Source organism: Beta vulgaris, chromosome 6 (genome assembly GCF_026745355.1).
Source record: "Beta vulgaris subsp. vulgaris cultivar EL10 chromosome 6, EL10.2, whole genome shotgun sequence".
Lineage (NCBI taxonomy): Eukaryota > Viridiplantae > Streptophyta > Magnoliopsida > Caryophyllales > Amaranthaceae > Beta > Beta vulgaris.
This window is the reverse complement of record NC_079207.1, coordinates 59,695,936-59,768,024: the sequence shown is the minus strand read 5'-3', so window position 1 is coordinate 59,768,024 and position 72,089 is coordinate 59,695,936. Positions and strand designations below refer to the sequence as shown.

At 36.5% G+C, this 72,089-nt stretch overlaps 2 protein-coding genes across 2 annotated transcripts; both read left to right on the top strand.

Annotated features, from left to right (window-relative positions):
• Window positions 1-20,532: 20,532 nt before the first annotated feature.
• LOC130591870 (uncharacterized) lies at window positions 20,533-21,027 on the top strand. The gene has a single exon (XM_057395816.1). It carries the CDS (start codon window positions 20,533-20,535, stop codon window positions 21,025-21,027), a length of 495 nt encoding a protein of 164 aa, XP_057251799.1.
• A 38,201-nt stretch (window positions 21,028-59,228) lies between these two features.
• LOC125498524 (uncharacterized) lies at window positions 59,229-60,602 on the top strand. The gene has a single exon (XM_048646748.2). The coding sequence runs from the start codon at window positions 59,229-59,231 to the stop codon at window positions 60,600-60,602; it is 1,374 nt and encodes a 457-aa protein (XP_048502705.2).
• The last annotated feature ends 11,487 nt before the right edge of the window (window positions 60,603-72,089 follow it).

Below are 72,089 nucleotides of genomic sequence, written 5' to 3'. Positions count from 1 at the left end.
TATTAGTTTACCTTAATGTTAGTTGTTATTTATTTGTACTATCTCTTGTATTTATGAACAAAAATATTAGAAATAATAACATTTAAGGAATATGTTCATATGGATATATTAGTTTACCTTAATGTTAATTGTTATTTATATGTACTATATCTTGTGTTTATGAATTCAAATATTAGAAATGAAACTTTTATCTACATGTAAGTGATTGTCCATCAATTAAGGATAAAAAAAAACCAAAAAAAATATATTTTTTAAAATTTTTAGGGGCTCAAATGCTCCGGTTGTATCTTAAAAACTGGAGCATTTGCAACCGGAGCATCTGTAAAAGTCTCAAATGCTCGACAATGTCCCATAACTCTTGAGGCTTGAATAGAGTCTTCATCTTGAGACTCCATAGGTGATAATTTTCACCCTTAAACATAGGAATTAAGGGTTGCGATGACGAGTTTATACCACCATTTGACATGTTCACTCACTCACAAAGATTATTTGAATGACACTAATGAATAACGAAACGCCACTTATAATTTTGATGAAACTCATGAAAATAATAGAAACCGTGAAGCATGGCAGTTTGGCGGCGAGAAGCGTGATGAGCGCCGGAATTACACTTAGAACTACATGAATAGGAGATAAGAGGATCATGGTGAGTTAATTCTCCCAAAAAAGAATTTAATCTCTTTGTAATATTGAGAAATAGAGTTTGATTTGGTTTGTTCACACTTTGCAATAGAAGCGAGTAGTTGTTGAATCTGGGGACCATTGACACCGAAAATTTTGTTTTATAAATAGTCCTTTAGTTTCTTGGCATCCTGAAATTTAGGTAGTTTTGATTTAACAACCCAATCAATGGTGTTCATAAGCCATGAAATTATCATGGCGTTAATGGTGGTTCAATCAGTAGGGGTACAAGGCTCGCAAGAGAAGTAATTGTACCATCCAAGAAATAAAATAAATTTCCGGCGAGCTTCTAACGCGGTTTGAATATCACTAGCCCAATCGTCATGGTTGTCAGAACAGAGATAAGAAGGGGTAATAAAATCTCTGGGACGATCTTGAGAGCCAAGGTAGTAACGGGGATTTGGTTCAATATTGAGACGAGTTTTGTGAGGTGGAGGTATGGCGTCATCGCCGGCCATTGTGGTGAACAAGTAGAAAAAAAAATTCTGGTTTTTTAGGGGTTATATTTTGTAGGTTTTGATACCATGTCAAGATAAATAATGAGGCTAAAAAGCTTATGTATTATTATAAATCATGGCCTATTCATAATACAAGTTATCCTAATAGAACTAGAAGTAGCGGTAAAAGTAAAACCTAAACAAAATATGATAATATTTTAGCACACATAATCCTAATCCTATCTCTATCCATAGATATAAAGTCTACTGTTTTTATTGGTTAAAGCAATGCATTGCATCATATATGAAATAGAACGATATTGACGACCACTAGTTTTTCTATATATCTAGTTGTTGGTCTGGACAAGGTCCAAGAACATTTTATTTACTAATGAACGAGATTAGATTTTATATATATCATTATTAAATAATTTTGAAACATCACTTTTTGTTATGGTTGTAGTAGTCTAATTTATTAAGTTGAACAAATTAGCCATCTTGCATACTTAGAAAATCGAATCCTAATTTTACGAAAAATCATCAAACTAAAGCATTTATTTATTTATTTTTGCTCAAGGCCAAACTAAAACCTTTCAAAAACAAAGAAATGGTGATAAGTTAGGATCCATACATAGATAATTGATTAATAAATAAATCTTCTAGTTTGGTAATTGTTTCATAAAGTTAGGATCCAATTTTTCTTAGTAATAAAAGATAGCTAATTGGTTTAAGTTAATCAATTATACTACTGCAACTATCACAACATGTGATGTTTCAGGATTATTGAATAATGGTATAAAATCTAATCTCATACACCAGTAAATAAACTGATCTGAGGTATTGCCCGACTTGGACCAACAACTAATTGTAATATCCTAAATAATTAAACGTGTTTAAGTAAATAATTAATTATAATGAGTAGTTAAACTGATTGTTTTTATTGTTTCACTAATTGAGCAAAACATAATCTAATAATTATAATTAATTGCTAAAAAGAATGTGTAATGATTAATATTAGAGTTCCGTAAAATAAAAGAAAACGAAGTATTATTAACGGGCGGGAAAACAAATTGATTGCACTATATTTTCCTTTAGGGCGAGGAAGTTAAAGCTAAATCTTTTCTTTTTTTGCTAAATAAGTAGATTCATTCATTCATTTAACATACATCTTAGGCCAACTCAAAGCCAAACAAACCAACTAGGTTAGACTCTTTGGCATAAGAGAATGAAAACAAATTGCAACCACAAACAACACTTTATCATACTATCATACTGATCTCAACACAATTTACAAACTAAGAAACCACCTGCAATCATTCCTTGAAATGTTCTAGGCAAAACAACATTAATTCTGAGCTTTGTTTCATTCTTTATACTAATCTCACTAATATTAGAAAAAGTAGGGATACAATGATTCCAGAAACTCTCAATCCTGCACCTCCATATGTGATATACTACTACTGCCATACTTGCCAAGATAACTTATTTCTGAAATCATGTTTTGGAGCATCTTCTTATTTCTCAAGCATTCGGTACTAAACTTACATGTGAAGGAAATATGAGAATTTTTTTAAACTCTTGTTCCACATATCAAACACAAGTATGTGTAACTAACCCCTTATCTGCATCAATCTTTCAGTGGTACTAGCATGCCGCTTCCTCTGAATTGCAAGCCATGTAATAAATATATGATTACGTGTGCTTTGCATATTCCATACTATCTTCGCCCAAGGAACTCTCTCTTACTCTCCATCAATCTTCTCATATACACTCTTGATAGAATAATGAGTCATATTACTCAATTCCTCTAGATCACTAGTGTAGTATTTTTTCAGTTTCTCCTTCACTTCACACACCTTCTTCCTGTACTAACTTGTATTAGCTTTTGGTGTGTAGCTCCACCAATATGTCATTTCAATATGTAGTGAATGAAGTCATTTAATCCACACGTTATCTTGTTTGGATGAAATGGCCCAAACATACTTGCCTATACAAGCCAAGTTCCAAGTGACAACATTCATAAACCAAGTCCACCCACCTTCTTATCATAACATGTCTGTTCTCATGCAATGTAAAGTATAATGTTGACCACTCCATTAAAATGATCAACAAATTATTGACACTTCTTTTCATCGCCTTCTTAGGAAGTACATATACTTGAGCCCAGTATCTATGTAAACTGATAAGCAAAGAATTGATTAATTGTGCTCTAGCCATGTAAGAAAGATTCCTGATACTCCATAACTTAATCCTTGTTGTCATTTATCAATCAATACCTCATATAGTGCTGCAAATCTCTTCTTAGAGCATATGGGAACCCTAAGATACTTAAATGGCAGTGAACTCCTTAAAGAACCTGCAGCTTGTATTATCCTCTACACCTAAGCTTCCTTCATTCCACAAGTGTACATTCACTAGTGGAAAAATGAAGAAGGGCCGTGCTGAAAAAGGCCTGTAGGGCTGCGCTTTTTGACAGCAGCCCTTTCAATAGCAGCCCTTCACTTTTTAAGTAGGGTTACGCTAGACAATCGCAGCCCTTCACAAGGAAGGGCTGCACTTTTTAGGTAAAAGCGCTGCCCTTCTAGCTTAGAAGGGTTGCGCTTTTACCTAAAAAGCGCAGGCCTTCCTACCAAAAAAAAATAATTTTTTTCGACATTTTTTTACTATTAATCTCACATTTTCAAATCCAGAAGAGAAGAAATTATAGATCTACAATGCAACTAAACCCAAAACAAAAAAAAAAGAACGAAACAAGAAGGAACACAAACTAATATACAGAAGAGAAGAAATTATAGATCTGAAAATACAAGAACATTAATCAAAACAAAGATTAAGAAATTATAGATCTGAAAATACAAGAACTACCTCCAAACATTAACCTAATAATGTTTAAATACATAAAACAAAACCCTAATAGATAATTAAGGAAAAAAAATTCGAAAAACTTAAAATGCCTATTTGGAGCCTCAAACGAACTCGGATGGCTTAAAAAGCCTAAACATCACAGCATAGCGGTGAATTTGACTCGTTGGCCCGTTCCGCTTCCAAAAAGGTATTACAATAGGCAATCGGACTCCGTCGGCATGATTAGTGCAAATCATTTCAGGCTTTTTGTTGCAACGTTTCTGGGAGTTTTTGAGAGAGAAGAGAGGATGAGATAGAAGGAGGAAAGGGAGGAGGGACATGAGAGAAGGAGGAAAAGGGAGGGGGGACGTGAGAGAGGAGAGAGAATGAGGGATAATAAATTTGAGGAAGCCCGCTTAATATTTGAAGCCCGCGAATTTTTTATTTCAAATTTTTTTAAGAAGGGCTGCGCTTTTCTTCAAAAGCGCAACCCTACGTAGCAGAAAGGCTGCGCTTTTTTAAAAAGCGCAACCCCTCACTTAGTAGGGCTGCGCTTTTAGGAAAAGCACAGCCCTTCTGTATGTAAGAAGGGCTGCGATTTTCCTTGAAGCGCAGCCCTACTAAGTGAAGGGCTGCGCTTTTCTTCAAAAGCGCAGCCCTTCTGCTATGTAGGGCTGCGCTTTTAGGAAAAGCGCAGCCCTTTCTTTTTTTTCCCCTAGTGATTACAGATTTGTGTGTATTAGCTTTGAGACCAGATGTATTGGAAAGAGGATTAAAAGCACCTAGCAGCAAGTAAGTAGATGCATATTCACCCCTACAACAAAGGATCAAATCATTTGCTACATGTGAGTAAACTTGAGCTCCTTACATCTTGGATGGAACTTTAATTAAAGAAAAAAAATTTGACCAAAAACTTTTGGTCCCATGAAATTCGAAAAAAAAATTCAACTCTCTAAAAATATTTTCGGACAATAAATAAATAAAAATTCGGACCATCAAAAATAAGAATTTTTTTTTTCTCGGACCTTCGTGATATTGGAAAAAAAAATTCGAACGTTAAAAATAAATTTTTGGACCATGAGATTTCCGAAAAAAATATATAATTATTCGTACATAAAAAAATAATTTTGATCAAAAAAATAATATAATATCATATGAGCCTATAAGTTTTCAAAATGAATAAGTAGGAGCAATTCTAAATTTTTTCTTCAAATAACTAGTAAGCTAGTTAGTTAATTAGGCGCCTATAAGTTTTGCTAATAACCTAAAGCTCTTAGATACCACTTTGTAACACCCCAATAATTCTCTTTTTTAGAAAATACTTTTATAATATACAAGTGGAGAATTACCCAAATATTATCGCCCGTGTGATAACGTATCAACTTATTCAGAATTTTGCAGCGGAAAACAATTAACTAAACTTTAAACTTTAATAAGTATTTAAAACAACCAATATAAATGGGTCTACTTAATCAACATAATAAAATATGTTCTTATAAATGCAGAAAATGAATTATACTAGTTACACAGTACATCCATTCCAGATTCTCAATGATGCACATCTACGAACCTGTAATGTCAATGTTATGCTGAATTCGCTCACCAAAATGGGTCATCAAATGATCAATAAGGCAAAGCCATGATCACAATCACAAACAAAGCACGTAATCAGCAAAGCTGAGTACTACATACTAAAACATAAGTAATCCTAATATGATACAAAATAATAACGTGCAGGGATAAATAATAATATAATCATATAACATTATGCAGACAACTCTTACTGAACCAAACTCTAAACATCTTTTCATTACTTTAATGGAATAGTTATTGGAACGAGTTGACTTATCTACTAATGCCTTCATTAAGAAGACGAAATACGGGCGCGACTCCGTATTCTAGAATGACCTGCGATATCGAGGAACCTTTGAACTAAAAGAGGGATGGTGATCAATCCATTCCTAGAAAAGCCATGGGCTACCACCATGTACTCCAACTCTTAATGTCCAACTCTAGACGTGTACCAGTCTAAAGTCTATAACTATTCTCGTTAAACTTTACGTAAATTTCCAATTATCACTTGCTATGAGTCACATACAAGCAATACAGAAATAATAATCAACCAGTCACAACTGAATTTCTTTTATCTTAGAATTTAATAAGTGATCACAACTTACCATCCAAGACTTACTTTTCTTTTAAATCTGAACTCTCTTATTTGTTGAACCTAGCCAACAATAATCTTACCTTTAAAAAGGCATAACTTATCAATTTACCAAATAAGGTCCACATTCCTCATAAGATAATAAAATAAAACTTGTCAGGGAATACATGAATAACATGATTCAATCTCTATAACATATATTAATTCCTCATGCGAATTAATAAATAAAAACTTCTTTTCATGCTTGTATCCAATATTCCATACAAACATACAATCTAGTACTCATAATAAATCTCAAATCACATGCTTGCACACAGGCATAAAAGATGTAACTATCAAATACTAGAAATTATATATATATGAACATAATAAGTTCCTGTACATGATACTAAAATTTCTTTCTCCTTAAATCATGATACTAATCACATAGCATACAGATATGTACGTACCTTGTGTAAACTAGTCTACAGGCCACTTTTAACCCCTTAAAAGTCTCCTACGAAATATTCTCCGCCTAGAAATCAATATAAACGAAAATCACACTAGTGGAAAAAACTACTTTTGCTACTTTTCAAATGCTCCGGTTAACTAATCAACCGGAGCATTAAAAAATTTAATATATAAATTCACAAATGCTCGGGTTGATTAATCAACCCGAGCATTTGATGTCAAATGCTTCGGTTGAGAACCCGAGCATTTGAACCCTCTCTCAATTCATTAATCTTGCATTGTACGTACTAAAATAATATTCGACCCTCCTAATCCTCATCAGTCCTTTGACTCCTTTCCTCTATTGTTTTCCCTCGCTCTCTCAAATGAAATCTCGCACTGTACTCCCCCCACCCCCCTCGTCCATCCCTACGTCGTCCATCCTTCCGTCGCAGTTTAATTTGTTGAATCAATCAACCTCGCTGCTTCGCTCCTCAGCGTCGACCTTGTGTTTCTTCAATCAACAACTCCTTCAGGTTTTATTTTCTGAACTATTCGAATTAATTCTAGGGTTTAATCTAATTGACCAATCGAAGAGAGAGAAATTTTATTTTACCAGTCCTTCCTTCCCTCCGTGCTTTCTCTCTTCTTCCCTCTCCATCAAACTGCTTCTTTGTCGCTCTCATCCCTCTTCATTCTCGATCCGCTCCATTGAATGCATTTTCAGGTAATTACGTTTGAACTTTATTGCTGTATTTTAGGTTCCTTTGTTTCTTTTCTAGATTTGGGGATCTTTTAGGGTTTTCTTTGATTTTATTTTTTAGGATTTTCTTTGATTTATTTTTATTTTTCAAGTGAAAGTTTTAAGTAATTTAATGTTAACCTGTTGTGTAAATGAATTCGCTGATTGATGTCATGCTTTATTGAAAAATTTATTGGTGTTACATCTTTAACTTTTTGTTATGCTCCCATAGTTATTCTGGAAGAAGGTGGTGGTTACATGTTTGGTCTTAAATTCTTTGAATCTAACAATGGCAGTTATTTTCAAGGATCTTCACACTGAAACTGGTCTCAAATCTCTCGATGATCATCTCTCTGGCAAATCCTACATCTCCGGGTTCATTTCTTCACATCATATATGTTTTTTGTTGATCTAATTTCGTGCTTTTTTAGCCGAATTATGATCCAATTTTATGCTATTTTGATCTAATTTCGCTCATGAATTTGTAGTTTTAGCTGATTCGTAGCTTAATATTGTAGTTTTTTTATTCGATTGATGTATTGAACTTAATTAGTTTACGTATGAGAGATTAAACTTGTGTAAAAACCTTCGAAATATAAGAATACCTAATTGTACGTTGAAGCTTTTTTATTCGATTTTCGAATATTTGAAGAGATTTCTATATTTGGCTGATAACATTATGTGAACCTGATAGAAACTTGAATTATATTTTGAGCTTTGTATGTGTAAATGTTGTTCACTTTTCGATGAATAAAAATTGAATTGTAAACTTTCTAAAACCCTAATTTGTCATTGATAATATAGGTAGCTGTAGCTAATTACTCTTGTTTTAGAAACTATAGTTTTTGCTCTCGAAATTGATGCAATTTAAGTGTCATTTTGTGTTAATGCAATGTTAAAATGATACTAAGTTTAGATCAGTTTGATTATTTTCCTTACGTGTAAGAATAACTGAAAAGATTCACACTACAAAAAAAACTCGTATAGCAACGGAAAGTTAGGGACGGATTGTAGGATCCGTCTCTAATTAGGGACGGATACACAAAGCCGTCCCTAACTAACGATGGATCCTTAAATCCGTCCCTAAATTTAGGGACGGATTGTAAAATCCGTCCCTAATTTAGGGACGGATCCAGAAATCCGTCCCTAAACAATTAGCTCCCTAAACCTTAGGGAAAACAATTGCCTTTAATGGGAAAAAGTAGGGACGGAAATGAAAAACCGTAGCTAATTTAGCTACGAAAATGAAAATCCGTAGCTAAATTAGCTGCCGAAATGAAAATCCGTAGCTAAATTTAGCTACGGAAATCATAATCCGCAGCTAAATTAGCTACGGATTTTCCTTTCCGTAGCTAAATAAGCTACGGTTTTTCATTTCTGTCGCTAACTTTAGCAATTTTAGGGACTTTCTACGAACTTTCACAAAACAATTTGATTTTGAAAAATTAGCGACGGATTCTGGAATCCGTCCCTAAATTTAGCGGCGGATTTTGAAATCCGTCCCTGAATTAGCGACAGAATGTCAAATCTGTCCCTAATTTAGCTTCGGATTTTAGAATCCGTCGCTAATTCTTCTAGTACATAAACAGATTTTACCGATACATATTAACAAGTTCGTATGCAGAGTAATTGGTTGGACCTTTAGCTTATGACTTTGAAGTTACGAGTTCGATTTCGGGGAAGAGCGCATCCAGTTCGATTACGAGTAGGGACGGATAACAGTTAAATCCGTCGCTAGAAATTGGTGATTATGAGTGAAATCACCACAACATTTTTTTTAATTTCATTTTAGGGACGGATTTGTAATTTTCGTCCCTAAATTTAGGGACGGAAATGAAAATCCGTAGCTAAAAATTTAGCTACGGATTTTCATTTCCGTAGCTAAATTAGCTACGGATTTCAAAATCCATAGCTAAATTTAGCTATGGATTTTTATTTCCGTCCCTAAATTTAGCTACGGATTTTTATTTTCCGTCCCTAATTTAGGGACGGATTTAAATTCCGTCCCTAAATTTCCGTCCCTAATCTAGGGACGGAATACAAAGTTCCGTCGCTAAATTGATTTAGCGACGAATGTTCTAGGGACGGACAGAATCAGTCCCTAAATCCGTCGCTAATTCAATTTAGCGACTGATTTTGCCTATTTAGCGACGGATTTTGTCCGTCGCTAAAACGATTTTTTTTGTAGTGTCAATATGTGTGATAATTGTTATTTTTAGGAACTATAATTTATTAATGACAATATAGGTAGCTGTAGCTAATTTCTTTTGTTTTAGACTCTATAGTTTTTTGCTCTTGAAATTGATGCAATTTAAGTTTCACTTTGTTTTAATGCAATGTTAAAATGCTACTATGTTCATATTTATATGATTAGTTTGTTATGTGTAAGAACAATTGAAAGATTCATTATGTGTGAAAATTAGTTCTCATTCACAGATAACCACTGCCGTGTCGCGATGGTTGTAGAGATTTTGTTATCTTGACTAATGATTGTAACTGTTCCTTGTTGTTGCAACAGTGATGAGTTGACCAAGGATGACCAAGGATGATATCAAGGTGTACTCTGCAGTATTGGAGAAGCCAGGTGGCTCTCTCTCGAATGCAAGCAAGTGGTACGAGAGGTTTGTGACTGTTTGTATTAAATTTGTGTTATATTGGTCATCACTTCCTTAATTATGCAGTAGATTGCAGCTTTGTCTGATTGCCCACAGTTGGCGTGGAGCAGAATAATGGCATCAATTAAGTTAACCTTATGCTATCAGCTTTAAGCTAAAACAATTCTTCTTCTGTTTTTAATAAGTGTAACACTTGCCTTGTCACTATCTCACATGCACAGCTTAAACCATTTATATGTTTAGTATTTTAGTAGTATAATGTATGAAATAGTGACGTTTTGAAAATACACTATAAATGAATCTAATACTATCCTACATGTCTATTGACTATCACATGAACTGTTACACTTATATGGAAACGGATGAGGTATTACCTTACTTCAATGTTTATAATTAGGTACCTGCCTTGAGCAGTGTATACCACATAGGTCATGGTTTCAATGATAAAATAGCACAAAAGTATACATGGCTGTTATTCAGAGGTGATGTTTTGTACTCTTGAGAAAATAATAAATATTGCTAAAGTCTGAAAAAATTGATATATAAGCTAGCTAAGAATTTATTTCACAAAGTAATAAGGAATTATATTGTGTGACTAGTTTATTGAACTTGATGCATAACAAGAAATAGGAAATAGATGGTCACTTACATGGGGAGTGATTGGTCTAAGCTAACTAGATGCTTTGCACAGTCAGGAAGTGGCTATTTTATCTATTATTATCTATCTAGGTTTGGACCTTGTTGTGCTATTTATATCTCCGTTAATATTATGTTACAATTCCATTTCTGTAGGAGTTCAGTTTTCATTTTCATTATTCTCACCAAATAATTTGTATTACAAATTGTTATTTCTTTGAAGTATCTTTAATTAACTCTGCAAAGTTTCTTCTTGGAATGTGCTTTAAAACAAGTAAGTGGCTTAATTTTTTTTTCTTTTTTTTCGATTTCTAATTTATTTTTTCCTAAAACTTGAACCCTAGAAATCGAAGAAGATTTATTTCTCCCTTACACGAGTTCCCCTGAATTAGCAAGCCTTTTGATGTAGTTTCCTTTATTGGTGTCTTGTTTTCACAGTTAAGACGCGAGCGAGGCCAAAAAGGATGGCAGTAATGGACTCTCTTTCAAAAACAAGAGTAAAAGTGGATAAGCTTCAGAAAATTGTACGAGATCAAGCAGCCAGAAAAGATGAATATGCAGCCATCTTATCTGAACAGTCCAAAATTAAAACATTTCTTTGCAATTGATTGAAATTTTTGTTTGCTAAATACATTATTTGCACAAAGTTCGTGTTGTCTACTTCTTTCCAATGCAGATTTGAGTTATTGAATAATTATGTGTTTATGATGTTTTGGATTGACAGTTATTGTAACTGCTCTTGTAACTGCTCTTCATTACTAAGTTAAGTTAGTATATAATATTTTCATCATCAGATTGACAGTGATTGAAATTACCTCTGCGCTCATTTTTGATTGCAGAACGGTTAGCTGTTGATATGAGAGTGATCTTCATACAACTTTCACTTGTTGGATGGCAATGACCCTAATAGTTCAAAAACCAATACTGTGATCATTTATGTAGATCTTGAATATGTATTACTTGGTAATGTTTTGCCTCTTGTACTTAATTCTGAAATGCAAATTAGTAAGAAGTGATAACTCACCGGGTCACTAGACTATTATTATCAGAAGACCAATGATCCTCTTCCAAGCTCATACAATTATTCGTGAGGAAATTTACTTTGTACTTATTTTATAACATTTTTGCTCAATTTTTGTTGTTGCAGGTGGAGACGGATAGCTGGTTGGAAAATGCAGCTAATGGAAGAACCCATCAATATTGCTACTTGATGAAGCAACCAGTGCACTTGATGCAGAGTCTGAAAAGAGTGTGCAGCAGGCACTTGATCGGGTCATGGTAGGCCGAACAACTGTGGTTGTGGCTAACCGACTTTCCACAGTAAGGAATGCAGACATCATAGCAGTTGTTCAAGGTGGGAAAATTGTGGAAACTGGAAGCCACGATGAGCTAATTTCTAGATTCTGGTGGTGAATGAGGTGTCCCTGCTGAAACAACATTTTACGTTCCTGCCAAAAATCGAGCTAAGTTTTGGTAGGCAAAATTGCGTTATAATGTTTAAAGTTCCGTACAACTCTTAATAAATCGACCTCTCGGATATTCGTCTAATAAATGGTTTGGAGAGGAGGGGTCATTTGAAGAGCCAATGGTAGGGCGTAAATTAAGTTTTGGTGCATGGGATTCCAGAAAATCTGATGTTCTTATAAAATTTAAGGAATATGTTCATATAGATATATTAGTTTACCTTAATGTTAGTTGTTATTTATTTGTACTATCTCTTGTATTTATGAACAAAAATATTAGAAATAATAACATTTAAGGAATATGTTCATATGGATATATTAGTTTACCTTAATGTTAATTGTTATTTATATGTACTATATCTTGTGTTTATGAATTCAAATATTAGAAATGAAACTTTTATCTACATGTAAGTGATTGTCCATCAATTAAGGATAAAAAAAAACCAAAAAAAATATATTTTTTAAAATTTTTAGGGGCTCAAATGCTCCGGTTGTATCTTAAAAACCGGAGCATTTGCAAGCGGAGCATCTGTAAAAGTCTCAAATGCTCGGGCGACGTCTGCTACGCTTCAAATACGGAGCATTTGTGGCCTTAAAAACCGGAGCATTTGAGGTTTTTTTCTACTAGTGAATACTTTTAAATAAAAATACAGCAACTCTAAAATATTTAAAATCCTGTTTAAATATATTCAAAAGTTGATTTTAGTACCAAAACTTCAAATACTTTTAATTCCTAGCATAGTACTACCATACTAGTAATTAAAACTCTTAAATCTCCATTAATAAAACCTTTTCTGAAGTTCCAGCAACTTTAAAATCATAAAACCTTCTTTAAACACATATAAACATGTTTAAAATCATAATATAAATCAAGCTCATAGTATATAACATGCTACTATGGTTTTCCAGTAATTAAAACCCTAAAAATCTATGCTTTAATGATTAAAACTTCAATTAACCATAATAAACAAATCTGAATGTTTATTCTCATAATATAATATATAAATGAATCAAGATTACTAATTAAAATAGTAAATTCAATTCAATCATCATGATTAATATTAAAAGAAAGCATAAAAATATAGTCTTTAATGGAAACTTGAGGAAGAAGAAAAGAAAAAGGGAGAAAAAGAGTGAAATACCGAAATCGCGAGTGAAATATGGCAGCAGAATTGCGAAACTTGCAGAGGCCATAACTAATAGAATAAGAATTGGAATTGAGTAATTCTTAAGCCTATATTCAATAACGTTTCAAGATCTACAACTTTCAAGATGGAAGTTTTTGCTAAAAATAAACAAAACTATGAGAAATCTGGCCAATCAGATTCGAGTGAGAGAAAAAACGAGTGAAGGAAGAGAAAGAAGACCATGAGGAAACAAAGAATAGAAAGTGGCGTGAGATTTAGTGAGAGGAGAGAAAAAAATAATTCTTTGTGTAGAATAAATAATTGGGTATTAAGATATTTATAAAGAGCTTCCTTTTTGGGCTTAGGAAAAAGAGATAAGGTTTAATGAAATTTCAGGATGAACAAGATAAATAACTTGGACTTTAATCATCACATGACTCTTTTTCCTTTTATCCTTTTGGATTTTTAGGTTCCCAATTCCATTAGACTTCTTTTTCAATATAAATTAGATTTTAAACTTTTATCAAAACATGCTTAATTAAAATATTTTCAACTTTGTTAAGTCATGAAAATAATTTCATTTGACTTTTAAAATAGTCAACCTTTTTAAATAGTTAAATCATTGCAAAACTAATTTGTGTTTAAATATAAATATATAAGTACTTAAATATATTTATAATTTAAAATTATGGGGGATTACACACCTATTGCCACATGCGACGCAAATTACTAAAATTAGAACCTGCTGGGCATTTGGGATATGTGCGTACTCTTTGGCCTGATTTGTGTCGCACCTAGTGCTATGTGCGACGCAAATTCCCCTTCTATCTGGGGCTGGGGAGAGCCATTTGCATCGCACCGTATACAACGTGCGACACAAATAGGTAAAAGATATGCGTGATTTTCGCATACGACGCAGATTAATTTTAGGTCATCTGCGTCGAGACCTGTGCCGTCGGACCCAAGTCCGACGCAAATAGGGGTCCTAGGTCCGATGCAAATCGGCATTTCTCTACTAGTGCTATTAGACATAGATGAGAGTCATCCTGACATTGTGCCCTTTTATGTGATGTCTACACAGCATTCAGACATAGTTTAGCGTCATTGCACTGTGCCACTGACTGTTCTTCATCAGAATAAGAATCTCCCCAAACAGCAGCGATCATTGCCTTCTTGAATTCTTTCTTTGATTGTTCTCGTTTTTCCTTGGGCTTTTCATCATCCTATAGGGGACATTCTTTAATCCTGTGATCCAACTCTCTACATTTGAAACAACCAGAGTTAGTAGCACTTTTCTTAGGGTTAGAAGTAGTACTCTTACCTTTAAAGTTTCCACTCCTTCTGGAATTATTGTTCCTGTTCTTTTTGAGAAAATTCTGAAACCTTCTAGTGAGGAGCGCAACATCATCATCATCACTATCACTATCTTCAATTTCTAATTCATTTTTTTAGGCGAAACCTTTATTTTTGGGTTCATTAGTTTTGGAATCTAAAACCAGTTAATGAGTCATTAATGAGCCAATTAGTTGTTCTAATGAGAGTTTAGTAAAATCTTTAGCCTCTTACGGAGCAGTGATTTTAGGAAGCCAATGATTTGTTAAACTTCTTAAAACTTTTCTTACTAGCTCTTCAGAAGAATAGGTTTTTCCTAGAGAACACAATTCATTAATGATTAGTGAGAATCTATTGAACATCTCTTTAATAGATTCATCCTTATTCTTAGTAAATAGTTCATATTGTCGGACAAGCAAATCCATTCTAGATTATTTTACCTCATTCGTGCCTTCATGGGCCAACTCCAGTGTGTCCTATATTTCTTTTGCAGTAGTGCAAGCCGATATTCTTGAGTATTCATCAGGAACAATTCCAAATTGGAGAATGCGCATTGCCTTGTAATTTTTCTCAGCTTTTGCATAGTTGAGTGAGTCATATTCTTCTTCATCCTTTTCGACCATTTTTCCTTCAGCGTTTTTGCCCTCGATAGCAATCGGTCCTTTCCTTATGACTTTCCAGCACTCCAGTACTCATAGTCTGATCCTTGAATGTAGATTCTCATCCTTGCCTTCCACCATCCATAGTCATTTCCATTGAAAACTGGACACTTGGAGTGTCTTTCTCGAGAGGCGTCTTGCATGTTCATGATTTCTATTCTCTAGATATTAATCTTATGAGAATAGCCTGCTCTGATACCACTTGTTGGAACACAAGGTTACACTCAAGAAGGGGGGTTGAATTGAGTGGCTAAATTTAATCGATTTTCGCAAAAACTTGGTTATGGCACTATGCCTAGCACTGTGTTATTCGCTCGTAATTCTTTGATTTTTGTTTTTGCGAAAACTAAATCTTAACACAATATGAAATCAACGATCAAACACAAGATATAACGTGGTTCAATCTCACCTCTGAGATCTACGTCCACACAAACCAAACTCTTTTATTATTTGAATCCTAAAATATCAAACTCTTGATACAATAAGATTCCCCCACTACTAACCCTAGTAGTGCTCCCCAACACTTAACTCTAAGCGTTGCAACTCTCTATAATAATAAAATCAGAGAAAGAAAAGATCCTCAAAAGTGTGCTTCTTATTTACGCAAATTAGAGGACAATTACAAACTTCGAAAAGTTACTCAACCTAACTAGAACGTGCCTTAGGAAACTGTTTCAGCTTTTGAAATCTCCGATTTTCTCTCTCTGAAAACGTAAGTTATGAGACGGAGTTATAAACCCTTTTTTAGCTTATGGACTGATCAAAAATCATTCAAAATATGTTTATCTTTTACTCCTTAATTTAAGGGATAAAACCTTTTCTTTTTAGAAAACAAACTTTATCCTTTTCATCTTTATCTTTGATTGTAAAAAGATAAGTTTTACTTAGATCAATGTTTATTAATAACGTTGATAACCAATTCGATTTTTTTTTTATCTCATACTCTATTAATTCGAAATTCGTTTTTCAAAACAGTTTTCGAAAATCTTATTTTTGTAAAACTAATTTACTCGATTTTATTTAATTTATTTCCTTTTTTCGAAAACTATTTAAATTCGATTTTTTATAAAATCTTTTTTATACATCAGTTTTTCCAAAACTTTATCAAAACTATTTTCTAAATTCTGAATTACAATTTCCTTTTAAGATAGACATATAAAATTAACATGATTATTTATTCCCTGAACTCTAAGAAAATAATAATCATCCTAATTTCATATTTCTATACTTGACACATAATATATCACCTAGTTCTAACATATTATATTTTGCATATAGTAACTAATTAAACTGGAATACAATCTTGATTCTTCATTTCTTCAAAGGCTTTCTTCAAATTCTTCATTCATTCATTCATTGACTTCGAAGCTTGATAACTTTTCTTAAACATTTGTCACACACATTCATACTATAGAACATATTTTTATCATCATCAAAACTTAACATGCACATGCACATGCACATGCACATGCACAACACTAACACATGGTAGTTAACTAGTTATTGGCGTTCAATTTTGCTGTGCTAACTATTAGTGACTGATGTTCTAGTGCTACATAACCTATTCCTTTATATGCTATAGTTATTTGTGTCATTTATGCAACATGAAACGAATGCTTGCAAGGAACTAAAATGCTCTGGAAACTTCTGGCGTAGTAATTGGAAAACCAAGCTAGAGGTACATGCCTGAAACTCAAGTTTTGTTTTCAATTCTCTAAAATCATGTTTAATCACCTCGATTAAAAATTATCTTCTTATTGGCGTATTTTTTCCTATCTAAAATTCTAACTTTTTGTTGTCATGTATGATTATTTGCAGTACAGTTTGCTAGTTTGTGCTAAGTGAGCATCTTTTGGACTACCTTTCCTTGGTTTTTCTCCCCTCCTTTGAAACTGGGGCCATTATGAAGGTAAAGTGCTTTTAGCATTGGCTTTTAAGAATTTTTGGCCTCGTTGAGATTCAGAGGAGACTATAATGCATTCCTTGGGCCACTTATGAAGGTTAAGAGATTTTTAATTTAGTAATTTGATTGTTTTTTGGATGTTTTGAAGATTGGACTTGTTTTTGACTAATTCTAAGGTATTGAATTAGTAATTTTTGGTCATGCGATTTCGTATACTCTTATTGTATAATTTTTTAGAAAAGAAAAAAGAGAAACTTAGAGAAAAATTCAAAAGACATTTTTTATATTTTTCATACATAAATAACTAAATAAAGCAACGATTAAATAGGCACACAAAATACTACTAATAACATGCCTACTATTTAACCCACTACTATCTATCAGACTAAATAGACCATTATGTAGACCACTACTTATTTGCCCACTAACTAATTATTAGCAACTAGTCCTAACTATTATGAAAACTATTTGACTAATTTTGGAGCATAATCCAACACACTCCCTTGGTCCAAATTTTCTAAGAGCCAACATTAAACATTGTATCACAATCCTGCTTGTTCGTAATTCTTCCCGTATGATATATGGACCTTCATTATTTTTAATCTTCATGAACACTTCTCTATATTAACTTGGAAGCACTTCTCTTCCTAATGTAATGCACTTTTCATTACCATCTTCAAATTTGTTGATGCACTTCTCATCAAACCTTCAATAAATGAATGGAGCACTTCTCCCCATAAACTACCGTCGACGTAGTCTTGCAAATTTGACCATTTCCACTACTAAAATTCCAAAAACCGTGTCTGCATTGAGTACGGACGTCCACCACTATCAGATTGTCAATTATCTGACTTTTTTGTGAAGGTTGCCCCATCGCCCTAAATATTTACTCCCTCTTTTTCATAGTAACCAAAAATAATTTCATGGGCTAAAAGAAAACCCATCAACAAATCTTACTAAAACCATTACTTGCCATGGTTAAACACCTACAACTCTCATAGATTTTCTCCTATTATCTTTTTTAAAAAGATTTTTTTTTTTTTGAAAACTCTTTCTCTACCCTTTTTTTTCCTTCTTTTTCTTCTTTGTTTCTCTCTATTTTTTTTTCTTTTTTAGGATCTAACCTGATGCTCTAATACCATGTAGAATTTTTTAGAGGAGAAAAAAGAGAAACTTGAAGAGAAATTAAAAAGACCACATTTTTATATTTTTTATACATAAATAACTAAATAAAACAACGTTTAAGTAGGCATACAAAACACTACTAATAACATGTGTATGGGGGCTGACTAAGTTCCATACCGGTTCAAATGATACCGGTCTAATAGCTTTTGGGCTTACGAGCCTGGGCTATGATCGCTTTTATATCTACAGCGCCTACGGGCCTAAAAAATATATTTTCAGTAAAAAAGATAAGAATATATCCTAAGGGAATATTCTTGGGAATCTCTCCCGTGATTACCGGGCCCAACAATGAGATGGGCTTAATCAAGTCCCTATAAATACTCCGTTGATCTGAGTCATAAGGTACGTACACGAATCCCAATACATTATACTTGAGAGCTACCGGCTTTAAACCTAATACTGACTTAGGCATCGGAGGGGCGTTCCTCGGATCAACCCCCGAGGCTAGTTCACTTATTCTATTTTGCAGGAATCCAACCCGGCTTGAATACAAGGACTACCGGTTCAGAACCCTGTGATTTGTCCCATACCGGAACAATTGGCGCTAGAAGGAGGGGCGAACAATACCTTGTAGTCTAAGCCATCCCTTGCATCCAAACAACCCTTATGGATCCTAAGCAGCCATTAGGGATGCCGGAAACCGATGAGAACAATGTCCCCATTGACCAAGCCCCCCTGGGGTATTCAACTCCGCTGCCGGCCGCTAAGCACACTCGACCGCCTGTGAACACTAGATAAACTCCTGAAACTCCCCAGGAAGACATCTTCCACACCTTGCAGAATATGTTCACCCCGGAGCAACTCAGAAGCGCAGCGGAAGTGTTTCAGGCAATGGCAGCGGAACTCCACCGACCGGTCCCCGGCCAAAGCGACCCTTGAGCAGAGCCCACAGTCCGGTGAGAAACTTCGTACACCATGGACGGGCCGCCAAGGTGAGCGAGACCGGCATGACCAGGATCAGGTGGCGCATTCGAAGACCCCCACAGAGCAGGTGGGGAATGAGGAGGAAGAAGAGGAGGAGGCGCAGGATACTGAGGTTCAGCAGCATTCCTCCCAGCCGAGAAGCCGAAGTGAATACCGGCGTAGAGCGCAGGTGTCATTACGGAATTCCCCCTTTTCCACTGCGATCCTACAGGAGCCCATGGAAAAATTGAAAATGCCGACATGCAAGTATGACGGTAAGACGGACCCAGAGGATCACCTATCGGCTTATGAGGGCCATATGATGTTGTACACTGATACTGACTCAGTATGGTGTAAGGTGTTCCCATCCACCTTAACCGGATTAGGGCAGACCTGGTTTAAAAGCATTCCGCCGGCAACTGTGTTTGACTTCCGGTAACTCACATCCATGTTCGTACACACTTTGTCAGCAATAAGCGTCGCGAACGAACAACCGGCGAGTTAATGTCTATTAAACAGGGGAGACTGAAAGCTTGAGGGATTATGTCGGGCGTTTCAATGCCGAAGCCGTCACCATCCCGACACTGCAGCAGGAAGTAGCAGTACTGGCCCTAATGACGGGGTTGAAAGAAGGTACCCCATTTCGCAGTTATCTCGGCAGAAAAAAGATGACATGCCTAACAGAAGTCCTGGGAAAGGCTAATGACTTCATTAGGGGGGAAGAGTTTGACAAGGCAGCTAACGCAAAAAGGCCAGTGGCCATAGAAAAAGACAAAGAGAAAGACAAAGATAAGGATCGCCGGGATGACAAATACCGGAAGGATAAAAAATCGGAGTCAACTGGCAGAAAAGAGGAAAGCAACTCTGTGAAAAAGGGGTTCGAAGGGAGGCCAGACAAATACAACAATTACACTCCGCTAACAATATCCCGGGCCCGGATTTTTGAACTTCATAGTAAGGACGATAAGTGGCAAAGGCCGCGAAAAATGTACTACAAGGGTAGGGATAAGTCCAAGTGGTGCGAGTTTAATGATGATTACGGCCACAAAACAGACATTGTAAGGACCTTAAGGACGGGATTGAAGACCTCGTTAGGCGAGGCTACTTTACCCAGTACCTATCAAGGAACGATCGCAAAACTCCTCCAAGGAGGACGACAATGGCAATAGAAGGCCGGTAAAGGACAGGATCACTGAGATCCACATCATCAGCGGAGGACCAACTAGAGGCGGTAGTATTCACGGGGCGAAAGCCAGCCTCAAGGAAGTCCGTCACCAGGTGAACTATAACAACGCCAGAAAATGGCCGGCACCCCCATCTATGCCGTCTGTAGCATTTACCTCAGAGGACGCTAAGGAATCGTCTACCTCACGACGACCCTTTGGTAGTATCTCTGCAAAATTTCCAATGCGATGGTTCACCGTGTTCTAGTGGACGGAGGAAGCTCCGCCAATATCCTCTACAAAGAGACATTTGAAAAGATGGGATTTGACGAAACATGTCTGAAACCAGTCTCTTACCCGGTTATCGGCTTCACAGGAGCATCTGTTGTCCCAGAAGGGAAGGTAAAGTTGGCGGTCAAAATAGGAGAAGGGTCCCGGTCGAAAGATCTCATGGTGGAATTTCTGGTTGTAGACGTCCCGGCGGCATATAATGCCATCATTGGGAGGCCGCTAATTCATGACGCCCAAGCTGTGGTCTCAACATATCACCTTACCATGATCTACACCTCTAATGACGGTAACCCTGAGAAAATCAGAGGCAATCAAGAGTCGGCAAGGGCATGCTACCTTACCGCGCTAAAGCACTCTGATCATAAAAGGCCGGCCGACACGCCGCCGTCGGAAAGAAAACGGAGAAGGTTGGAAAATAAGGTCAGGAAGGACCTGTCCATGGAGAATTTCTAGGGAAGGCCGGCAGATCAGCCAAGGCCTAGCCCTGCGGGGGAAACGGAAGAAATCAGTTTGGAAGAAGACAGACCTGACAGGACAGTGAAAATCGGATCTGATTTGGGTGAAGAAGTAAAGGTCAACCTAATTTCCTTGCTAAGAGGGCATGCTGACATTTTCGCCTTCTCGGCAGACGAAATGCCAGGCATTGATCCAGACTTCATGGTACATTGCCTGAACGTGAACGAGGATGTAAGGCCGGTAAAGCAAAAGAAGCGAAACTTCTCGGCAGAAAAGAACGCAACTATTAAGGTGGAAGTAGACAAGCTGCTGGCAGCAGACTTTATCGAACCCTGCGACTACCCGGAGTGGTTGGCAAATGTAGTAATGGTGAAAAAATCCAATGGGACATGGCGCATGTGTGTAGACTTTACCGACCTCAACAAAGCCTGCCCAAAGGACTGCTACCCGTTGCCGAGGATTGACCAGCTGGTAGACTCAACTAGCGGCCATGCACTGTTAAGTTTCATGGATGCTTTCTCATGGTACCACCAGATAAGCTTGCTCGAGTCCGACAGGAATAAAGCGGCCTTCATCACAGACGCGGGAGTTTACGCCTACAAAGCAATGCCGTTTGGGCTCAAAAATGCCGGTGCTACCTATCAAAAGCTGGTAGACAAGATCTTCGAACACCAAAAAGGCAGAAACGTAGAAGTATATGTGGACGACAGTATAGTTAAGAGCTTAACTGAAGAGGACCATATAGTTGACCTAGAGGAAACATTCGAAACACTCCGTAAACACCAAATGAAGTTAAATCCGAAGAAATGCGTGTTTGGAGTGCGATCCGGTAAGTTCCTAGGCTTCATGGTGAGCGAAAGGGGGATAGATGCCAACCCGGACAAAATTAAAGCCATCAATGACCTCCCGGAGCCGAAGAGCATCCGGGACATCCAAAAGCTGACAGGGAGGATGGCGGCCCTAACAAGGTTCGTTTCCAAATCAGCAGAGAAGGCCTTGCCATTCTTCAAAATACTCCGAGGAAATAAGAAGTTTGAATGGGGAGAAGAGCAGAAGCAAGCCTTCGAAAAGGTAAAGGAGCACTTCCAACGACTGCCTACCATAACCCGGCCAGAGTTGGTGTAATAGCCTATATTTTAAGCAGGTTTAATAATGACTTTATAAATGAGATTTGATAAGTATAATAGCTAATATTTTCAGACACGTTTTAGTCAAGTTAGCTATGTTCATATTAGTAAAGAAATGACTTTGAGAATTATTTTCATCGTCTAAAGTAATTTCAAGCACAAATAAGTTTGTATGGATTTTATATAATAGAGATATTGAGTTAAGGATTGTAAGCTTTGAAATAAAGAGAAACCCATTTTGAATTACAATTTATTTCTCCTCACTCATGCTATTACTCTAGATGCTAGAGCATCACTCTCTCCTCTTCATAACTTCTCAATCAAGTGCCAAATGTATTTTTCCCATAGATCAATTATTCTCTTCAAGACTTCATTTTAATTATCCAAGTGGTTAAGAATTGGGAGAAACCTTAAAACCAAAATAAAACCCCAAACAATAACTTTCTCTCTCCTCTGATTTTATACCCCGTAATTTGCATGTTCAATTTCTTTATTCTGGAGTCGAAATTTGCCAAAACTTATCACATGAAAATTGTAGATCTCCAAAAGTTATTGAACTTAGACCCAAAAATCACTTGATTTGGAGTTCGGAGCTATGATTATGGTCTTTGCAAGTTTGGTGTTGCTCCTTCATTTCTCTCTCCTCTGTTTTTATTCCGACAATCTGTTGCCCCAATTATCTACAACATACAATCCAATTTTGCTCTTTATTGCTGAATCAAAGTTGTAGATAACTTCTAGCTAATGAATTTGGGCACAAAAATCACTTGATTTGGAGTTCGGAGCTATGAGTTATGGTCTTTGTAAGTTTGGTGTTGCTACCTTCATTTCTCTCTCCTCTGTTTTTATTCCGAAATCTGTTGCCTCAATTATCTACAACATGCAATCTAATTTTGCTCTTTGTTGCTGAATCAAAGATGTATATCACTTCGAGCTAATGAATTTGGGCACAAAAATTTCTCAATTCGGAGTTCGGAGCTATGAGTTACGCCTTATACAAGTTCAGCACTGCTGCTGTACTTTGTGTTGCGTTGCTGCCGTGGTTGGCTTTGTTTTCCCATGTTGTCATTGCTAACTTGCTTGCTTTTCTGCCATTGTTGGTATTCCTTTCCATATGAAGGTATAAGCTAATTTTTCTTAATTCCTCATCTCCTTTGATTCCAATTCAAGTGTGGTGCAATTGAATTTTATATTCTGATTTTAGAAATAAACTTGGTTCTCAATTTTGTTATTGATTAGCAAATATAGTTATGATAAGAGTTGTTAAACTTAAATATTGAATATTTTATCTTTCTTATTGGATTGAAGCTTCTAATATGAAGTAAGCCTCTTAAGTAAGTTTATAAAAACTGATTTTTATAAATTATGTTGTTTGATAATACTCTCTGAAATCATAATGAAGTTAATTAGAGAGAATTGATGTTGTGAGTTGGATTAGTAGAATGGTCATATATAAGGGTTTGGTGGTTAGTTCATGGAAGAGCTTAAAAGTATGAGTAATTCAATTTGTTTATCTAAATTGTTGTGAGGATGGTTAATGATTTTGTTATTGTTTTGAGGTCGTTGTTGGAGTATTATATGGAGATAAATTATGAAGTTCGAGCTATTATGGTTATCCAAATGTCGAATTATTGGGAATTGTTTCAAGGTACACACATGTCCTTCCACCTTTGAATCTATATTCGTTTTTATGTGATTTCATGTGCTGAGCTTAATAAGCCTTTTATATAAATTCAAAATTATTCAAAGTGTTATTCGTGTGTTTACAAGATTGTTAACTACATATTTGGTTTTAAGCTATGAGCGAAAGCTATATATGTGATGAGTTTTACTGAGTGATATTTTATGAAGAACTGATTGTGTAGTTGAATCCTTCAATAATATATATGTGTGATATTATTAAACCTACTTGTTTCCACATCGAATTTATAATAAGTTCTTATGCTTAGTAAGTTGATCTTTTATATGAAATGAGCTATGAGAATTAAAGCAAGGATCTTTAGTATATCTAACTATATAAGTGGTTTTACAACAAGTACTTCGATTTACGAACTAAGCCGGGACGTCGACTCGATATCTTTATGAACTCGCTTTCGATTTAAACTGTTAGTTATACTTGAAAGTTTCAGAGAAAAAGAAAGGAATTTTGATCAAGGATGTTGAGTTAAAATTTAGGTTTAAGACAATTGTGAAAATATTTGTGATATAAGTTTTATATGGAACTTTGAAAGTATGAAAAACTCTTTATTATGGTTTGAGATTTTGATTATATATGATCATGAACATTTGAAAATTATGACTTGGAGTATGAACAAATATGGACTCGTGAATTATAAATCAGAATTTTCTAGTTCTATTAATGAGGGAAATCTTTACTCCTCTTAAATTTTTATGAAGAAGTTCTCATAGGAAAAAGTCTCTCAAATTTGGGTCAATTTAATGAACATTATTTTCGATTTAAGTTTGGAAACAGTAAGTCTAGTGAAACAAGTTAAATCTTTACAGAATATCATGGAAATTATGTTATATGGAGTTTGGAATCTAAGTTAGAATGAGTTTGTGTGAGATGGGTACTTGTGAAGTTCTGTTTAAGAAATACAATTGTCGCTTTGAGGATATTATATATAAAGTAGTCAAATATTCCAAGATTTACTTATGGCGTATAAACAAGGCTGAATGGTATCACTCGAAGATATCTCCGAGAAAACATATGGAGCTTATATATAAGAATGAAGATTTGTGATGTCATAATTGAAGGATGAAGTAATTGTTGGGAGGTTCTAACTAAGAATGAAGATGTTATGTGTGGACGTAGATTAGATAGTTAGGGAATAGTAAATTGGATGTAATTTCAAAGGTCAAATATTAATTTATGAGTTAATGGAGTTGTTACGAGATTGTGAGTTCAAGGATGTGTAGGATTTGAGATATGAATGTGTATAGTGAAATAAAGGATCCAATCTTGGTGGTGGTTTAGAAAGTATCGATTAGAGAGATATAATTTACAATACTTATGTAATAAAAGATCATATCCGCAAAGGGGTCAAGTAAAAGAGTTTGGAGCATAATTTCGTCTATTGGATGAGTAAGATTATATAAATGGATTGGGAAAGAAAAATATAAATCTAGATAATAGAGAGCGATGTAATTAAAGTTATATAATGACAATACTAAGCGTATGGTGTTAAGCTAATATGAGCTTTCAGTACAAATACATGGGGACGTATGGTTGTGAATTATAAATTTGAGAAGGATGAGGACAACGAGTGTGAGTATTGGGAAATATGGAGTGAGATATTTTGACTTGCCATAGTAATTGTAGGTGATTTATGATAATGTAATAAGGTTATATTCTGGCAATGAAAGTTCATGTATTGGGAATAAGAAAACCTTTAAGGGGAAAATTCATATCATGAGAATTTTGGAATGCTATAGTTTAGATGCTATAAGTTAAAGACGGAAGTCCAAGTACAAAGAGAAACTATTATGATGAAGGGAATTGCCAAAACATGTTAGAGAAACCTTATAGTCTACAAGTAAATATTACAGGTTAATCGCACGAGCTTAGAATTGGGTCTCGATAATAGTTAATTATCTTATAAGTCTTTGAGAAACATATTTACATTTTGATTATGTTATGGGTTCACTGCGGAGAGACATTTGATTTCGAATACGTTTTATGTATTTACTTCCTTAAAAGAATATTTAGGTAAGTGAGATTATTTGAGTTCGATTGTGTTATAATAGATTATTGAGGTTCAGGTATTTTGGATTGTTAATTACATTTCAACTTTGTTTTGTTTTATATTAATTTACGGATGGAAGTTTAAGTCGTCGATAACTTTGGAATTGAGTATGCATACGAATTAAGCAAGAGTAAGAGTTTTGAAAGATATAAGTTTGTGTTATTGAGAAAATAAGCATTATGATTTAGTTATTGTTTTATGGGGAAAGTAAACAATATTTATGGAGCGAGATGTTCAATATGTTTTATGGAGTGGGTATTGTTCCTTTGAGGATGTCATGACCAAAAATTATTGAGGTTAAGTTTTGGAAATTCCTAATCGAAGTACCGCAGGAAGTTATGTTCATTTTAAGTTCAATATTTTTGCTGTAATTATTTTGACAAAAGTTCCAAATGTTCTTGTTAACTCAACCCTTTTGGTAAAGTTTAAATGAGCACACTAAGTGCCTATACGACTTTTACAAAGTAAAGAATTGATTATTTCCTTATATCTTTACACGTAACTAATATGTGAAATTGTTGACGTAAAACAAAAGATTTCAAAAGAAGATCCAAGTCATGCAATGATTAGCAACACCATAGTAGTGGTGATTATTTTTCCTGTTCATGGATAAATATGTGTTCTTTGAAACACGTGTGGTATTGATAAACTGTGCATTTAAACTATTTATGTAAATAAACTATGGATACAAGTGGGTAAAGGCCGATACCAAATAAGGTACGGTATGAACAACAACCCTTGGAGGATGGGTGATCTCCTTTCGAACCCTCGCTGGGTGGGTGAAGTCCAGCAGATAATAAAAATGGGACATGTCCTGGTTAAGGCTTGCAAGCATAAATATTTAAACGGTGGGGTGACGACCTCCATTAGCTTAGAGACAGTCGGCTCCTTATGTAAGGAGCCCCTCTCTATTCGTGTTCGCTTTACCCAATGAAATTAAATGCTATAGACCCAAAGGGGTTTGAATGATCTAAATGGTGATCTTTATGATAAAAATTCTTACTTTAATGCGATTGTGCAAGGATAGTAATCCTGAAATTTTTAAGCAAGCAGCTTACTTGTGAAGCATGCCGAATTCTAGCATGAATTGTATATGAATGGTCTTAAGCCACCAAAAATGAGCTTATGTATTCAACTGTTGTTGAAATTTGTCCTTATGGCAAAGAACTTATTATCTATAGTATATGTATGAGTACTCTTTATCGGACTTCTAATTAGGGGTTGTTGGTGTCGTAATAAAAACATTTCTAACTATTTGATTTTAAGTATTTTTCAAGTTTGGGATTGTTCCACTTGACGAGTAATAAACCGCACAACTACATTTTAAGCCACTAAAATGAATTTCTGGTTGGACAGTGTGTGTACTCAGTTTTTCTGATTTTGTTCTTGGAACCTGTCCTAGTGGGGGCAGGGTTCATTGTTAGTGATTTTGCAGGGTTGGTCGAGGACTTGGAATATGATTATTGATCAAGAAGAAGTTTTTTATGTTATGAGATGGTGGACTGAGGTTAAAGTTCGATGCTTTGTTTGGAAGTATTTGTAATATGTTATTTGATTTTCAAGTTGTTATGTTGTGGGCCCCTGACCCAGGATCCAGGATCGTTTTTATAGGTTTTGTTTCCGCTGTGAATAAATGTAAATTTGAGGATTCTTAAGTGTTGATTGTGTATCTTAAGTGTGATTAGTTAGCAGCTCGGAAGTGCGGGCTGTTACAGTTGGGGGAAAAACTGCAGCTGTATGTGTCGGTAACCGAGAAGACGGTCGTGGCGGTGTTACTGGTGAATCGGCAGGGGCAGCAAAGCCCCATATACTTTGTCAGTCACGTACTTGCCGGAGCGGAGCAAAGGTATGAACTGCTGGAAAAAATGGCCTATGCTGTCTTGATTGCAGCAAGAAAGTTGAGACCATACTTTGCTCCCACACTGTCCAAGTCCTCACAAATCAGCCTTTGGAAAAAGCCCTCCACAAACTAGACACCACAGGGAGACTATTGAAGTGGGCAATCGAACTGTCAGAGTTCGACATAGAATACCGGCCGCGTACCGCGATCAAAGCCCAAGCTTTAGCAGACTTCGTAGTGGAGACAACCTACTCTGAACCCGCAGAATCCGCCGACAGGTGGAAAATCGAGGTGGATGGATCAGCAGCCCAAAGTGGAGCCGGAGCCGGAGTTGTTATAACATCTCCGGAAGGGGAAATCTTTGAACATGCCATCCGCTTTGGGTTTAAGGCCTCCAACAATGAAGCTGAGTACGAAGCAGCCCTGGCCGGACTAAGTCTGAGCATTGCGGCTGGAGCAAGAAACGTCATTATGATAACGGACTCACAATTAATCTCAAGCCAAATTGAGGGGACGTATGAGGCCCGAGAACCGGTAATGCAGAAATACCTAAATTTGGTAAAAAAACATGGTAAAGGGACTGCAAAGCTTCGAAGTACAATTGGTCCCAAGAGCAGAAAACATGGCGGCAGATGCCCTATCAAAGCTGGTAAGTTCCAATCTAAGTGATAAAAAAAGGAACGTCAAGGTGGAGACATTGGTAGAAAGAAGTATAGAAGTTATCCCAGCGTCCGTCAACACAATCACTACCGAACCAGAATGGTATGAGGGTATACTGGCATATAAGCTCCAAGGCGAGCTCCCAGAAGATAAGATGGCGGCGCAAAAATTGAAAAGGGATTCTGTCTGGTATTGCATCTTCCAAGGACAGTTATACAAGAAGGGGTTCTCGCTACCTTTACTAAGGTGTGTCACGGCTCACGAAGCAACAAAGATAATGGAGGAAATTCACGAAGGAGTATGCGGGAACCATATCGGCGGAAAAGCGTTAGCACTGAAAGCGCTGCGAGCAGGGTTTTACTGGCCTACAATGCTGACGGATGCCCAAACATACGTAAAAAAGTGTGATAAATGCCAGAAGTTCGCACCAGTCATCAACCAGCCGGCCAACGATCTCCAGCAAATTTTAAATCCGATCCCTTTCGCGCAGTGGGGGATGGACATTATAGGGCCCTTCACGCCGGCATCCGGGGGAAGGAAATTCTTGATAGTAGGTATTGACTACTTCACAAATTGGATAGAGGCGGAGCCAACAGCAAAAATAACGGCTAATCAGGTAAAGAAGTTTATCTGGCAGAACATCATCACTAGGTTCGGCATCCCTATGGGAATAGTGATGGATCATGGCGTTCAGTTCGATTGCGGTCCGATACGCGACTTTTTGCGTCCTTACAGCATCAAGTTCGCCTTCTCTTCAGTCTGCCACCCGCAAAGCAACGGCCAAGCTGAAGCCGCTAACAAACAGATCCTCAATGCCCTGAAGAAAAGATTGGATGAGTTGAAAGGTGCATGGGCCGACATGGTACCGGCAATACTATGGTCCAACAGAACCACCGAAAAAGAAGCCACCGAAGAGACACCATTTAGGCTAGCTTTCGGGGCAGAGGCGGTACTCCCGGTAGAAGTGGGATTAACTAACTGGCGGATCCTGAACTATGAGCCCGTTTTGAACGAGCAAATACATAAGGAGGACCTAGACCTCTTACCAGAGGTTAGATTGGCAGCAGAGCTGAGGTCGGCAGCCTATAAAGACCAGATAAGCAAAGCCTACAACAAAAGAGTGCGAAGCCGTCCTATCTCCAAGGAGACCTCGTCCTCAGGCGGACGGCAGTAACGGAAAAGCCCACGTGGAGGAAAGCTCACAGCCAACTGGGAAGGACCTTACTTGGTCAAGGAAGAGATAGTACCAGGATCCTATCGGCTCGAGGACATGGCGGGAAGTTTTTGAAAAATAGTTGGAATGTCAGTGTCCTTAAGAAGTACTATGTTTAGTTATTAGATGGGCAATGTTGCCAGTAGGAACCAATAATCAGGCGCTTGTGCCGAGTACCTTTATTAATTTTCCATGATGGTAGGCAATAATTCCGGCATAGCCGGGAAGAGCCGTTTTATCTTAATAAAATGAGCATCTTCCTCACACACCAGGTCCCAACGCTGCCCAAACAAATCAAACATTATTGATTAGTCAGTCAATGACCTTAGTGGATCTGCTGAACTAATCAATAGTGTGAAACCGGTCAATGACCTTCGTGGATCTGCCGGAATAAAACAAATAAACATTATTGATTAATCAGTCAATGACCTTAGTGGATCTGCTGAATTAATCAATAGTGTGAAACCGGTCAATGACCTTCGTGGATCTGCCGGAATAAAACAAATCAAACATTATTGATTAGTCAGTCAATGACCTTAGTGGATCTGCTGAACTAATCAATAGTTTGAAACCGGTCAATGACCTTCGTGGATCTGCCGGAATAAAACAAATCAAACATTATTGATTAGTCAGTCAATGACCTTAGTGGATCTGCTGAATTAATCAATAGTGTGAAACCGGTCAATGACCTTCGTGGATCTGCTGGAATAAAACAAATTAAGCATTAATCCGTCAATGGCCACATTGAAATCGGTCAATGACCACGTTAAACATGCCGGACAAACATAACAAACAATAAAAAACGATACGAAAGATGATAAAGTTTGGAGTAAGAAACTGTACTTCATTAATCAATGAAAAATTACAACCCTAGAACTAAGCAGTCAACCACGTACGGTATGACCGCCAAAAGAAAGGTAAAAAGCCGATCACAGGCGAACGGATTTACAGAACGGTAAAGATAGTTTGGCTGCCCAAGAAGAAAGACGGCATGGGGGCATAAAGCACACCACCCACAAAGTGACCCAATACAAGAAGGGCAAGGAGGAAGGCTGAGAGTCTACTTGGTTTGCTCTTCCTCCTCAGAGCCGTCAACAACAACCACTGGCTCCTCCAGAGTAGGATCGGCATCAGGGTTGGCAGTATCAGCAGCGTCGTTGACAGCCTCTTGCTCCTCCTCAAATTCAACTCTGGGTCAGCATTGGCGATGTCAGCTTCAGTAACACCAAGATCCAGGTCCTCACCTTCAACTGGTAGCCCATGGACGAGGTTGGTATGCGCCTCCTCGATCTGGACCAGTCGAGTCCGGGAAGGTGTGACGAACCATTCATGGCCGCAGACCAGCCACCGTTGTACCGGTTGAGTAAGCGGCTTACAAAGTCCATACCCTTTCTGGTACTCCCTAACGGTGGCGCGCTCCAGCTCTTTGGCTTCAGAAATCTGCTCCCGGAGAAGCCTAATCTCCTCATCCTTATTGAACAGGACCAGAGATGATTTCCACCGCCTTTGTGAGGGTGGCATCAGCCTTGCTCTCCGTAGCCAGCGCGTCATTCTTCTCGGCAATTGCCGCAAGCAGCTCCTGCTCCTTAACGGCCATTTTACCTTCCAGCTCCTTATTCTCCTTAACTTCGTTGAAGTAAGAAGTCTGGAAGTACCGGTAGAAGTCGCAGAGCTCTTTACCGGACTGGGCGGACTGCAAAAGGCAAAGAGAAACATAAAGGTCAAGACAACGAATAAACCGATAGCAAACTTGCAAAACGGGTGTTAAGAATTGTTAATCTTACCAGAGCTAAATTATGCGCATGCGTGGCGGCAAGCGTATAAACCTCGTCCACCGGGATGTCGTATTTAAGCTGTGTAGCTTTTAAAATACGGTATCCCAGATTCCCGCCTTCAAGAGGACGGTCCAGGAGCAGCGATTCGTCGTCCAAAACGGTCATTTTTGGATCGAACTTCTCGCCATTCTTCACCGGGGAGCGGGCCCAGCGTTTCTTCAAAACTTCCGGCATCTCCATCCGGCCCCGCTCCAGATAGCCCAGCTTTCTGGGCTTGGCAAAAGACTCCAGACCGGGAACCATATCCGGTAGAGTCAGTTGTTTGAAGATCTTGGGCCGCAATGAGGAGGTACCTACCTCGGAAACGCGACCGGAAAGTAGAGGAGGAGCGGTGGAAGCAGGAGCTTCCTTATCCTTGCCGGTCTTAGAGGCAACCCTCTTGGCCGCCGGCTCGGCCACTGAGGTCTGCTCCGGTTTCCTTTTCCGGGCCAAGACCTCAGCCTGGCGACGCTGCAGGGGGATGGTATCCCTGACGTCGTCCTCAGTGCCGGACTTCCGGCCAGATCCTCGACCGCCTCGCCCTCCTCGGCCGCCGCCAGCCGGCATCTGGATAGGAACGAATCTGCTTGCAGGCTTGGGAGGCATGTTGCTTAAGGGCCGGTACGATCTGTCAACGTGAAGAGCCTCACGAATCAGGAAGTCCTTACCTGCAAGACAGATGACATCATAGTTAGATAAAATGATAAATGCAAAAACAAATGGCTAGCAAAGCAAAAACTAAAGACACACCGTAGGGGTCAGACCGGCAGAAGCCTAAGGCCAATAAGGCCGGATTGGTGAAGATGTAGCTGGTATGAGGAAGCCAGTACTTAGGGACCGGGATCCTTTTCTTGCCTCTTAAGGCCGGGATAGAGTCCGACGAAAAATAGTCATAGGCAATCCTCTCCCGGCGGGTTAAGCCCCGATCCCTGATATGTTCCATTCGGGAGCGAGGTTTAGTCCATTGTCGGCGCAACGGGAAATCATCGGGCACGCGTACCCAGAAAAACCGACCTCTCCACAGCTTGAGGCCTGACGGTTTAGGGTACACAGTCAGTTTGCCGGCTTTCGTGTACAAGGACATCCATCCACCCCGGCCTTCGAGTTCATCGTCCCGGGATTTTCTTTTCTTACCGGCTCCTTTCCCTTTGGCAGAACCGTCCTCCTTAATCCAATGGAGTTTCCGGAAAAGGTTCAATGTCTCCGGGAAGCCTTTATATCGGACCACCCAGGCATAAGCCATCAAGTTCCGCCATCCGAGGGGGGTCATCTGGGCCAGGCATATATTCCATGCCTTGAAAACTTTAACGAAAAAGGGGTATAGGGGAAACCTCAGCCCAAAGTCAAGCATATGAGCGTATATGGCCACATGACCGGCAGGACAGTCCGTCACCCGGCTCCCTTCGGCCGGGAGCACTAATTGATAATCCTCAGGGAAGGCAAAATACTGGGGGCCCTTAATGAGAAATCTACTTTTCCTACAAGTTCTCGCCCAGCCACTATCCAACTGAACGCTGGCGGCACAGCCGGCATCACCAGGCGGCATGAACAACTCTGCTAGGGTATCCTCATCGGAGTCCTCCGGGATTATCTCGGGAGGATCCTCTTGGTCGGAATCCGACTCGGCTTCTAAGGTAGTGGACTCCTCGTCCGTCCCACCCACATACTTTTCTACGCTTTCTACAGCATCAGAATGGACAGGGGAGGCCGGAATCTCCCTGGGTACCGGTCTATAGGATGTCTCACCCACCTCAAAGGTAGAGCGCCTAACAGGAGATGAGCCGGGAGGAAACAATTCAGGTGAATGTTCAGCTAAACCTCTCATGGTTCCATACTGACCTAAAGCCCCAGCTTGTCTCATTACCATCTTTAAGGGGGAGGCATGAATGCCCGGCTCCACACCTTGTCTACCGGAAGTACTACACTCATTCTGGCTATTTACTCTATGTTCGGAAGTAGGAGTAACCAGGGGAGAAGTGGTAACCTCTACGGACCTAATGGAGGTGTTATCAGACTCGGCATCACTCTCACTCATAATAGAAGGAGACTTAGATATGTCTTGGGAATCAGAATTCTCAGAGTTGGACGACATTATAAATAAGACGGTATGAAAGATTGGAAAAAGTTTTGATAAAATACCTGGGAGTAAAGACGCGAAGGGAAAACACACCGGAATCAACTGATAGCGTGAGGCCGGACGGAGAGATCAAGCAAATACCGCCAAGAAAACGAAAGGATTTTGGAGAGAGAAAGTCCGATATGAACGCGATCACAAGAGAGAGATTGCAAGAAGTGAGAAGCAGAGGGCGCACAAGAGGTATTTATAGGAAAAGTCGCGGTCGAGATTAAGTGACGCTTCGTCTTCCCGACATGATCATGCCACGTGTTTTAGTAGCACCCAGCTGTGAAGCAATCACGCTTCGAAGAGCTTTCAATGTAGGTGCGCAGCTCGAGGTGACCGTTGAAATTCCCTGACAACGATTCACATTCTCTCGCTAAAAGTAACTCAGCATCTCCCATAACGGTTTGCAACCTATTAAACCGGATACGCCTATAATAGGCATACCGGCTTGGGGGCTAGTTGTATGGGGGCTGACTAAGTTCCATACCGATTCAAATGATACCGGTCTAATAGCTTTTGGGCTTACGAGCCTGGGCTATGATCGCTTTTATATCTACAGCGCCTACGGGCCTAAAAAGATATATTTTCAGTAAAAGATAAGAATATATCCTAAGGGAATATTCTTGGGAATCTCTCCCGTGATTACCTGGCCCAACAATGAGATGGGCTTAATCAAATCCCTATAAATACTCCGTCGATCTGAGTCATAAGGTACGTACACGAATCCCAATACATTATACTTGAGAGCTACCGGCTTTAAACCTAATACTGACTTAGGCATCGGAGGGGCGTTCCTCGGATCAACCCCCGAGGCTAGTTCACTTATTCTATTTTGCAGGAATCCAACCCGGCTTGAGTACAAGGACCTACCGGTTCAGAACCCTGTGATTTGTCCCATACCGGAACAACATGCTTATTTTTTAACCCACTATTTGCTATCCCACTAAATAGACCATTATGTAGACCACTGCTTGCTCAATAACTAAATAAATAACATTTAAATAGGCATACAAAACACTACTAATAACATGCCTACTATTTAACCCACTACTTGCTATCCCACTAAATAGACTATTATGTAGACAACTATTTGTTAACCAACTAACTAAGTATTAGCAACTAGTCCTAACTATTATGAAAACTATTTGACTAATTTTGGAGCATAATCCAACACTTATTCGCCATTTAAATTTGGTGATCCTCTTGTATGTTTTTAGTACTCTCCGCTTGCTGTTATTTGTGCTTTTTTAACTTATTAATTTGATTGTGTTTTGGATGTTTTGAATATTCGACTTGTTTTTGAATAATTCTAAGGTATTAATTGAATCAGTAATTTAGTAACGATTTCGTAATTTCTAGTACTCCTCTATGTAGTAAACATATGAAGGATTTTAGTATATAGTACTGCGATTTCAGAACATATGGATATTGTTTTGAATGTTAGACTTGTTATAGTCGGGTTATAAGGTATTGGATTAGTTAATTTGTCATGCAATTTCGTGTACTTATAGTATATAATAAATATTTCTAGTACTTCTATTGGCTCTTGTATTGTGGAATTGTGGACCCCAAATGCCCTTTTTGTGAGTTCTAACTTCTACAAATTTTTCTTGAGCTTTGATTTGGGACTGAAGTGAAAACTACTTTCGCTTCTCTACTACCTTTATATTCTCTTAAAGTATCTTGTCTTAGATGCTTCTAAGAGTCGTCGTCATCGTCTGTATTGTGTCTAATGGCTGCATGTCTCAACTCTTAACCTCCCGACCTCTTTATCATTTGGTTGTTGTTGCTGTTTGGTTCTTACCTATATGTATCGTGTCCCATAATTTCCTCAAAGAGAATGTCGGTAAAAATGCTAAAAGTTTGTCCTTCAATTCTCTTTAAGATTTAGGAAAAACGTTGTTATGAGATTTTTTGTTTGTATTTTTCAACTCAGAAAATAATGTTGAGACAGAAGAAGTGACCGTTTTCTAATTATTGTCGTGACTGAATGTATCTTAAAATTACTATAAACATTTTCCTTATAGTTTAGCCTTTTGCTATTGTCCTTTCAGCATATTATCTTGGATTCCCATGGGTATTATGATGTTACTGATGAGTCGTCATTCAACAGTAATTATCTTTTCTTGCGAAGTTATGTTAGTAATAAGAATGAGACTTGAGTCTCTAATCTCTGCTTTTGGTCGTGTTTAATGTTGTGGATCAACTGTTGAGAATTCACTGTCCACGTTACTGGTTGTTGCTGTTACATTATTGTTGGTTCAGTTCAAATTTTCTCGAGGTGTAGATGGATGGTTATTTACCATTTGGTTTTAGGCTCAGTCATTAAACTAGAGACGAACTTCTTGCATTTGGTATTTCACCATTTGGGTATATGTTTGTGAAATTCTTTTCTTTTTGTCTATTGTTGACACAGAAATGTAATTGGGTCATATTTTCCCTATATATCTATAAATAACATAATTGCAATGAACAAGCATACTTTTATGTATAAGTATCATTTAGGAAACAAAAATGCATCATAAGTGCAACTTTTTGTCAGTTAAGGGCTGTGGTTTTTTCAATAACTGCAACCCTTCAAAAATGTTAAGGGTTGTGGTCCACAAACACAACCCTCAAGCCACTATTGATCGCATTTCTTAGCCTTTTTTCCTCCGGTGATTACAGTTTTCCATCAATATAACAAAGAATCATCATAAAATTGTGAATTAATGCACTAAACTTCCTCTCACTCATCTTCTTCTAATCTTTTTTTACATCATCAATAAAAGCTCAAATTCAAAGCCCAGATGAGAGGAAGACCAACAATCATGTGGTAATATTCTTGATGTTGCCCCATGCTGCAGTCGATGCTTAATATAATGCAACGATTAACCCATAATTATGGGACTAATAACTAATAACAATGCACCTCAATATATTGGTCAATGGACACTACTATATATGTGATCTATTTGGTGGTAGATCAACGCTTCCTTGTACTAGTTAGACCCTTAGTCTATTAATAAAGTTTTAATGCGGCTAATTTATTACTCGCGTTTCATAATACTTTTTATATTTTTTTTTTTTATCTGTGTCAAAGTATTTTTTACACTTTTATTTTGGATTATGACCCAGTATTACTTTAATTATTCTACCTTTGAACTATTGACCCACACTTTTTCTGTTTGAAATAAAATAATATTACTCTTATTACCTACCAACTATAGCCATAGCCCATATTCCCTCTCCTTGAAATTAAGGAAAAATTGACAATAGATGTATGAACTTTGGACAATAATTTTTAAAAGGTTTGAACTATTGATTAACTTGTGTAGGTCCCAATTTTAGGGGGGTCTTAAATTTTATCGGGTCTCGGTGACTTAAAATTGACGATTTTTTTTAAAAATCTCACCTAACTCCAACTTTCCTCGATCAATTAATCCTTCTGGTGTGACCAAACTTTACAAGTAATGACATATGAAGTCAGTTTCAAGTCACTAAGGCCCGCTATATGTTAAGAATCCCCCTAAAGTTAAGATCTACACAGCTTAATCAATAGTTTAGACTTTCAAATATTATCACCCAAAGTTGAGACCTCTATTGTCAATTTTTTCCAATAAGATAATACTATTTTTACTAGCTATTAACTCATATCAAATATATTTTTCAATAAAGTAACAATTGATAATTAAACAACAGTTTATCGTCTAGAACTACGTGGTTTGATAAGTGTCAATAGTATTATGGGACGGAGAGAGTAGAATGTATTTTCAAAAATATGACTTTTTAGGTTTTAAAAAGGAAAGTTGTAACAAAGCAATTATTTTGTTTCTGGAAGCAAAATCACTTGATTTTGTCATAGGATAAATAACCGAAAACATTGTTTTCAAGAAAGTTATATGCTACCCAAATTCTTAGGTGTAACGTTTACACCATAATTATTTATGGTGTAACAACTTACAAATCATCGTTTTCTTTCTAAAAAAAAATTCAAATAGCATAATATCAATGACAAATGACATGAGATTCATGTCAATATTTATATGGTGCATCTCATTATTATTAGAGTGTATATACATATTAAAGTTACCGATTTTTTCACATTCGGCTTTGTTGATTAAGAAGGTTCGTGAAACAAGCAAGGAAGCTAATTTTTGTAATGACTTAGGGACTAAAAAGGTTCTAGTAAATTCGTCTACCATGGAAAAAGAGGTTTTAAAAATTGTTACAACTTGCAATGCATATCATAATGTTTGTTCGTAACATGGAAAAAGTCAAATAAGGAATAAAGCTAAAGATGAAATGTACATATATTTTATTCTCTTCCCTTTAAGAGATTCATTCAACTAGATAATTTAACTTGAAAATCAATTCTAGATAACATTATTTATTTTCTTCTTCTTCTTCTATGGCCGGTTTCTTTTAGCGTGAAGCATTTCTTAATTCCCAAACCCACGTAAAAAGCCAAACAGCATTGGATTCCCTTCTATCATTCATCGATTAACAAGAACCACAAACAACCCAATACCCATTATTGCTTGCCTACTCTATATATACATGACTCCTGATAAGCTGTTTTTCATTGTAACAAAAACATATTTGATCGAATTAGTTAAAACAGTTAAAAAAAAAAAAAAAACGAAGCTTATCGAGTGAGCGCGAAGAAAATGAGGCACCCAAATTCCAACCTGAACCACAACATCAATAACATTCATAGTCTAGATGAACGTGAAAAATACTTCTCGTCCATATTATCCCCTTACCAAAATAACCAAAAACAAAAACCAATAGATCATCACAAGGTAGAGAATGCAATTAAGCATGGTGATTGTAAGAAATGTGACGGTGATGTCAATTGCGAGGCCGAGGTATTTATTCGACAAAGGCATAGGAAACTCGAGCTTAACAAGACGATGCCGGTGATTATTGAATAAGATTTCAATGTGTGGATGTATGTGCGTGTGTTATCTTTTTCTAGTTACTCCGAATTAGAAGCGCTAGTCTCATTTTGAAATGTGTTTGATACCGATACGTATAGCCGTATAGGGTATTTTCCGAGGTTTCTGGGGGCACTTGTTTGCAGAATAAATTGTGCGCTGAATGTTTACTGTAATGGTGTATATATATACTCCACTTTGTATGCCTTGATAGGGAAAAGGGTTTTGGAAACAATCATCCTATCAACAACAATAACATCTAATCCGGATTCAATTATTAGTACCATAATGAGCAGTTGAATTTGCTGTTTCTTTGTTTGCACATATGACTGCGAAAGGAAAAAGCAGCAGTTCTACTTAAATTTTTGCATCTTACGAACAAACATATAGTAATATATACTATTGACAGTAGTATGTAGCATGTAATAATATATAAAAAATACTCATAATAATATACTTACTCTGTTATGAAATAAATAAAATACTTTTTCGAAAAAGCTTTCACATAAAGAAAGAAACATTTTATTTATTTTAGAATGGAAAAAGTATGAAATATAGGAGTCCTCTTATATAATACAAAATATATGAAACCTCTTATACTTTCTTTGTTCATTGTTAATTACAACATATAGATTACTTTAGATAGTTTCATATTAATTCCAGCAATTCTCCTTTTTGTAATAATAGCTAGTCAAATAGATTGTATTGTCCTTCCTAGTTCCTACATCTAACTAAAACTCTCATTACTTTTCCACCTATATGGGTACTTTTGTCCTACCTCACCATCTCCTTCATTTTCTTAAAAAGTGAGCCAAACCCGTATGTTAAGATTAATAAAGAATGGAGGAAGTCTAATTTAGGGGTATTTATATTTGTTAAGGTTATGTTCTAAAAAAGGCACAAACTAATTGGATCTCAAAAGTAAGAATTTTATAGAGCAATGTTTGACAATGGGGTTTTGAACAGTTGACCACATAACTAGTGATTGAGTAGATCTTCAAAATTGGATGAAGTACATTTCAAAATTAATTTAGCAAGAATTCACTTAAGAATCAATTCTTAACACACTAATGAATTATGTGGTCAAAATTTTCAAATTTTAACCTTCAAGAAATAGAAGTTACAATAACATGGAGACGTATATTCTAGGTTCAAATGAGTAAAAAACATTTACGACAAAAATGAACATTATCCTGATAGAAAATATAGACCACCATTTACATCTAGCTAATCATGAAAAAGAATATATGCTATAAAGAAGAGGTAACTTAACTTACTTTTGAAGTCCGTTATTCAATCTAGGCCCACCTATTTGATGGGTGTGTATAAGTTTCCCGTTCTGGTTGTGCATTATTTACATTATATGATGGCGATATTTTGGTGGGATCAGAATGGGGCCAGAGGCCCATGTGCTGGAAAAAGTGGGACTCTTTTTACACCCGAAAGTGCTTAGGAAGGCTCAGTTTTCATGATCTTTATGTCTTTAACGAAGCACTTCTTTGCCGCTAAGCTTGGAGATTGATTCAGGCCGAAGAGTCACTTTTGAAGGAATTATGTTCTCGATTCTAATTCAATTAATAAATATAACATGGATCATATTATGGAGATAATAACTTCAGTTAATTGGGTCATCTTTACGTTTTGCTAGAGAATACAATAAAACTCTGGTTAGTAATTAATAAACCTGAAGCCCAATTAAATGGATTCTACAAGGTCACACTTAAATAAATCTGGATCAACAAAAGAAAAGATCTATAGCCCACATGTGACTCTAGGGTGGCTGGCCAAGAGGAGTGAATGGGGAGGGTTTCCTAAGCTAATTATTTCCTATAATAAGGTGTGGAAACAAGAAAAAATAGTCAGCTATTTTTTTTCTCAATATTTTCTCTCTTCTCTTTTCTCTCTCTTTCAAAGTCACATAATATTAAGTCCAAGAAAAGAAGATCCCTTCTTCCTTCCAACTAGCATTGGTGGAGTGTTAATATGGATTGGTAGACCAAGTAGAGGAATCATAATTGTGGTTCTATCTCCGGATCTTGACGAGCTCTATGGAAATCCCGCGTCAAAGGTTAACTCTTGTGGAAATCCCGCATCAAAGGTTAACTCTAAACTATTATGTGATCCTTGATTGTGTATGCATGACATCCTGTTTTAAGTGCTTATGAATATGATTCATGAAATTCCGCTTATGGTACTTATAATCCTATAGTGGTATCAGTTTTTTAGCCTCTTGCATATAGTTTTTTTTGTTCATAGGAATTAGATTTATTATAATGTGTTCATGGCTAATTTTAATTTAATTAAGGGGAGGAATTAAATTATGAATTATTTTATTTAATTGGATTAATTAAATGAAGATTTAATTTGCTTAATTCTAATTCTCTAATGGCCGAAATTTTTTAATTGATTCGACCAAAAAATTGTGCAATTCAAATTTTTTTTTGGTTTTGCCGCAAAAAATTTGTATATTCTACCTAATATTCGAATTTCAAATATAAAATACGAATAGCCGAATTTTTCAAAATCTAAAACCTTGGTTTTCGAAATTCAAAATTTAATTTTAGATCTCAATTTTTTCGAAAAATTTGAGAACTCTATACATATTATTAATCTCATTTTCATATTAAAAATTATTTATGTACGAAAATTAATTCATGTGAAAAGAATTTTATCTGAATGAGGGAGTAATTTATGTGAATAACTCTAAGATTAATTAAGATGGAGTATTTATGTTGATTTCAAAAATTATATCCATATAATTAATCTGATTTTTCATATTTAAAATAATTAATGTATGACAAATTAATTTATGTAAAAGGAGTTTTATATGAATTTAAGGTTAATTGATAAGAATAGTCCTAAAATTAATTAAAATGGAGATTTAGAATAATTATATGAATTAGGCATGAAAGAGTTTATGCTTAATCTAAAAGATCACTAAACTAATTTTACAAGAAGTTGTAACTTTAATTTTATTCCCATAAAGAAAAATTGTTAAAGGGCAGGCGGGCCACGGTGGCTACTCAAAGATTTCAGAATATTAAGAAAATTTCCAGATTTTTTAAATTTGTTGATTAGGTCTTAAATAATTCCATAATTTCATTCTTTAATCTAATTAAAATTAGTGGGCTATATTTTCTAAGATAAAATCTTTACATAGTTAGAAATAACTTAAATAGTTTATCCTCTTGCTTTAATTAAGAATATATGATATTATAATTATTGACAAGTATAATAGGTGATATTATCATGTGGCATTTTATATTTGATATAATTGCTACGAATGACTAGTATGATCCAAAATTTATGTTTGAAAACACAATCGGTATATTGTGATGTATTATTGTAATTAAATATGATTTGCGTACCATTAATTATTTTTGTAATATATTTTATTTAGATATTATTTAAATTATTTCGATACTTATGTAATCCAAAGACGAGCCCAATAAGAGAAGATCCGTGATTAAGGTGGATGGAGGTCCATAAAGATTCCAAGGAGGTGCCTAATCAAGATGCTTAGTTCTTAGAGTACCATTATTCATGATCTTAAACAGAGATCATCCCACTCTCTTTCTAACCTTCTCTCTCTAAAAATAAACATCCTACAATCTTTTCTCACATATCCTCTTAATCATGAACAACAAAATAATTCATCCCAACTAACTTTTCCTCTTTCTCTCACTTTTTTACCCCACCTGACTACTTTTCTCTCTCTTACTCTTTATTTTTTTATTTGTTTAAAGTGTAAAAATGAAAGATATTTCATATAAAATAAGCAAAATTAGAGAAAATTAGTAAAATGGATCTCTATTTATAGATATTGGAAAAATAGAACTTTTGGTATTTATTTTTTATTTTTTTTCACTTTGTATTTTTTAAAATAAAATCGTTTGAAATTTATAACAATTACTATAATCTAAAGTCCAATGAGAATGTGACATTTTGTATCACTCATCCCGCAATCTTATTCATCATTTCACTCACCCCATATAAAATTTTTATCCCAATCAACCCATGATCTTATTTTCTTTCATTGGTAAGGGGATTTTGTTAAAGATTACAGGCCTCTTATTTCTTGATCATTGATAATGATGCTCTTAGGAATAGGGGCCATACTAGATCATACTTAATTTTATATTTTATTATAATTATTATTATTTAAAATGCTTCTAAGTTTATTGTATGTTGGTTATCAATACGTTAGAGTTCACTAATTCATAATGACATAATAAACTTAGGTCCTCCAAATATTAAGGTTAGCTTTTCCAAACATAAAGTACTTAATAACCATTAATTAATAGTAATAGCTCATGCCTCTGTAGGGTATTATTATTAATTTTGGGAGATAAGATCAAATTGTGAATTTTACTAGCTACTTAGTTTTGTTATCCTTCACAAAATCATCAAAAGCATTTTGGATTTTGAAGCAAAAGATAGTTAAGCATGCGATGTTTACCCATCTAAACAAGAATTATAAGGTGTTATAATTAGTAAAAGAGTTTACTTGCCTTAAGTATGTAACCTTAAGATAAGGCCTCCGTTAAGTTGCATGTTGATAGGATCTTGTATTTTCTTATTGAAATTGGGACATTAAAATTGAATAGAGTGACAAACCTAGAAACCTTTGCATCTTTTATAGGTTCTTTTATAAACATAAAATTGAGCTTTGCTTTTGTTTTCTAGTCTGTAGATACTATGACTAATAACAACAACATATCCGTTTTCAACATTCGTTCTTTTCTCGAAAAGGACAGGATGAATGGTGAAAACTTCATTAATTGGGAAAGAAACCCCACTTCCTGAGGTCGAGAGGATGTCTTGGAAACCCCACTTCTCGTGATTACTGATGAATCAACTGAAGCATAAAGACGTCGTGCTAATTAGGCTAATCATAGGATTGTACCAATCACTTATCTAATGGTGGCTCCCATGGAGCCGGACCTCCAAAAGAGGTTCAAAACCAAGGATGCTTACATTATCAAGCAAGAGCTATGGGCCTTGTTCCAAACATAGGCTCGAGTTGAGCGATATGAGACTAGTAGGGAGATATTGAAATGTCAAATGAAGACGGGTCAAGCTATTGACCCCTATGTTTTCAATATGATGGGTCTTTTTGAGAATATGGACCGACTTCGATTCTCGTATAGGGTAGATTTGGCTATTGACATTATTCTTTATTCATTGTTTGACAACTTCAATCAGTTAAGAATGACCTTCAACATGAATGAGTATGAAAATTTACAAGAGCTACATGGGTTGTTGGTCAAGGCTGAGAGGAACATCCCCAAGGAACCAAATAAAGAGGTCTTGATGGTTCAAAAAGAAAGGGTTTTAAGAAGAAATGGGTAAGAAAGAAGGACAAAGGCAAGCAAGCTGTCGTTGTTGCTGAAAAACCTGAGCCAACCGCCAAGCAAAAGGTCGCCGTGGAAAGCAAGTGCTTCCATTGACTTCTGGAAGAGGAACTACCCTTGATACTTGGAGGAAAAGAAGTCGGCTGCTTTCACTTCAGGTTTATTTGTTATAGAAAACAATTTGACTTCTACTCCTTTATGGGTATTGGATACCGGTTGTGGTTCTCCCTTAGTTAATGATGTGCACGGACTAAGAAGAAGTAGGAGGCTAGCAAAGGGTGCGGTAGAGGTTCATGTCGGAAATGGAGCACGTGTTTCTGCACTTGCCGTAAGAAGCCATAGTTTGCATTTGCCATATGGCTTAATTATATAACTCAATAATTGTTATTTTGTTCCGTCGATTACTAAGAACATTATCTATGTTTCTGTTTTGGATGACGAAGGTTTTTGGTTTAAAATAAACAACAAGTGTTGTTCCATTTCCTACAATATATGTTCTATGCTAGTGCTAAATTGATAAAAGGCTTATATGTGCTCTATAACATAGATATCAAGAAACAAAATTCAAATGATTCAAACCTAACCTACATTTAGCATTGTCGAATGGGTCATATAATCCAAAAGCACATCTAAACGATATAACAAGATGACATTCTTCCATCATTTGATTTCGAATCGCTTGGTGTATGTGAATCATTCTTGATGCGGGAAAATGACAGTTAAAGGGTGAAAAGGCCAATGATCTCCTGGGCCTCATACATATAGATGTTTGTGGTCCTATGAGCACAAAGGTAAGGGAAGGCTTTAACTACTTCATCACCTTCGTTGATGATTTGAGTAGATATGGGTATCTCCACTTAATGAAACATAAGTCGAAATCTTTTGACAAATTCAAAGAGTTCCAAAACAGAGTACAAAGCATTGCGATGCGATCATGGTGGTGAGTATTTGAGCCCATAATTCTATGACCATTTCAATTAAGGATTATGGAATTCTTTCGCAATTGACTCCACCAGGAACATCGCAGTTAAATGGTGTATCTAAAAGGAGCAATCAAACCTTACGGATATGGTTCGATCAATGATGATTCTTGCCGATCTTCCGATTTCTTTTTAAGGATATGCTCCCGAAACGGCTCCACACACACTAAATAGGAGCCCATCAAAGGATGTAGAAAATACTACATATGAGTTATAGAATGGAAAAACTCCAAACTTGGTTTTTTTTTTTTAAAAAAAAAAAATTGCAGATATAAGGTCTATTTTATGCGTTTACTATTAGAAAGCCAGATAAATGTTTTTTAATAGGATACCAAAAGGAGACAAGGGGTTATTACTTTTATAACCGTCAAGAGAACAACGTGTTTGGTGCTCGTGATGGTGTCTTTGTTGAAAAGGAATTTATTTCTAGAAAGACAAGTGTGAGTGAAATAATTCTCGAAGAAATTCGAGATGAGTAACAACTGGACGTGGTTCACAACATGTCAGAGACGACCTGACAAGACGAAAGTCAAGTTCAAGAGACGACGTGAACCTCCTACCATCACACTTCAATCTAATTCAAGCAAAAAGCTTCAAGAAGTTGATAAGAAATTTTCTCTTGATGCTCAGGCTCAACATAGGTCAAGTAAACCAAGCATTCCAAACAAAGTGCTGGTTGATTTCCTGTTAACTGGAAACTCTAAAATTTTGATTTTGGAGAATTCAAAATCTACTACCTACAAACGTGCTTTGACGATCCCAGACATTGAGAAATGGCTTGAGGCCATGAAATCCGAGTCAGACTCCATGTTGGAGAATAAAGTTTGGACCCTAGTCGACTTGCCTGATGGGGTCGGGTTAACCCTATTGGATGCAAATGGGTGTTCAAATTGAAAACAAAAAAAGATGGAAATGTCTATATGTATAAAGCAATATTGGTTGCAAAAGGATTTAGGCAAATTTATGATATAAGCTATTATAAGACCTTTTCTCGAGTAGTAATGCTTAAGTCAATTCAGATACTTTTAGCGATTGCTGCATTTTATGGTTGAAATTTGGCAAATGGATGTCAAAACTGTATTCTTGAATGAGTGTTTGAATGACGATGTGTATATGACATAACTTGAGGGTTTTTGAGGATCCAGAAAATCCTAAAAGGGTTTGCAAGCTTCAGAGATCCTTTTATGGATTGAAGTAGGCATCTCAAAGCTGTAATCTTCTGTCTGATGAGGAAATCAAGCAATTTGGTTACGTCAAAAGCGAAGAAGAATCTTATGTCTACATGAATGACATACCAATGCTTGAGTCGGTCAAGGAATGGTTGAAAAGTTGTTTCTTCATGAATGACCTTGGAGAGGTTGAGTACATACAGGGAATCAAGGTACATAGAGATAGATCTCGAAGGATGATTGGACTAAGTTAAAAACTTGTATTGATAAAGTTCTTGCAAGGTTAAACATGGAAACTCTAAGAGAGAATTCATTCCCATATCACTAGGGATGGCAATTGGGCGGGGCGGGTGCGGAGGATGGTACCCCCACACCCGCACCCGCATTAAATTCTCATCCCCATCCCCGCCCCACCACCCATTGCGGGGGAAATTCCATCCCCATCCCCACCCCACCACCCATTGCGGGGGGAAATTCTAGGCCCACCCCCGCCCCACGCCCGCACCCGCGTCGTACCCGCATCATACCCACTTCATCCCCACAAAAAATCCACCAAAAAATCTGCCATAAGTCCATTATAGTTGTCTACTTCACAAAATCAAAATATAATATAGTAAAAGAAAAGTTAAAGTGGATTAACAAAGGCAAATGTTTTATTACATTTCAAAAGTGTTTTCAAATACATTAGTAATATATGTATATAAATAGAATTTTAATAATAAATATGCGGGGCGGGGGTGGGGCGGACGAGGGGGGGGGGGGGGGCGGGGATGGGGCGGGTATAACATAAAATCCACACCCGCTCCACCACCCATTGCGGGTACAATTTTAATCCCCATCCCCGCCCCTTCCCCGCCAAACCTAGACCCATCCCCGCCCCAATTGGGCGGGGATGGGGAGGGTCTCCTACTTAACCCGCCCCACTGCCATCCCTACATATCACATGGCATATCACTTACCAAGAGTCAGTGCCCGACTAAGCCTGGTGAGGTAAAGAGAATAAGTAGTGTTGCTGCAAAATCAGTTGGTTAACGTTGCACACAAGTTAATGCACACCCAATAGTTTGATATTGAATGTTATAGGAGTCTTAGTCCATGGGGGTTACCGATTTTAATTTGATAAAACCTTGCTAATGTACTTTATTGTAATCTAATTGATTAAACTACAACGCCTAATATATTCAGGCGAAAAGCAATAAATAGAACAATAGAGCTAGATATTGAATAGAGCGCAGCCTTTTTCTCTCTCTAGAATCTCTCTCGATGTGAGTCATCATTGCCATGGCTAGAAGTTCGAAGTGTTAGAAATTGGCGGGGAAAACAGAAAACGTGAAAGGTCCGACAGAGTCTAATGCCAAGAAGACAAGATCAATGGATGAAATATTAGGTATCACAGCAATGGAGGTTGAACCAGTAATTCAATCTGAGGAAGATGACTTGCGCGATATTCAACGGAGTCAGCAGACACATAGATTGTTCTCAGAGTGGTTGTCTTCTATCCACTCGGTGGCTGAGAATGAATCTCAAAGGAAGCAGGCAAGTAACTGGGCAGAAAGAAGAGTGAGGAACATTGATCTGATTCCAATTTTATTTGCTGAACCAGAGGTGAGTACCAATTCTGTTGAAATTTGTAATGTAATTGAAAATAGTGAGAGGACTAAAATTGATATTGATGATATTCAACCTGAAATTGATTTCTGGAGTTCTTCTCTAATTTGTTATGTGATTGGTGCTAATCCACCTTCATATGTGATGGAGGGGTTTATACGGAGAATTTGGAAGAATCTGTGTGTGGATAAGCTGGCTGTCATAAAGAAGTTGGGAATGGTGAAAGGCGAGGTATCTTCAAACGCATCATACTCCTCCTCATCCTCAACATCACCAACTCCAAGTATATATTTTTTTCTCGACAACCATTGGCCACTTGCTATTAGAAGGGCCAGTTACGTAGAATACTTGCTTAACTTGTGATGCAAGCACGAATGGCTCTTCACTATTACGTAACTGACCCAAGTCTACAAGATTAAATCCACAAGGATCATCTTTTCTTATTTAGCACAGGTTATAATCAACCCACTTGCATCGAAATAAGCAGATCGCGAAAACAGAGTAGTTAAGCTCCCATATATCTTGAACCTGCCCATAATATAACAATCTAGCATAAATAGAAGACTTGTCTTCGGCACTTGCATACTGTGTAGATGATGCATCTATTGAAACGCCACTATTCAGCAGAGATTTTGATTTTTTTATCTTGACGATCTGTCCAAAACGTATGTGCATTAACATTATCATAACCCTCATAGGAGTGCACAGCTTCTCGAGGACCAAATACTAGCCACCTCAGAGTTTTATAAACAGTGAACTCTACTTTACGCATTAATCGGTTATGGAACCAATCAGTAAACATCTTATTATGCAACTGCATTAATGCTCTAGTCCCTTTACATGGATTCTGATCACGCGACTCCTCAATATGTTCATCCAAGTAGGGATCAACTTGTATCATATGATGCGTTAGAAAGAAGTGTGCTTGTATGCGCATTTCAACAGAATCATTTTGGAGCCAAGTGTACCTTTACCCTCGAGTCTGCCCTTGTATCGTGATGTAGGAAGTCCAATAGAGTCAAAATTAGTTAAAAACTCAACCAGAAAATTACTGACCTCTTCACTCACAATCCCTGAATTATACTTCTTTCTGGTTGTGCTGGATTCCTTACTTTATGTTTCAAAGAGCCCATATGTCTCTCAAAGGGATAGCACCATCTCAAAAACACCGGACCACATAGATTAATCTCTCGAACTAGATGTTTAACTAAATGAACCATAATGTCGAAGTAAGCAGGTGGGAAACACATCTCAGACTTGCACAAAGTCTCTATCACGCCAGCTTGGAGAGCATCAAGTTTCGACAGTTGTAACGTTTTGTTACATATAGTATTGAAAAAAGAACACAACTTTGTTTTGGTATGTTTCACATGTTTCGGCAATATCCCTTGAATTGCAATTGGTAAGAATACTTGCATCATTACATGACAATCATGATATCATACTCGATAATTTCAACTCACCGTGTAAGGTAATTACACTTTTCATGTTCGATGAGTACCCTGATGGAGCCTTAATGATGTACAAAGACTCACAAGAAAATCGCTTCTTAACTCTAGATAGAATGTAGCAAGCCGGAGGCAAATAGTTCTTCTCATCATCCTTCACCTTTTTCTTTTCTTTTCCTTGAATTCCAGCAGGCGACCCTTCTTAATTTTCCTTTTTTATTCCTTTTCCTTTGCTAGACACTTTCTCTTTTTTTTTTTCTTTCTTTTCTTAGTGTCCCTCTTTTGTGCCCATAGTTCTGGTCGAAGCACCTCACTTTTCAGATACAGTCGTACTCATTTGCTATCCTTTGTCTTATGTGGAATATTCATAAGTGTCTCCAGAATGGCGTCACATACATTTTTTTCTATGTGCATGACGTCGAGACAATGTTTAACCGATCTCTCTAATATGGAAGTTTTCACAAAATAGACTCTTTTTTCCAAAGTCCCTTAGCACCATCACCCGCTCCTTTGTCGAATATCGTTTCAATACCCTTGACCTGATAAAAAACCTCAATACCAGTCAAAGGCCTACGAGCAACCCCTCCCTCAACTGTTCAATCGAATGCCTTCTTCTTATTGCTATAAGGATGGTCGCATTGAAAAAACCTTCCAGTCCGCATATAAATTTCTTTGTGACAAGTAGAAATGTATTTAGATTTTGTGTCTTAGATGCAAATCGGCCATGCTTTTTTCTCCTTGTTCTTGTACCCGGATAAGTTCCCATAAGAGGGGAAAGTCATTAAGAGTGCATAAAAGCATGTCATGCAATGTGAATACCTCATCAGCATGTGCGTCATACACAAAAACTCCTTCCTCCCACATTTTTTTCAAATCATCAACAAGTGGTTGGGGATAGACATCTATTTCGTTTCCAGGCTGTTTCGACCCTGAAATAAGATTCAACAACATGATTTTCCTCGACTGATTGTCCTCGACAAATATATACATATATACATATATATATATATATATACATATATATATATATATATATACATATACATATATATATATACATATACATATATATATATACATATATACATATATATATATATATATATACATATATATATATATATATATATATATATGTATATATATATATATATACATACATACATACATATATAGGTATGTATATACATATATATGTATGTGTACATACATATATATGTATATACATACATATATATGTATATACATACATATATATGTATATACATACATATATATGTATATACATACATATATATGTATATACATACATATATATGTATATATATACATATATATAGTTTGTAAAATTATTAAGTACGTACTTATTTCGGTTCGATTAGGCTACCTGTTTAACAATGCTTTGATTAGTAAGGACTGTGGTGGTTGTCAATGCAAATAATCAAAGTGGTAGACTTGATTACTTGACAAACATATCGCAATTAATATCCAATGAAAACAACAACAATAAGGAAATATAGTTGTGAATCATAAAATAATTATTAGGTGAACTTAATTATTGAATAATAGAAGTAAAGCGGGTTTAACAAACATACTTTTCAATATATAGGACAAGGTATGATCTGATGAACTCCTAAACAAGATGATGCTTTGAAACTCATATCGATGTACTCTTTCACTCCGGCTTTGTTTTTTTAAGCAATAGTCATCTCGTATTATGTTTGGACATAACCAGCCAAACATTATTGACTGACTTCATGTTCCAAGCAATTTATTGTATAATAACTTGAGAAATCATATTTGATTAAAAGTAAACTTACTTATTATGGAAGTTGAGTTCAAGACAAATGAAACATATATATATATATATATATATATTATTAATATATATTATAATATATATATATATATATATATTATATATATATATATATATATATATATGTATCTGTCTGTGTGTGTGTGTGTGTGTGTATTTATATACTTATTATGTATTACCTTATGAAAGTTTGGATCACGGAAACATTCAACTCTTGCCAGCCCTCCTCTACCCCTTGTCTAGCCTCCCCAGTCCTCCCACCCCCTATCTAGCCTCTCCCTCCCCTACTAGCCCTCGCCCACCATGTCATCCTTCCCCTCACTGCACACACACCCTCCTCACCCCCTACAAGCCCCCCCCCACCCCTACCCACCCTTCCCTATAATCCCCTAGCCTTCCTCCACCCCCCTGCCCACCCTCCCCCACAATGCCCAGTCCTCGTTATCACTGTATTGCAGCAGCATCAAGAGCACAAAAATGAGAAAGCTAGGATTTAACAAGTATAATAAAGCAAATAAATAAAAAAGATAGTATTGTGAGATTGAAATTCACTCTCGCGCTTTTCTCTCTCATAATTTTCTCTCGGTTTCTCATGTAAACCGTTGCCATGGCCAGAAAATATGGAGGTGGAAGAAAGAGTGCGAGGCCTAGAGGTCCAAATTCGGATTCTCAAGTGCTGAAAAACTAAATCGATGGATGAAATCTTGGGAGTGGAAGCAATTAATTTCGGTTTTCAGGAAGAAATTCTGACTCCTAAATCTTCGTTGATGCAATTGAAACAACAATCGGAAATTCGACACACTTTTAGTGACTGGCTTGAATCGATTCACCGATCCAAGGAGAAGAATAAGGATAATGAATCTCGAGGTATGATTCCTATCTTTCAACAATTGGAAGAGGAGGCATCTGATTTGAATGAAGAACGATCGGAGAATACGAATTTGGCTGTGAGTAACATTGATTCTGTTTTAACTGTGCAATTGAATGAAAATGCGAATCAATCTTTGGTGAAAATTGATGTGACTGATATTCAGGATGATATTTATTTCTAGAACTCATCAATTGTTTGTTATGTCCTTGGTGTGAATCCACCTATTCAAGTGATGGATGGCTTTTTTAGGAGGATCTGGAAAACTTTTAACATAGATCAAGTAGTTATGATCAAAAAAGGCATGTTTATAGTGATGTTTCATGTTATGGATTCGAGAGATAGGGTGTAAGGAGGCACATATTTCTTTGATCATAAGCCAATCATAATGAAACTTTGGTCTCAGGACATCGATTTTGAGAAAGAAGAACTTAGATCCATTTCTTTGTGGGTGCATATTAGAATTGGGGTGAGAAATCACTTTTTAGAATTTTAGCTCAAATTGGCCAGCCAGTGCAGTGTGATGATTCTACACTCAAGAGAGATAAAGTGCAATATGCTAGGGTCTTAGTTCCTTTTCCTAGTTCTGTAGCCTTCTTGGATGAAAATGGTGGGAAGCAAGAGCATCCTATGCAGTATGAATGGAAGCCCAAACAATGTAAGAATTGTTTGAAATTTGGCCATGATACTCTGGAGTGTAGGATCCAAAAGAGATAACAAGTTTGGGTCCAAAGATCTACCCATGATCGAGGCTGTTGTGAAGGCAGCTGTTGTGAAGTCCGTGGCACCAGAGAATCAAAAACCTTCTCAATCTCTAGTAGATACAGAGGGCTTTTAGATGGCTCTTAGGCCAATAAAATTGAAGACTACAAATACTGCAACTACAAGCACAGATAATGCATTTGATGTTCTATTGAATGAAGCAGAGGGTGAATTTCAGGAAAAAGGGGAACCATCTGAAGTGTAGGAATTGGTTTTTGGTGAGCATGATGCGCCACTTGAATGTTTTGTGGGAAGAGGGAGCTCTTCCACCAATAATGGATAGAGTCTTAATTTTGAATGTCCGGAGGCTCAATGGTCCTAAGAAGCAGTTAGATGTTAGGAATTTCATTTAACATCATCTTATGGGACTTGTGGGCCTCCATTCTAGGGAGCCTTTATCAGAAAGTTTTTGGAGGATGGTGCTTTAGCTCTAATTCTGCTTTCCATGATAGTGGGAGAATAATTCTAGCCTAGAAACTAGGTGTGTTCTCTGTTAACATCCTACAAGGATCTAGTCAAGCCATTCCTTGTCAGGTTAGTCCTGTAAGTGGATTACGTTATTTTTTATTGTACCTTTATATATGGGTTCAATGAAAATGCTAGAAGAAGTGAATTGTGGCAATTTTTGAAGTAACATAATACAGATGATTCATAGATAATTGGTGGGGACATGAATTGTGTGATGAATGTGCATGAATGAATTGGGGCTCCAGTGAGAAGACATGAATTAGAAGATATCAATCAGTGCAATATGGTTGATGTTAAAGCTACTGGGAATCTTTTCACTTGGAACAATAAACAGCAAGGAGAGGCTCGAGTCTTTTCGAAAATTAATAGAGTGATGGCAAATCCAGCTTGGCGGGCTCGGTATTGTAATGCTGAGGTGGGCTTTATGAATGAAGGCTCTTTTGATCATTCTCTAGCTTTGTTGACAGTGTCTCCCAGAGCAAATTCAAGAAGAAAGCCTTTTCGTTATTTCACTATGTGGAGGCATAATGAGTTATTCCTTCGAAGAGTGGTTGTAGCATGGCAAACTTCAGTAAGAGGCACTAAGATGTTCTCTTTTGTTTAGAGGCTGAAAATAGTTTAAAAAGAATTGAAAGAATTGAATAGGTTTGGGTTCAATGATGTTCCGGCTGTTGATGCCAAGGCCTTCCAAGACATGCAACAAGCTCAAAGCATGATGCATGCTAACCCAGGGCAAGTAGAGCTTGCTGATGCAGAATTACAAGCAATTACTAATTATAAATTGAAGCATATGATTTGTACTAAATTCTTGAGACAGAAAGCTAAGCTGGAGTGGATTAGACATGGTGATGAAAACACTTCCTTCTTTCATCAAAATATTAAGGCTCGAAGAATTCAAAAGCAAGTGTATGTTATCTATGACAAGGATGGTATTTGGCAAGATACAGAAGAAGGAGTGACTCAAGCTTTCCTTAATTTTTATCAAGGTTTACTAGGGAGTACCAGTCAAAACAGAAGACCAGTGGTCCAGCAAATTGTTCAAAGTGGCCCTCTTGTCACTGAGGCTCACAGAGCTATACTCAATAACAGTTAAACTGTTGCTGAGATCAAAGCTACCCTGAAGTCTATGGATGGAGCATAAGCACTAGGCCCTGATGGCTTTCGTGCTTACTTCTATAAAGATGCTTGGAGCATAGTTGAAGAGGATGTGATCCATGCTGTATTAGATTTTTTCACCTCTGATAAGTTACTCAAGGAAGTTAATTCAACTTCAATCACTCTAATACCTAAAAACAAGTGCCCTACTCATGTTGGTGACTTTAGACCAATCTCTTGTTTTGATGTTTTGTACAAGTGTATCACAAAATTCTTGAGCAACAGATTGAGTAGTATACTACCTTATATCATTAATGATAACCAAGGAGGCTTTGTTCAAGGTAGATATATAGTGCATAATATTATGATAATCCAGGATATTGTTAAGCACTATAGAAGGAAAAATGTTAGTCCTAGTTCCTTGATGAAAATAGACTTACAAAAGGTGTATGATACTGTTGATTGGGACTATTTGAAAGAAATGTTACAGTATCTTGGTTTCCCTGACAGATTTACTCACTTGGTGATGACATGTGTGAGAACTCCTTCTTTCTCTCTAATGATCAATGGTTCTCTTCATGGCCACTTCTCTTCAAAAAGAGGCTTGAGGAAAGGAGATCCCATCTCTCCTCTCCTATTTGTTATAAGTATGGAATACTTATCAAGAATATTGAAGAATGTTAGAGAGTTATCTCAATTCAAGTTCCATCCTCGTTGTAAGGCTGTTAAGCTCACTCACTTATGTTTTACGGATGATCTCATAATATGTTGTAAGGGAGATTTTAACTCCATCTACACCATGTTGCAAGCTTTCAAGCTTTTCTCTGATGCGTCTAGTCTCAAAGCAAACATTCAGAAATCTGCTTTCTATTGCTGTGGTATGGAGGATGTTGATGTTCAGAGGGTGAAAAATATTTTTGGTTTTCCTAGATGCTCACTGCCATTTAGGTATCTGGGTGTGCCTATCTGCTCTAGGAAAAAATACTTCTTCTCAGTGTGATATGTTGATTGACAAAATGACCACCAGGATTAAGGTTTGGAGTTCTAGAAATCTTTCCTATATGGCTAGAGTGCATCTCATAAATTTTGTTTTGTTAAGCATTCATCAATATTGGCCACATGTATACATTTTACCTAACAAAGTTTTGTATGAATTGTGAAGATTTGTAGATCATTCCTCTGGAGTGGGCAAGTTTACTCTCAAAAGCCTGGGTTAATTGTCTGGAATAACCTCTGCTGTGAAAAGAAATTTGGAGGCTTAGGCTTTAGAGACATCTTTTTGTGGAATATAGCCTACATGGATAGATATGATGTGTGGGCAATTGTAATGAAGAAAGATAGTGCCTGGATTAGATGGGTTGATGTTGTGTATATTCAGAGCTCTAACAGGTGGCAGTATGTGCCTAGCTAAACAAGGGGCTTCATGGTCCTCGAAGAAGATCTGTGAGACAAGGGATAAACTGAAAGCTGAGTTTACAGTAGATGAATTCAAGGCAATGCTTGCATATTTTGTTAAGATGGTTCATAACAAACTAGTTCAACAGCAACATTAAGTGACTTGGAGCAGTTTCATCTGGAATATACTTAGCTTGCCAAAGGATCGTTTTATTTCTTGGCTTGCTATACAGAATAAGCTTCAAACTACTTCGAAGCTGGTCAAAATTGGTCTTAGTGTGACAGACAATTGTCTGCTATGTTGAAGCACCTCAGAAAGTCAAGCTCACTTATTCTTTGAGTGCCATTACAATAAGAGGTGTCTGTAGGCTATTAAGAGCTGGTTAAATATTCAGTGTACTACCACTGATTTGGGAAGGATTTTAAGGTGGATCAAGAATTGTAAGCAGTCTCAGTTGAAAAAGAAGGTGCTCTATACTACTATTGCACCTCTCATTTACAAGATATAGTAGAGTAGAAATGAAAGTTTTTGGCTTCACAAGGTTCCTCTTATACCTAGAGAAATTAGAGATATTAAATTTGTAACTAAAAGTAGAGTATTGGTTGTTTTGCATGATAAGATATCTCAAAGAGATAAGAGATGGTTTCAAGAGTTAGCTTAGTTAGCTTCTCTTTTTTTGGCTTGGTTTAGGCTGTTTTGGTTGTAAAGTGATTGGTTGGTTATAATATATCTTTCTTACTTAGCACAAAAAAAAAAATTAATAAAACAACCAAAAAAACCCAAACTTTCAAATCTATCAAACTTTCATTATTCAAACAAAAACATAACCATAAATTAATCTCTCCAAAAATTAATTGGAAGAAATGAAAAAGTTATGGAATGGAAAGTTGCAAAGAAATGAAAAAGAGGAGAGAGAGTGAGAGAGGGGAATTACCAGAAGAGGAGAGAGAAGAGAAGACACGATGCGTGGTGGTTGTACGTTAATGTGTAGTGGCACTGCGTGGTGGTGGCGACGCTGCCCTAAACCCACTAAAATCAACCCGGTGAAGAGACGAGAAGAGATGAGATGAGAAGAGAAGAGATGGTGTAATGCTCTGATGATGGTGCGGTTCTCCGGAGAGGGAGAGAATGAGAGGGAGGGGTGAGGTTTTCGTTCGAGTTAGAGTGAGAGAGCAAGGGAAATTCGTGTGCTGAATGAGTGAGGGTGTGCGTTGTGCAAGCTATCATTGGGAGCCAATTTAGTAAAGTGAAGGGCTGCGGTTAGCTCGAAAACTCCATACTTAGATACGTATCCATTACTTCATGCATATAGAAAAAGCACATTTGACTATCAATGTTCCAACATCAAGAGATTGTCCGAAAATAATATAAATAAAGTAACTAGATAGGTAATTAAGCTGCAAATCTATCATTCCACCAAAATGTTTAAGGTACCTTTTCTTTTCGATCTAATCTTCTCACTTATTTCTCTTAAAACCCTAGCTACCACTGATAAACCTAGGGTTGCCATAAATAAATTTGTCGATATATAGCCCGCAATTTCTTTTTTATTTCAATTTCTAATCAAAAGATCACCATTAATACGGTAATCACATTTATAAGGTAAACTCTGAAAATTCATTTTGCAAAGTTGTAGATATGAACAATTCATAGTTTAGGGTTGCAGCTTTAATATATTTTCCTTATAGGTTTCTTACAAATTGGCCAATCTAAAGGATCGGCCATGTCTTATAAGATCAACTAATATATATCAATGACACTCCATAAAAAATGATGCAAAGACATCTAAAATTATGTAGGTTGAGCATATTACACTACAAGAATGAATGGCGATTGCGACCAACTTTAACGACCGTGCGGAAATCCGGTCGTAAAAAGGTACCAATTACGTCGAGTTTTGAAAGCCGTCGTAGATATTAAGGTTATTTTGCGACGATTCTTGAATTTGGTGGTAAACGTTAAATCCTGGTCGTAAAAAGTATGAAATTGTGCGAAAAAACTTGAGCGGGAGCTTTCCCGGTTTCATAATTCTTTTACGCCCATATAATTAGTAACTACAACGGAAGCAACGGTTGCAAAAGACTATTAAGGTCAAAAAATATCATTAGTTTATTAATCCCCAAAAATTAAAAAGACCCTACGACACTGTTACATTGCGGTTCTTCTGAGCTTCTTCACTCGCGAACTCCTCTGTTCGTCCCAATTCCTCCAATTGGTGATCGTTTGTTCAGATTATCTGGTAAGTTTCTCCATCCTTCATGCTATAAAGCCAAAATCAGATGTTCTCTTTTGTTTTTGTTTGCCTGAATTGACGGTCTTCATGTTTTTATTGTTCTTGAATTGGATTCCTCCCCTTGGCGAGAAGAGTGAGCGTTTCTTGGACTGGATTCATCAGGGCATCAGTTTCAGGGGAATTAGGTATTATTCTTCCAGTTTCAAGGCATAATTTTGATTTAAATATTTTCATAATCTTGGTTGGTATTATGTTCGTTTAAGATTTTATTAGAATTTGGCTGGTATTATGTACGTTTGGTTTTATTAGAATTTCATTAAACGAGCATAATGTTAATCATAATGTTAAATCTTAAACTGGAAGAACGTACAATTGTCGAATTTGGCTGGTTTTATGTTCGTTTGGTTTGATTTTATTAGAATTTGAGTATGATTAATATAACGCAAGATGATAATCTGTTAAATCTTTACTCTTCCTCGGTTACTGATTTTGATGAATCTGTTAAATCATCAAGAGTAATCAGCAGCTTCTGTTAAATGATTACCTTTTAACAGATTATCAAGATTCTTCTGTGATCATTTCCAAGCTTCTGTTTTACTCTTCTTCTGGTACCGATTCACGCCAGCCTTTGTTAGAGCCTTCTTAGTTTCTGCGATTATTTTACTTTCTCCAAGAGCAATGCGTATAGCAACATCATTTTAATTTCTATTACAAGATTCTTTAATGATGGAACCTAAGCTATTAAATTGTGGGAGTGAAATGGGATCTGTGATAGCTAATAATCATGATCATGGGACTAGGGGAATTTAGTTGTAGAATTAGGATCAATTTCATGGTTATGATTGTGGATTCTTAAAGATTAAGCCGAAAAATCTGTCTCTAGTTAGTTGTAAAATGTAAACTAATAATTTGGTAAACCGAGATTGTCCTGCTCATTGTCCAGCTCGTAGAGTGATGCACTATTCTGAATTTTATATGACATATATATGGTAAGTGCAGGGATATTTTAAAAGGAAGGTGTTTACAAAAGCTACTAAATTATATTTCCATTTGTGCTGTGTCTTTTTCTAGTTGGCAATATTTAATATCTTATATACCAAGCTATACTACTAATGAGAGGCAATACTTATGTGCTTGTTGTCTTTTACTTTCCTTTCTGCTTTAACTTGGTCATGCAGGTACAAAAGTGCATAAAGAAATAACCCACCTGATATAAGTATATTATATAAGTATATTCTTGGGGTTTCTAGGTTCTAACTGACATGTTATTCGAGGTTAATTATTTGCTAACACTTGCATTTTGGATTTTGTCGTAGGTAGTATACCAACAATTGGGGTTTGTGTCGTGATCTTTCGTGTTGTCTCCTCTTTTGCGTGTTTGACAACAATCTTGCACACTACACATAGTCCTGACATATTGGCAAGGTAAATTATTAGATTCTTTTTAATATTCATGCTTCGTTTATAATTTTAGACCATAGATATTCTCCATTTATGAAATTAGATACTTTATTATCTTATTATAAAAAAACGTTACATTTGTTTGTTCAGAATACAATGGCACCTTGTAAGGAGTGGATGAAACATTCCCGAAATGATCGTTTGAATGTTGCATATGAAATAGGTGTTGAAAACTTTTTAAGATATGCATTTGAAAAGTCGGGAGAAATAGAAAAGATTAAATGTCCTTGTGTAAAATGCTCGAATGCATCATTTCAATCTCTAAATATGGTCAAAGATCACTTATTAACTTATGGAATCATCGAGGGTTATACATTTTGTATCACCGGGGAAAGAGTTGGGGAGGATACCTTTGAATCACAATCTAGTGAAGAAGTAGGAGATGATGAGTTACTAGATGATGATAACGAAAATGAGATGGATACAATACTTAGGGATTTTTTTCCTAATTGTAGTGGTTTTGCTGAAAATGACTCCTCTAGTGAATTACGGGTTGAAGATCTGAATGAGGACGCTAAGAAATTCTTTAGATTGTTTGATGATATGCAAAAGCCATTATTTCAAGGTGCTAAGTCCTCAAGATTGTCAACAATTGTTAACTTGCTTCATATTAAAACTCTTGGGAGGTGGAGTAATGACTCATTTACTATGTTATTACAATACTTGAAAGATCATTTGTTACCAAAAGACTCAACTCTTCCTACTTCCTATTATGATGCAAAGAAGACCACTAAAGATTTAGGGCTTTCATATAAAAAGATTAATGCTTGTGTTAACGATTGTATGTTGTTTTGGAAAGATGATGAACAATTAGAATATTGCAAAATTTGCAATGCTTCTAGGTGGAAGCAAGGTAAGAATAGTGGGGAAATTAGAATGAAGGAATATGGTAAAAGAATACCTGAAAAGGTCCTCCGATATTTTCCGCTTAAGCCAAGACTTCAACGTTTGTTCATGTGCTCTAAGACAGCTCATCATATGAGATGGCATCATGAAAGGTCTGTCAAAGATGGGGTTATTGAACTCCCCGCAGATGGGAAAGCATGGCAACATTTTGATGAGAAATATGCACCTTTTTCTTCTGAATCTCGTAATTTTAGGTTAGGGCTTATAAGTGATGGATTTAATCCCTTTTCTAATGTTGCAAAACCGTATAGTATTTGGCCTGTGATGCTAGTTCCATACAATTTGCCTCCTTCGATGTGTATGAAACCTTCTAGTATGCTATTAGCAATGCTTATACCTGGTCCAAAGGGTCCTTGCGATGCTATTGATGTATATTTGCAGCCTTTGATGGAAGAGCTTAAAGAGTTCTGGGAAGTTGGTGTTGAAACTTATGATGCATCAAAAAAAGTAATTTTCAAAATGCGTGCGGCTTTGCTGTCAACTATCAATGATTTTCCTGCTTATGGAATGTTATCTGGATGCAGTACTAAGGGGAAGAGAGCATGTCCTTGTTGTCATAAATAAACTTCTTATATGTGGTTACCTAACTGTTTTAAGCATGTCTATATGCGTCATCGACGTTTTCTTCCTATTAATCACCCATGGCGAAGGAAGAAAGATGTGTTTGGAAAGAAAGAAAAAGGAGAGATACCTAAGCCATTATCAGGGGAGGAAGTTCTTGAACAAGTCAGAGATCTTGAAGGTATATGTTTGTCCAAAGATCCCACTAAGAAAAGTATTTTCTTTGAATTGCCTTATTGGAAAACACTTTTATTACGACATAATTTAGATGTAATGCACATTGAAAAGAACATATGTGATATTATTCTGGGAACCGTCATGAACATTAAAGGACAAACTAAAGACACAGCTAATTCTCGTTTTGATATGGAGGGATTAGGTACAATGCCAAAGCTACATCCTATTTCAAAGGGTGACAAAATTGAATTACCCCCCGCACTATACACACTATCTAAGAGTCAAAAAGAGATACTATGTCGTTTTCTAAAAGAGTTGAAAGTTCCTGATGGGTATTCTTCTAATATTTCTCGATGTGTAAATGTAAAAGATTGTAAGATTTCAGGATTGAAGAGTCATGATTGCCACGTCCTGCTACAAAGCATACTTCCTCTTGTGATTCGCGGCCTTTTGGTGAAAGATGTATCTGAGCCTTTAGTTGAGCTATGTCAGTTTTTCGGTGTGCTCTGTGCTAGATCTATGCAAGTTGAACATCTAGAGAAAATCAAAGCCCAAATTCCTTTAACGCTTTCTAAGTTGGAAGCATGGATGCCTCCTTCTTGTTTTGATGTCATGCTTCATTTAAGTGTCCACCTAGCTGATGAGGTAATTATTAGCGGTCCTGTCCATTTTCGTTGGATGTATCCTGGGGAACGATATCTCCATAAACTCAAGTTATATGTGCGTAATAAAGCACATCCAGAGGGCTCAATAGCGGAGGGTTATATTGTTGATGAGTGTATGACTCTATGCTCAAGGTACTTAGATGACGTTGAAACAAAATTTAATCATCTTGAGCGTAACTGTGATGGTGATGATGATACCGCAAGGAAACTATCTATATTTTCTCACCCTGGAAGGCCCTTAGGGGGCGGAAAAACCAACAATTTGGGCGTGTATGAAAGAGAGCAGGCTCACATCTATGCTTTAAAGAATTGCAGTGAAGTTGACCCATTCTATAAGTGAGTAGTTAGAAAATTTGTTTGATGTTTCAGATGTTTTTATTTATTATTTATTTATAGCTAATTTACTGTCCAACATAGAGAATATGCTGAAATGATAGCACATGAAGGAGTTGAACTTTCCTAACATCAACGAGATGTGAACTTTGTGAATTGGTTTAGAAAAAAAGTAAGTTTTCATTTCCAGACAAGATTTATCTTTGACTTTGATAATTTGAGATTGCATTTTGATCATATGTGTATTTTCCAGGTTGAAAAGTTGGACGAACAAAAAGCATGTCCTTATGGGAAGAATTTCTATCTTTAGCACGTGGTCCTATATACAGTTCTAGGTCTTTTAGTGGTTATGTCACTAAGGGATTTAGGTTTCATACATTACACCGTGATAGAAACTTGAGAACACAAAATAGTGGAGTAGTGGTGTTGGGTGATACTGGTGAGGAAAAAGAGGCCTTAGACTTTTATGGGGCATTGACAGAAGTAATTAGACTAGAGTATTTGGGGGGTAATTACGTTGTATTTTTCCGGTGTGATTGGTATGATGTGCTTGATTCTAAGAAAGGAATTAATGTGGACAAATTTGGGTATGTTAAGTGTTGATACACAACGGAACCTCAAAACAGATGAACCCTTTGTGCTAGCTAGCCAAGTGTCACAAGTGTTCTATGCAACAGATATTGTAAAAAAAGGTAACTGGCGTGTTGCAGTTAAGACAAAACCTCGAGTTACATATGAGTTGGCAGTGGAGAAAGACAACGATTCTCAAAGCATGGAAATCTTAGATGATGCCGAGGATGCGTATCAAGAACGTGAATCTTTTGGCTTTGTTGCATCTGCATCGGCATACACGCATAACGAGATGAATGATGAAAACAGGATTGACATGGAACCTGAGATTGTTGAGATCGTTGATGCTGTGGTAGTGAAGAAACAAAAGAGAAAAACTTAGAGATCCTTAAAATATTCTGCTTTTAAGATGGATTATTATTAGATTGCCATATTTCTTTTTTTTTTTTTTTTGAACAAAATAATATCTAAATAGTGTTTCGGAAGGTTATGTTGCTTAGAAATAGTTGACAAGAGCTAATGTTGAAATAATTTATTAGTTCTTGCCTATATATTGGTGCTTAAAGTACTACTTGCTAAAATAAAATGGCACAACTTTGAGATTTTTAGTATTCATCATCTGGTAAATCAATGGAATTTCATAAGTACTTGCACTAGCATTTATAATTTGATATTTGCATCGTAATTATATGTATCTAAGTGTTATTGGCCATATTCATTAGGCTCGTGTACCGTCTAGGGGAATTGCACACTCAATTTATGTTGCTAGTAGCCTGGTAAGTGATTTAACGTGTTTGATGTGGTTTATTATTTCAGCGTCACGACTGAGGTAGAGGTTTCATAATGTTTCTAACAAGTTCAACACTTAATCAGGCCTCTCTTAGCTTCTCCAACGGCTTATTCTTCTGATCCGAGTTCCACGCTGTCATTGACCAAGAGTTCCATCCCTCTGGTTTCAGTCATCCAGGTTAGATTTTCCGCCCTTCTCTCCCGGTGGTTGTCCATGTTTCAATTGCACAAGTACTCAATGTTTCATTCTATGGGTTTAGTATTATTCGGAAACAATACTAATATGAGATTTATAATTGGGTTTTTTATTGTGATCAACTATTATGAAGGGCCTTCAACTGAACTTATATTATATTCTTTATTTGGAAAGAGGGTGAGGGTCATGAGTAATAGTTTTTCACAATTATTGATTATTTTTGGGATTTTGGTTGAGTTTGGTGGTTTGAGGTACACTTGACTATAAAATGAGGATTTTTGGGACTGCGGGAAAAGGATGTGTGTGTGCAGGGGCTGTAAGAGGGGGTGGGTGTGCAGGGCTGTAAGAGGGGGTGGGTGTGCAGGGTTGTAGAAGAGTGTGTGGCTGTAGGAGGGGGGTGACAGGGCTGTAGGAGGGGGGTGTGCAGGGGTTAGAGGGGTGTGTGTATGCAGGGCTGTAGGAGGGGATGGGTGTGCAGGGCTGTAGGAGGGGGTGTGCAGGGTTGTAGAAGATGTGTGGCTGTAGGAGGGGGGTACAGGGCTGTAGGAGGGGGGTGTGCAGGGGCTGTATAGGGAGTGTGTATGCAGGGCTGTAGGAGGGGGTGGGTGTGCAGGGCTGTAGGAGGGGGGTGTGTAGGGTTGTAGAGGGGTGTGTGTATGCAGGGCTGTAGGAGGGGTGGGTGTGCAAGGCTGTAGGAGGGGGTGTGCAGGGTTGTAGAAGAGTGTGTGGCTGTAGGAGGGGGGTGTACAGGGCTGTAGGAGGGGGGTGTGCAGGGGCTGTAGAGGGAGTGTGTATGCAGGGCTGTAGGAGGGGGTGGGTGTGCAGGGCTGTAGGAGGGGGGTGTGCAGGGTTGTAGGAGAGTGTGTGGCTGTAGGAGGGGGGTGTGCAGGGGCTATGTTAACTCAGTTGTTAACTAAGCATCATTACTCTTTACATGTATATAGAAACTAGACCATAAAAGAAGAAACCAAAAAAAAGAACTTGTTCGAATAATGAGATAAGAGAGAGAGGAGAGGTGAGTATAATTTCCTGATGAGGCACTTAATTAGTGTTTTGTTATAAATTAAATTAACCTCTTATTTTAAGTAAGCGATGAATTACAACACCCTTATTGAATGTATATAATTTAAGTGAGCCAATCAAAGAGGCTGTTAGCTTGTTATTTTTCTCAAATTAGAAAGGAGTCAACCTTGGCGTTGTCAAGCTGTTATTTGTGATTCTTTGGCTTTCATGAGAAGCCTACTTAATGAGCAAGTAAAATGAAACGGTTACACTAACACCACATCAGCAAGTTTATTATCTTATAAATTCATCAGTAGAATTTTCTCTGGCATTTTTAGAAAATATTCTGACATTGTTATGTCTCAAGTCACTGCATTAAGCATTCTCCTTCAAACAGCCAAAAAGACAATACATCAGAGATTAAAGAACACTCATGTTACGAAAGCTATATTCTCATATCATACGTAGATACCTCCTATAAAGAACACTCATGCTAGGATGTTTTAGATAATAAAAGGAGTTCATGTTACAGAATTATACCTTCACCTACGTTCTTTCATCAGGAACCTATGAAATTACAGTCTAAAACTGAAATTCTAAGAGCTAATGTCCTTAATCCATGTTAATCAAAGATCAGAAAATCACTGTTAAATAGGAAGGGGTGTAGGAAGGGGTGTGCAGGGGTGTAGGAGGGGGGGTGTGCAGGCTGTAGGAGGGGTGGGGGTGGGGGTGAATGGTTGTAGAGGACTTTGGGGGAAAGGAAAGGGGAAAAGGAATGATAAAAATGACCAAATAGACAACAACTAAGAGTATGAGTCTTGTTGATTCTCTTACCATTTCCTGAATACCTCAGAACAAACAACCTTTAATATACTGCTGATATGGAGATCAACTAGGGTCTTCTTTCCAAATGCTTACTTGTGCCTTCCCAGTATGGATGTTTTTTCATGTTAATAAATAGCATGCTAGTTCTGTGGCTTGAGCCCAATGAGATCATGTGTGGATGGCGTAGGGGAGGTTGGCTACTACATATGCTTGCACTTTCATTGCTAGTTTAGCTTTGATAGGATAGGGGTTTAGAAATCTATTACTTTCTGCATCTCTTGCTTTCTGCATTTCTTGCAATTTATTAAACAATTTGGGATGGAACCTATGGAATATGAACTTTTTGTATGTGTCGGACTTGTTATAAGTAGACTGCAAAGTTTCAATATATAGCTAGACCTACTGATTATCTAGTTGAGAAGAGGAAAGTAGCGCAAAATGGGGAATTGTTCATTAGTTACATAATAAATTGGGGGGAAGCCAGGAACACATTTTTAGCATCTGTCAGAAATTTGTTACAAGATGGATTGAGGAAGAAGTAATGTAACAGAAAGTAATGTAATTGAAAGTAATGTATGACATCTAAAAAACAGTACTCCCTCTGTCCCCCCAGACTCATAATCAGGACCTCTTGACCATAAAATAAGCCTGTTCTTTTTTGAAATAAATTATCACTTAAAAATCAATAAGCTAAGATCATTTCTAAGAGAAAAAGTTGTACTTGAAATACATTTCAATTTATGAGTGCTAAGAAGAATATGAAACATCAAAGAAACTAAATAGTCCAGCACCCACCTGCTAAATAGTCCAGCACCCACCTCCTCTACAAAATCATTGCTAAATAGTTTTCCAGATTACAACTACAATGAGTACACCAAAAGTTTCATATTTACATAGTTTTCCAGATTACAACAACGCCACTAACCAAAAGTAATACATGGACAGGTTAAGTTTTCGTGAAAGTCATAATGACACTAGGTGGGAAGAAGAACATATTTCTGGCACCTGGAATACTTGGTAAAAACCGTGGCAAAGGACTAAAAGCTACATTATTTTCGAGTGTGAATGCAAAACTCCCTTCTTCGTCCACGGTAGGTGAAACAATTACTTCCCCTAGGGTCACAAACCATGTACATGCTACTTCCTTACCTTCAAATTTAAATGTAACTAATGTAAGCCAAATGAACCAACAGACTACTAATGAGGAAATGGAAAAGGAGCCTACTTCTTTTCCTTCAACTTTATCTCTTGATGAGGAGATAGACCATGATGATTTCTTACAAAGATCCATCAATAATGATGCAATTAGTAAGTTTCTTGATCAAAGTTCTTCACAAGATACCTTGAGGATCCAGGAGGAAGGTATGAAATTAACTTTGAACATCAAATTGTTATAATTCAAGCTTTAGTTCTTTATATCCCATTAATGATTTTTTGTTGCTTTATGGAAGTATCCACCCCTACGGTTAGGAAGAGAAATAGGAGACCAGATGCAAAGCCAAGGAGTGTTAACAAGTGCAAGAAAGTGGGAAATCTTAAAGAAGGTGAGAAATTAGAGGTGAATTTTTATAACAGTGGTCCAGTTCGAGACAATCATAAGGAAATGACAAGGCACATGGGCAAAATTGTTCGAGATCGCTTAATTTGTCCAGTTAGAGTGCATTCATGGAACGAGATAAATGATAGTGCAAAGGAGAATATGTGGCAATTAGTTGTGGTAATGCTAACTTTGACCTTTATATAGTATATACCGTAATTGCATACACAACTTTGTTTTCATTAATTTGTGTTCCAAATTTGTTCTTTTGCAGAACAAATTTGCAAGAAATGGCTTTGAGTTGGACCGTACAATAACCCTCTGCCATTTGAAAAGATTGTGGCAAAATTGGAGAGGGATCTTGATGCAGAATTCAATAATCAAAAAACGTGGTGCGGAAAATGCATTAAAAGAAACGCCAAATGATCTAACAAAGGAGGATTGGGAGTGGTTGGTGAAAGAGCATTTTACAAGTTCCAATTTCAAAGTATGTCATTTTCTTAATGTTTAGCATTTTAGTATGTCATTTTTGTAATGATTAACAACTCTTTTCCTTAAGAGTGGTTTAATTACTAACATATACTTTGTGGTTGTAGAAAGTTAGTTCTAGAAATTCCGGAAACAGAGGACATTTAACAATGCCTCATCGCACTGGTAGCATGCCATTCAGACAAAATTTGGGATGATATGGTAAGATTTTTAATTTATAGTCTTTTCTTTATATAATGCTCCTTTGATGGTTTGATTATTTTATATGAAGGGAGGTAAAGAAGGGAAGGAACCGCCGCCAATATCAGCTATTTTTAAGAGGACAAGGAAAAGGAAATCTGGAAATTTAGATGAAGACGAGGATGACAAATATGTATGTAATATTTTCACAAATGTTCTAAAATGTTCAAAATAATGTTTATGTGAGCTTACAATAAACTTTTCTTTTTTGTGTTTTATTATTTTAGAATGAGATAGTTGACGTTGAGAAAGAGAATCCATCTCTATCACACTTTGAAGTTGTCGAAAAATGCTTTGGGGAACAAGATCGTGGTAGCGTTGTCTTCTTTGGTTTTGGTGTAACACCTAAAGATGTAAGAGGGTCTTTACCTAGTAGAGCTGAACTTATGGCACGTATCCAAGAGAAGGAACGAGAAAATGTTGATCTTAACAAAAAAATAGATGAAATAAAGGAGGACTACGGCAAAAAGATGAATGATATGGCCTCACAATTAAGCATGTTAATGGAAGCTCATATTCAACGAACTAGTGGTCAGGACCAAGCTATGCATAACGTTTCAGGTTACTACGCTTTCTAACCTTTAAATTAAATGTTTCTGATTTGCTTCAACATATGGTTTGTGAAATATTACTGAGTGATACAAAATGTTTGCATCATTTCAAAGAAGGGCGTTGCTCTTGTGGGGATTATTGGTAGTGTAAATAAGAGTAACTTGGCGACCCATTTGATTTTGTGGATTAGCTAACAATCTGAATATATGTAGTGAACTCGATGCTATATGGCTGGACCAAATATTTCCACAATGTGAAGTATTTGAGGCTATGGCAGTAAGTAATATTTGAATGGTCTTTACATTTAATTTGTATTTTTTTTTTCCTAAAAGTTGGTTGATAATTTAGAGTAAGTATTATATACATTCAGTGGGATTTTGGGGTTTATGGCAGTAGTGTTTGGTAAGAAATTGGTATTTTGTTGACATTTTGTAGTTACCTGACTTACCTATTTCTATCTGGACTTTGATCTGATTATTTGAATGGTCTCTCTTCTGCAATGTCGTAAGTATTTAGTACCCTGATTCTTGTTTTTTGTAAAGTGGCTCTTCCTTTAAATATCTGGACTAATTTTTTTTCTCATTGTTAGTTACTTAGTTATACTTCTACTTTGTCTGTTGTGCGTTAAAAATTTATATATTGTATAATTTGTTACCTTTTATTTTAGGGGCTTAGTAGCGAGGCGACTCGTGATTGGGCAAAACTAATAGTAGCAATGACACGTGGAGGAGATCCTTACGTGAAGCTTGAGTTGGAATGATATGGACTAACATTGCGGGTTATGACATTTTCTACAATGTGGAAGAACTACAATAGTTATGATTTTTTTAGCTTGTGAAACTTTTGACAGATTCTCTAGATTTTTTTATCGTATTGAACCGTTAGCTAAGATTGTAGATACTTTTGTTATTAGTACTTGTGTTTGGACATCTATGTACTTATGAATTATGTTTTATCACGATATTCAGAGTGAGTGGTATATGGTTTACAGGTAAATATAGTGAATGCAAAGCAAGAATGGTCGCAAAACGTAATAATTTGGTCCGGGAAAAAACGAAACAAATACGTTCGTAAAAAGGTGCTATAAAAATCATTTAATAAAAGAACAACGACAAGAATTATGGTCGTAAAATGTGTTGTAAGAAATGCATGAAAAAGAATTTCGACAAGAAATATGGTCGTTAGTGGTGTAATGAAATAATTCCAAGAGTATAATTGCGACCGGAAATTAGTCGTAGTTAGGTCAACAATGACTTCCAAAAAAGAAATTTACGATGAGAAAATCTGGTCGTAAAAAGAGTAATTCGAATTTTCAGAAACTCAATTGCGACAGGTAATCTCGTCGTAGATACAAACGTTTTGCGACGAGTTTTTTACCTCGTCGTAAAATATCAATGACGACGGCCCATTCAAACTGGTCGTAATATTTTTTGCGACGGAGCCTTTTGCGACCGCGGACGACGGTACGGAAATCTCGTCGTAAAAGGCTTTTGCGACGAGAAACTGTTCATTAGCAACCGTATTTCCCGTGGTTGATGAGGGTTATTCTTGTAGTGAAATTAGAAATTATGCTATTAGTACAAGGGTAATAATATAATACTTGATGCATATAGAAAAAAGCACATTTGACTATCAATGTTCCAACATAAAGAGATTGTCTGAAAATAATATAAATAAAGTAACTAGATAGGTAATTAAGCTGCAAATCTATCATTCCACCAAAACCTTTAAGGTACCTTTTCTTTTCGATCTGATCTTCTCACTTTTTTCTCTTAAAACCCTAGCCACCACTGATAAACCTAGGGTTGCCATAAATAAATTTGTCGATATATAGCCCGCAATTTCTTTTTTATTTCAATTAATTTCTAATCAAAAGATCACCATTAATATGGTAATCACATTTATAAGGTAAACTTTAAAAATTCATTTTTGCAAAGTCGTAGATATGAAGATTTAATACTTTAGGGTTGCAACTTTAATATATTTCCCTTATAGGTTTCTTACAAATTGGCCGATCTAAAGGATCGGCCATGTCTTATAAGATTAACTAATATATATCAATGACACTCCATAAAAAATGATGCAAAGACATCTAAAATTATGTAGGTTGAGCATATTAGAAATGATGCTATTTGTACAAGGGTAATAATATAATACTTGATATCTTAGATCTTAGGAGATGATTGTAAGTGCTGGATGCATTTTATTTAATAAAATCATCCTTTCCTATTCCTTCAGAAAAAAAAAAGTCACGAGCTAGATACGCGCAAATTTGACAAATCTTGTAAGAGTATCGATCTTTTTCCATGGAAAGCTTTTGTTGAAAAATGAAGCACTTGTTTGTGAGTGGCTGAGTGCATCAATGACTTATAATTTTTATATACTTGTGTCATTCAAAATTAAAGAGATAAAGGAAAGCCAACAATGTATGTTGCTTCTCTACCAAAATCACTCTAGCAAGCTTTTCCATGAATAGAAATTCAACCCATTAAACTGTCGGCTTTTTGCAATAACTATTTTTTATATCATGCACTCGTTAAAAGTCTAGCTAGGTGCATCCGATTCTTTGCTTTCATTTTTTAACCAACAGAAATACACTCACGAGTGTATTCAGCATATGCTCGCATACTAAACCGTGTCTATATAACAGGCCTTCATTATAATTCTTAATTATCCCAAAACCATACATGCATTTCCCTTATCTCAACATACAAAGAGAAAATACAAGTCCTTCGTCGAGCGAGAGATGGAAGTGGCTAACATGAAGCAACGACAAACCGGTTACAACTTAAATACTAGTAACCAAAATGAACGAGAAAGTTATTTCGGGTTCATATTTTCATCTTTTAAGAAGCGCAAGAACAAAGATAAACATATCCAACGTAATCAACCTCCTCTATGTAACAACTACAAGGTAGAACGTTCAATCAAGAATGATGATGTTGATTCGAAAGCCGACATTTTTATGCAAGAAAAGCGCAGGAATCAATCACTGATGAATAGCTCCACTAGCAAAGGGGATGTTGACTGTGAGGCTGAGCTTTTCATTCGAGAGAAGCGCAAAAAGATGTTGTTTAGTAAGACCATGTCCTTCTTTGTAAGGAAATAAGCTTATTTTTATATTTAATGGTATCCCCCCTCTTCCAATATATATACTTATCCGAGTCCAACTCCATTACGATTCAAGTTTAATTATCAAAGGAGAGATTTTTCATGTATATTGTGTGTTTGTTATTGCTCTTTGTCAGAAAAAAATAACGCACTAATTCTCTCTTTCTTAAATAACTATCGCATCTTTGCATTAATTATGAAAACCTCAAAAAACTATGCAAAAACAATGTTTACTAATGCATACAATAAATAAAACTAATAACCTTAAAATCATAGTATTGACTGCCCATACTATCAACCCTAAAAGTATAATTGCTAACCAAATATCAAAACTATAACCATAAAACCATGCATCATTGTTACTCATGAAATTAATAAATAATTATTCATATGCTATAATTCTAATCTTTCAGTTATTTTCTAGATTGAAACTAATAGCTATAAAATCGAACTAAAAAAACAAAAAACCATAACTAATGTAAAAATAATAATAATAACTAAATACCCAAATATCATAACCATTTATCAGAAAACCATAACTAATAGGCAGAATCACAACTATCAAACATAAAACCATAATAATTAACAACAATTAATAACCAATAACCTAAAAATCATAACTATATATCCAAATTTCATAACTTTTAAGCAAAAATTAATTGTGAATCAAAAAACCATAACTAAGAGCCGAAAATATGTAATTAATTATTAAAATTCCTTAACTAATTGAAAAATTATAACTATAATTTGAAAATGACAAAATTAGAAAGAAGAATTAGAAAGAACAACTAAAGAGGGTTTAATAGGAAGAAACCACATTTTGGTTTGCTGTCAATTACTTATACCTTCTCAACAAAATAAAAACCCCATATTCATTCTTTCTCCCTCGAAAAAATTTCCCTCTTCGTACTGTAGCTGCTTCGTTGCTCTATGAGAGCTAGGACAGAGCTGTTCGTTGCCACCACGATTCCTCCTTTCTTTGCCATTGTTTCTACTAGCACTCT

Bases quoted from the DNA above. Each gene is read 5' to 3' on its own strand.
- LOC125498524 (XM_048646748.2), top strand. From the start codon at position 59,229: ATGGCACCTTGTAAGGAGTGGATGAAACATTCCCGAAATGATCGTTTG.
- LOC130591870 (XM_057395816.1), top strand. From the start codon at position 20,533: ATGGTTCACCGTGTTCTAGTGGACGGAGGAAGCTCCGCCAATATCCTC.